The sequence below is a fragment of the Acipenser ruthenus genome, chromosome 34 (assembly GCF_902713425.1).
Source record: "Acipenser ruthenus chromosome 34, fAciRut3.2 maternal haplotype, whole genome shotgun sequence".
In the NCBI taxonomy this organism is placed as follows: domain Eukaryota; kingdom Metazoa; phylum Chordata; class Actinopteri; order Acipenseriformes; family Acipenseridae; genus Acipenser; species Acipenser ruthenus.
Window position 1 is genome coordinate 2,066,155 of NC_081222.1, and position 60,948 is coordinate 2,127,102.

Here is a 60,948-nt window from a genome sequence, read left to right on the forward strand (position 1 = left end):
AAAGCGGTATGTAGTTTAATATGTTAATGTTACATTATTCATCAGGTTTCATTCGACTTTATGAAGCTAAATGAGTTAATTATGCAAACTTATGGCCATAGCTGTGTATGTGTGTGTGTGTGTGTGTGTGTGTGTATATATATATATATATATATATATATATATATATATATATATATATATATATATAAATCAGTGGTTGGAAATTCTGGCCTGTGATTGGTTAAAACCTCATCATAGGAGTAATACCACTGGGCAATAGTCTCTTTCTGTCATGTGATTGGTTCACATCACTGTCAACACCATGTTCCCTTGTTGTAAGGAGTGCAGGGGAGATGTGAAAAAAACTGCTGAATAGCGATTCTGTGACTTAACAGAAAATGAATTACAAAACATACTACAAGAGAAAGATGCTCCAAACACTGAAATGGTGATTAAACGTCACCGTCACTGTTTTCAGACTCTGCAATTCAAACAAATTCAACTTGACCAAAACAAATATGTCAGCCGCGAGATAAACTGGATTATGCAGCAGTCAGCAAACCAGCCGGAGAGCTGTAGACCAAAAAAAAAAAACTTTGATAACTATGCGGTATGAACTTCAAAAACGTTTTCTATTATTTATTTATGCATTTACTTATGCTGTATCAGCTATATTTAAACAAAATATTTAAAGTCGTATTTACTATCCGACCTTTATTTTCTTGACTGATTCATATATGAAATATGTACTGCAGACTCAGCTCATAGTGAAAAATGAAATGCCCCTCGGGAAGACTATTTTTACCTCCAGGGTGCAATCCTCTCAGCCTGTGGCTTTGGGCGTTATAGCCCCCTGTCGGTAACAATAGTCTTCTCTCGGGCCAGTAATTTTCCAGTATAACCCTCAAGGGAAAGTGTGTTTGAAAACAAACAGTGGAGGCACTTATAAGCTTTTAATGCCATGGTAACTACATGTGAAGAAGAATCCTTTGAGGTCTTGAAAACAACTCCTTCTCTTTGTCTATCATCGCTGGACTGATACAGCAACCATTTCATCTATCGACGATATTTAAATCTATGAATGTGTTTGGGATGGCATTTACTACATAGTTAATGATGTAACTATCTCCTATTCCTTTCTATTTGAACCCTTCAGGCATCATAGTGGTGTTGAGTATATTTATCCATGTACTGTCAGCAGTGTGGAGTAGTGGTTAGGGCTCTGGACTCTTGACTGGAGGGTCGTGGGTTCAATCCCAGGTGGGGGACACTGCTGCTGTACCCTTGAGCAAGGTACTTTACCTAGATTGCTCCAGTAAAAACCCAACTGTTTAAATGGGTAATTGTATGTAAAAATAATGTAATTGTATGTAAAAATAATGTGATATCTTGTAACAATTGTAAGTCGCCCTGGATAAGGGCGTCTGTTAAGAAATAAATAATAATAATAATAATACTGTCCTTTATTCTTCTGTATGGTACATTATCTAATTTTATTTATGTATTGTTTTTCTAACAATAAAACTATATTGTTAGAAAAACAATACATGCTTTTGCGCAGAACCTTTTACATTGTTTTCCCTACTCTGTTATTTTCCCCCAGCTGTAGTGCTTTAAGTTTGCTTATTGCGTTACAGGTAAAAAGACCCTGACACAGCCTGACACCGACATTCTAGGCTTCTCATAGGAAGCTGTAGGGCCCTATTACTTGTAACACAGGAAGTGCATCGGGAAAAGAGAAATGAGTACTTCCTTCAAACGTACAGCGTTGTGGCAGCAGAAATGGGATTCTGGGAATATAAAATCAACAGCCAAAAATTACAGGATTTGTTACACAAATAAAATGGGAAATAAATGTAACAGAGATCTAGTAAGTAGCTTCAAATGTCTGCAATAATTTTGAGCGGTTCCTATTGCATTTACTCTCAGATACTTAGTTTTGATAAGTCTGTGTTACTATACAAATTTCATTTATATAGCGTCCTTCGTGTGCGAGCATCCCAGGGCGCATTACAAAAACAAACAGCAAAGAGCTCCAAAGCGAAAGATCAAATCAAAGAGATATGTTTTGAACTTTGATTTCAAAATGCTGACTGACTGCCTCCGCATTCCGGATGGCATTTGGAAGCGAGTCCCAAAGTAAAGGAGTTTGAAAACTAAAAGCCCTTGAAGGTTTTTTTTTTTTTTAACCAAGTTCTTGGAATAACCAATATTAACCTATATTCCAGAAAAAAATGCAAACTTTGGAACTTTGCTCAGGAAACTAAAAAAAAATTCCTGAATCAGACCCAGTATCTGCTGTCTATCTGTGTTTATTTACACATTCATTATACTTGACATTAATGGCCATAAAGTAAACATGTATTGTGCTCGTTGAGTATATTCTTGGTATTAATAAAAAAAACAACAACATGCAATTCGCTCTAAAATAAAGGATTCAAACTAAATCTTGGCAGTGGGGTCTGAGGGAGCAGAAACAAAGCCAGGGATCAGGTCAGCTGGGATGTGTTCCTGTCATTTCTAATTTAAACAGACGTTTCAATAAAGAATTTCCAGTCCAGCTCATACAGCCTCAGTGCAAACAGCACGGTACTTTCCTAAATAAAGCATCGACTTCACCTCTGTAGTAACGTCCCATGGCTCTACGCCTGCATCCCCCTGAAGGTATTAGCTGATCTGTTTTGCATGAGTCTTACCAGAAACAGGGTCTGAGAGGAGATTTTGGGAAAGTTGCTGCAAGACGGGAATGTGAAACTCACCTCCAATTGACACTTGTGCTGGAACACATTTAGCCTTATGAATTATGCAAGAGGAACATTCAACTGTATAAAAATCAAGCAAAGCGATGGTTCAGGCAGGGAACTGGAGCTTGTTTTAGGGGTATTTGATTAAGGTCAGGAGAAGTTCAAGGTGGTTGGTTGTGTAGATTGTGACAGGCAGACAGACGGATATTTTGAACAAGTACCCTAATGCTGAATGCATAGCGGGTCCACATTTTGAGTGGAGCTAATAATATTATTGCTACAGTGTAATTCAGACAATTATACAGAGAGTGGGACGTAATGGAGGGTTGAGATAAGTTTAAACAAGTTTTTATTTCATTTTTGTATTGCCTACCTTATGTCCCTCAGGCCCATTGTGGATTTTGATTGTCATGTACCATATTAACTTCCCACGTTGAGATTGAACCAGGTCCCAAAGGTGAAGGCCAGGCAGCTTCCTAAGCATGGACATTCCCACTGCTACGCCCAGGGTGACTAATTCAATGCATGTTTAGTCACATATTATATTGCCAGGAACTTGCCAAAACTGATTACAAAGTACTCCACCCTGGAAAAATGTAAAAATTTTCTGTAAAAATGCGTTGGCCCAAACCAGTTGGCCCAAAAGTCTTGCCTGTCAAGATTCAAAACCACAGACGATGTGGTTTGCAGATAATACAGCATGTTACTGTTACGCGCTTGACATCATCCTGATATCGTAATTGCATGATATTATAAATCCTGTTTGATTGATTTAGAGGCTCGCTGGTAAATCAGCCCTGTGTTGGACCACAAGACAAACTCAATCCCACACTTGCAGGCACTGTTTTCATACCACCTCTTATAAAAGTTCCCCATAGTAAAGTGGAACTAAGTATAGTAAAAGCATGGTAAAGCATAGGGAAGCATTGTAAAGGAATAGTGAGGTAAGGTAATGCATATTAATAAACATGGCAAACCAGGGTAATGGTAAATCAATCAATCAATCAATCTTTATTTTATATAGCGCCTTTCATAGTGGACCACCATCACAAAGTGCTTTACAAGATGCAGTAACAACAAGAAAATCCATAATACTTTAAATAGAAGAATGCATAATACATGCTATGCAGTTTTAAAAAGCATAATACATTAAATACAGTGGAAAGTGCATAATACATGATAGTAAATGCATAGTATAACCATGATAAAACTACCGTGCAAAAACCTTTATAAGGGACAGCCTTTTTAAACTTTTCTTTCTTCTAGCAGCTGCATTTTGTCATATTTGGGAGTGGAACAAATGCAAAGCATAAGAAAAATGATACACTTTAAAAGTGAAGGCTGGTAGGTAGAGTAAAAGCTCATGCAGAATGAATTCTCTCTATCGCCACGGTTTTTATGTGAGTGTACTAAAAGCAGTAATTTATTTATTTTATTTAGGGTTATAAAGCAATCAGGAAAATCTGAAATTGACTTAGCCCTGCCAAAACAGGAGGTGCAGTCAAGGAAAAAAGATAAACCTGAATCCTGGGCGGGATAATTCCACCTTAAATTAGTTTTGATGGATTCTCAGCTAAGTCCTGGGCGGGATAATTCCACCTTAAATTAGTTTTGATAGATTCTCAGCTAAGTCCTGGGCGGGATAATTCCACCTTAAATTAGTTTTGCTGGATTTTCAGATAAATCCTGGGCGGGATAATTCCACCTTAAATTAGTTTTGCTGGATTTTCAGATAAATCCTGGGCGGGATAATTCCACCTTAAATTATATATGATAGATTCTCAGCTAAATCCTGGGCGGGATAATTCCACCTTAAATTAGTTTGGGTGGATTTAGTACACTGGAGATCATGTGCAGCTGTTTCTCTTATTTTGACAGCTGCATGCAGTGAAATAATTACATCATTTCCCCTCCATTAAAGCAAATATTACAATAATACAGAAAAATGCAATTCTATGGAAAGTGCTGCAATAAATCATAAAAGATAAGTGGGGTGGCTAGCTACCATGTTATATTGCCTACATATTACCACAATGTGTTTGTCTTTTAATTCATTGAAAACAATCTTTCACCAAAGTATGTTGGGTTGTGCTTTGAAGTTAGACAGCTATGACTGCACTTAAACAATAAACCTTCACTGAACTGAATCTGGAGCTGCAATTTACGATCACGACAGGACAAGGTTTACACTTTGATTAAATGTAGATACTCCTTTCTGTTTCACATGTCAGATGGTGTGCCAATGTCTGATAAAACACAAAACATAGGAGCCAAGATGATTACAGCAAGCTCCCTCGTACATAAGCCATTGGGCCGATTAGCGGTACAAGTTATAGGTGCATTTCTTCAATGGAACTGACTCAACATATTATTCAAATCTGCCACTGCTTGAATGGGAGCCCTCCAAAGAACACAGGGCGCTGCTGTCGTCTATGAGGTGATGATGGGGGCCTCACCATTTCTTTCTTATGGGACGTCCCAGGATTTCGTTAGGGTGCCACTGTGCTGTTAAAAAGTGCTGTCCAACAGCACAGTAACACCGAACACAAGACAAGATCTTGCTTTAGTGTATTAATAAAAAACAGCAATTTAAATATTACTGTTATGGCTGAATCCACACACACATTTAAAACATAAAAAGCACAAACAAAAGTTGGCAACACTGTAGATTAAGTGTCTCTAATTACTTTGTATTTACATAGTAGTTACTTAGTAATTACATGTGCACTTACACATCATTACAATGTTATTATGCAAAGTTACAATGTACTTAATGTGTAAATCTTTTTGCCGGACAAAGTACACAATTGTATCAGAAAAGCGTTAGGGTTAGGATTATATCAAAACAAAATGACACATTAGCACATTGTAACCATGCATAATAACATTGCAATTATGTGTAAGTACACATGCATTTAGTAAGCAACTACTATGTTGTTAATGTAAAGTTTTGCATTGGAAGAAGCTGTTCAGCCCAGCAAGACTCGCCCCTTCTAGCACACCACTTGCCCTGGCTGAAGAGATCTAATGTAATAGGACACAATCGAATTGTTTTTTCAGCAAGCACACAGTGGAAAGTGCTTGTATAGCACACCATGTTTAGTTGAGGTTAAACTCTGCATATACTTTTGTGAGGCTCTGATAAAAAATAGTGCTTCCGAACTTCAGTTCTAAAATGATTCTGACTCTTCTCCCGTAGCTAAAGAAACAAGTCTTACCCTGAAATCCCAAGTGTGGTTCATTGGTTCAGTGGGTCAGCGTTTCTTGCACACAAATACACTGCGGTGTGCCACAGTAAAAGCGTTAAAATATGTGGCAAAGCATAGCAAAAGCATACAGTACACCAAAGTCTTTAAGTGCAGACAGACAGGCCTGGAATAGCAAAGATATGTATGCTAAAGCATTGGGAACACTGTGGTTTATCTTTAGTATTGTACAATGTACCTAGGCATGGAAAATGCAAAATTTACCCAGAAAGTGTTCTATGGTCAATTTTAATAGGTTCCAATCCATTACACTTCAAGACAACAGCTTAGTGGCCTGTGCTAAGCCCTTTAAATAAGATTGTTTAAAAAAAATAATCCCTTAATAAGGAAACATGGCGCCAAAACTTTGCAATGAAGCAGTAACTGTCTAAATACAATAAGCATGCAATGAACACCCCCTTTCTTTCAGATCAATTCTGAGGAAACTTAAAATAGAAAGGAGAAGCAAATGACCTTTTACTTTTTATATTGACAGGTTGATTCAGTCAATCAGTCACTGAAGCACGAGACACAAGAAAGGCATCTGTGTGACACAGGGAAGAAAGGACAATATCAAAGCTGTGTGTCCGAAACGCAAGCAGACGCAGGAAACCCTGCTGACTGTTGGTCACAAGGCGGGGTGCCACTTCGAAAGAGATTTTGGTTTTAAAATATAGGAAGTCTGATGGAAATTGGAGCCAGAGTTCTTAGATGAAAAATAAGGTTGTCACGAGCTAATTTTAAACTTACTATTTATAGAAACAAAACAGTTTTTTTTTGATGTGTGTTTTTTTATTTTCATTGCAAGGAGGCTAAAGGCAGGAGAAACGAGTTTGAATTTGTATTTACTGTCATTTTGTTTCATTTCATCACTGCAAATCCGCTTTATCAGACTGGACTTTCCAAACATGAAACAAATCAGCTCGTTTATCCATTCCGACAGACTCCTTTTATCTTCCTCTAGTTAAGATCTAATGTCTTTGTAACTCAATTAGGTTAATGTTTTATCAGAAAATCACAGCTTGGTGCATTAGGATTTTATTACGTAAAATGCCTTTGAAACTCATTCAAGACAACAATCACATTTTGAACTGCTGGCTATGTAAATTGTTTGTTGTTAATACCTTAACTCAGCACTTGTCCAATATATATATAATAAGAGGTTAGCATTTTTTTAAATGGACTCATCCAGTTGATATTTCCCATAATAACTGTCTGGTTATTACAGGAAACACGCTCTCATTAACACCAGCAACAGAGCGCGACTCCAGCGTGAGCCAATAACTCACTGATACAGACCAACTAGAGGAAGCCGCCCATAGCAAGCAACACACAACTTTAGAACTCTGCCAGGCCAGAATGGCTCACCAGAGATTCTAAAAAATACTGCATGGAGCAGTTTGTGAGAAATGAGCACTGAATGGCCACCCTCAGGGTGGGATGCTTGGATATGTAACATCCCATCCCTTGGGTGGGCATTCAATTCTCATATCACACACTACCCTGCATATCTCTCTCTCTCTCTCTCTCTCTCTCTCTCTCTCTCTCTCTCTCTCTCTCTCTCTCTCTCTCTCTCTCTCTCTCTCTCTCTCTCTCTCTCTCTCTCTCTCTCTCTCTCTCTCTCTCTCTCTCTCTCTCTCTCATACTGTTTTTCGCTCCTGAAAATTGCACAGTTTACCCGGTCTCTTATGGTATAACAGTGCCTGTGGAACTCTCAATAGTCCCAACTATAAAACACTTTTCATGGCTTGGCTTCTTACAGATCGTATTCACCTTGGTATATCGTGTCTGTAGCTGCTTTAGAAGTGGATACCTGCAACTTATTGAGAAGGAAAAACCCAGCTGAGTAAAATCAGAACAGGTCTCGTCAAGGATAGAAACTGCAGCTGTAAGTAACATGTATAGCTATGGTCAAAAGTTTTGCATCAGCTAGTATTTTAGAATTGAGACACATCAATGCGGTGTGTCATTCAATATGTTAACATTATTCAGCAGGTTTCATTCGACTTTATGAAGCAAAATGAGTTCATTCTATAGGGTGATGCAAAACTTTTGGCCATAGCTGTAGGTTCTTTGTTTCTGGACTAGGCTCCTTGTGCTGTCATCATAAAAAATACTGTAAGTTCTAATTATGAACAGAAGGTCATTGTACAGATACAGTTCAAGGCTGGCCAGCAGTTGGGGAGGCTTTGAGAATCAACAGGAAAACAACAAACAGGAATACAATGTCAAGCTGCTGGGGAGAATGGAAAATAGAGTCAAGGGTTCAAAGTCAAACCTGATATTCTTCCTCCTGTCAGAAACTAGAAGTGAAGCTGACAACAGTTTGGGCAAGCGCCTTCATCACTACATGGCTTCTAGTCAAAACGGTTGTCTGATTTTATTACTGTTGTGGGTTTACTATATATATATTATATTTTAAAGGTATAATTTCCAATACCTTCGAGAAATGTTATCACTGTTGAGCTGAAATATTTTGTTAACTGGTGCGTGGACTCATACTATGTCGAAAAATTACGAAAAAGTCATCACTCGACTTTTTTCTTTGAATTGATCTGCTTTAAATGTCCTTCTAAAGGTGTGTCTACTTGACCTAGTTTCATTTTAAAATATAATGCTGTTTTACAAAAAACAAAGTGTGGAAACAATTAGAATGATGGAATATGCTATTCTTTTAACAGCCAGATCCAAATCTTTTCCATATGGTGAAATGAGTCCAGTGATTAATCTCTAAAACACCCCATTCGAATGAGAAAACAGACTCACAGCACACTGAGAGAAGCCGTTTCTCCAAGCTTGTCGGATGTATCTGGATTTACCTATTCAACCACACCTCGGAATTCAACACAGCTTTCAAACATCAGTCCTAGGCTGACAGTAAAAATAAAAAAAGGGTGGGGGGGATTACCAAAATTTTAAATGACAGCCTTTACTGGATAACCCTTTTCTGGTTTCTATATGCCAGTTTAATTATGAAGAGTAGCATGCTGGGACCATCATATACAGACATAAAAAAAAAAAAAACTATGATGGCGTGTGCTGATACCCGCACCCACAATTTCCTTTACTGTAACAAGTATTTATTGGCTTCCTGATGGCTTTTCAAAGTTAATTGCCATTTGCTTGGCACGCAATTGTAAAGGTGAGGGAAGGACAGCATTTCTCGTTTTTCAAATCACTGCATTAACAAATGGATTTATTTAATACCTGCCGCTTAATGAGTACGAGTATCACCTAATTAAGAGTAGAATATCTATAAATATTTGTGCCAAAAAAACAAACAAGCAAATCACTTTGGTTTACTGAAGTACGGTCAGGAGCTTTCCATGCTCTGAAGCTGGCAGCTGCTTGAACACAGCCGAAGCCTCACCTCCAGGATTTGTTTAGAGTCTGAAATGGATTGTCTGTGCACACAATTGCCAGATGCAGGAAAGTTTTTGACAGAGTCTTTCACAGATTAGACCTGGTCTTGGGCTACCTTACTTAAGGGGTCGATGAAACCAGATGTCTATATCGCAGAACTCAACTGTATTTAAGCTACAGTATTGGTTACTTCTCAGTGTTGCGTATCTTGGAATTGGAGCATATTCAGTCATGTTCTGGTGATAAAATCAAATCGGAGTGGCTGTATAATCCAAGTCGATACGCTACCCATGCTCCCCGATGTAGCTCTCTGTATAACCCCGGAGGTGTTTCGTCATGTGTTATCTGATTTCACAAACTGACGGGAAAAACATGATCTCTTAACTGCTTATCAGCACAGGCTTGTTATCTGATGGTCGGCGTTGATCGGCACACATATGCTGCAAGACCTTTAACCCTTTATTGTCAATGCTGATCACAGGAGATCAGGGGCTCTGGCGTGTGTGCGCGTGCATGTCTGTGTGTATCTGTGTGTGTGCGCGTGTGTGTGCATGTGTGTGTGTGAGTGTGTGGTTTTAAGAGTTGTACAGACAGCAGCGTATCAAAAGCACTGTTGAACCAGTATGCTTGAATCTGTGCAAGCATATCTCATTGCAACCAGACAGAACCCATATAAAAAGCAGCCGGGGACTGTTTGCCTGTGACTGTGGTTGAAAAGTACTAAACACTTGGAGAGATGACTTACTAGGGCTGATAATGGCTTCGAGTTTAAATGCATGCAAGCCATACAAACAGACCCCGATTAGTGTATCTAAATTAACATTAGGTATTAGGTATAAGATTAGTGATAATCAGGGTCTGTGAAACCAGCCACTAGCTTGGACACAGCAGTAGGCGGACAGTGTAGTGCAGTTAATTAATGTTTATGATTTCTCCACTTTTTCATATGCAATCAAACGCTGCATATGTACCATCTTGCACCGAAATACATGCCATTTGTAAAAATCAATGCAGGGTCCTCTTACGATGGCTTTTTTGAATACAAGCCGTTGTAAAAGCATAACAAATATGGTTGTGCAAAAACTTGCTACTCTTACACGGAATTTATCGGCATGTATTCACTAAATCCATTTATTAATGTGTGGATTTCAAAACAAGACAAGCTGTCCTTCCCTCAGGTTTACAACTGAGCACCAATCAGTGACTATTGGCTTCCGTGGCGAGTGTTTTAAAAGCAGCTTTGAAGTTTATTTTCCTCTCATCCGGGGCGCTGACATTTTTACATAAACTTTCTTTTCAATTCTGGGGAACGCTTGGTTTTAGAAGAGTGCCTGTTTCCCCCCAACCATGAAATATAAACACACTTTCAGATCAAACCAAAAGGGCATATCAGAAGTTACAGGCATCAAGTTGTCACCCCTGGCTGACGCTATAGTATTCTTTACTGTTTCAGTCCTATTCCACAGATAAGCCCCCAGCGATGCGCGTTGATAAGCCGGCTGGATTTCTGATCCGCGTGCCCTTAAACAATGTCCCCTTGCACACCGCGGCACGCCAGCTTTAGCAAGCTCAACCACTTTGCAGGCGCAACTGAGTGGAAAATGTGCTCTTCTTGCTTTCTTCCGCTTCGGCGAGGTGTTTGATAATCTGTCTGGCTTCTGTTCCCTACCAGTTACAAACAGATACCAGAAACGTTACTCTCGCATGACTGAGTGTGAATGTGTTAGTCTACTGTAGTTTACCTGTAGCGTGCAACACAGGAAAACTCTCAGACTGCAGCTCTGCTAGTCTGAAGTCATAGGGCAGCTGTGTTTTAGTTCTGGTGTATTTAAAAGACTTTAAAGTTATTGGATTTGTTTCAGTGTTTTAGACCCGTCACCTGGTAGGCTAATCCATGCATTTATAACTCTCTGTGTAAAACAGTGCTTTCTACCTTCTGTTCTAAACTCTACTTCCATTTACACCCTCCTGTTCTTCTCTCTGTGCTAAAGTCTTGGGTTAACTTTCTCTAGACCATTTATGATTCTAAAGACTTCAAATCAAGTCCCTTCTTTCCCTTCTAGGCTAAAGAGACTCAAAAGCAGTGGCATCGGTGTGGTTTTTGTCTCTCAAATTGAAATGAAAGTTTTGTAATAACAGGCTGTTCTTGAAGTATCAACAGCTGAAAACTATCCCAAATAACACAAGTAGAGCTGAAACAAACAAGCGAGGGTCAGGGTGCGAGTGCTCCATGTGGGATCGCTCGTTTCAGTTCCAGTGAAGTATGCTGCTGTTTGGTTTAGCTCTGGGGCTCCGTATCGAACTTGGATGCTGGAGGTTGAGGTGCTGGGGTCGCGCAGCAGGCTGGCTGGGAATCACGTTTCCTCTGTCTCCAGTCAGACTCACATCCCAGCCCCGAGGGTTATCATTATGCCATATGGTTTGAGCAAAGGGAACGTGCCCCCCCCCCCCCCCCATGCATTTTTCATTAACAACCCCGGTTTAATAACTTAAGTGGGGTAAAGCCATCACCCCAAGAACCGATCGTCAGGGGTATACCGGGGCTCCTTGTAGTCTGAATGTGAAACCAGCAAACCAGTGCATGACCTGGGCTGGAGGCTCAGACAGGCTTCCAGCTCGTTAACGCGCTGTGCTTTCCACATCCTTTTAATCATTAAAATGTGTTTTCCAGGAAAAAGAAAAAAGGAAAAAAATGACACCGAGATGCACGCCTGACGCATGGCTTCAACCATTGCAGACATTGCTAACAAAATTGCGCAAACAACTAGGCCAATATTATTTGTTTATTTAGCAGACGTCTTTATCCAAGGCGACTTAGAGACTAGGGTGTGTGAACTATGCATCAGCTGCAGAGTCACTTACAATTACGTCTCACCCGAAAGACGGAGCACAAGGAGGTTAAGTGACTTGTTCAGGGTCACACAGTGAGTCAGTGGCTGAGGTGGGATTTGAACCGGGGACCTCCTGGTTACAAGCCCTTTTCTTTAACCACTGGACCACACAACCTAAAGGCCTCTATTTATCATGATCTCCCTTACTGGACAGAACGCCATGCTCTCTATGCTTAAATCTGCCATACACAAAATACAATCCAGGATTTTAACCATTATCCAAAAGCTGAATGGACGCCAACACCACTGCACTGAGTCTATGGTAGGCTTCGGACAAGCTTGCTGCAAGAGCAGTGATAGGAAACTGTGTCTGTTATCAACAGCTATGGCGATACGTTTTTAAATCACCCTATAGAACTACTGATTTGTGCTTCATAAAGTCGAATGAAACCTGCTGAATAACGTGCACTCTGAACGCTTAAACTGATATTCTGCACGTTTAAATATGAACAGAAATTGTTAACCCATCACAATAAGCACTCCACCAGAGTTTAAAATAAATGACTGCATATTAACGTGCATATGGACTGGACTATGAATAAATACTGAATATGAAATAAGCAGACTTTATAGTTACTACTGTAGAAAACTAAGACCAACATCCTGGATTTCACCTGCATATTTCTGATCACATGGTTAAGGCAAAATGCTAAACGTTTTTTTAAACTCCAAACTGTTAAGACTCCTAATGCCTATTAAAACACCCTGTTCAGTCTGCGTTTTTTTCAGCTTTACCGCTCCAAATGTCAAGTGCTTTCAAAGGGGTGTCCAATCCCAGTCCTGGAGGGCTATTCCACTCCAGGTTTAGCAGGTAAAATGGTATAATGAACTACTTCAGGGTCTGGATTGGTTCAATTAAACAATTTAGAACAGGGTTGGAACAAAGACCAGGAGTGGAACGGCTAACTTTGGCCACTCCTGCTCTGACACATGGCTCTAGGGTAAAGTTGGAGGTGTTGTTTTGCAGTGACGTTATTTTTGGGGAGGATTTCGAAAGGAACTTGAAACCACAAACCATCATGAGTTTGCCCTAAATGCTGGGTGATACTGTTACTACAGGTGACCTAGTTCTCTTTGATTAATTGATTTAATCACAGAGTTAATCAAAGTGTAATAGTCTAGACAAAGTACAGCCATGGACAAAAGTTTTGCATCACCCTAGAGCAGGGGTGCACAATTCCGGTCCTGGAGGGCCGGATCCATCCTGGCTTTTGTTCCAACTGTGCTCTAAATTACTTAATTAGACCAATAATTGGTAATAATTGGTCCAATTAAGTAATTTAGGGCAAGGTTGGAACAAAAGCCAGGAGGGACACCGGCCCTCCAGGACCGGAATTGTGCACCCCTGCTATAGAGAATAAACCTGCTGAATAATGTAACGTTAACATATTGAATTACATACCGCTCTGTAGTTTTCTCTATACTTAACGTGAAAAATGTGACATTTTGAAATCTAACATGAAATACTAATGCACTACTATTATGGCTTCCGGTAGACTTTTTCTGATATCATGCTGTACTTTCTTTGATTGCATGTTAAATCAAAGATCAAAATGATGTTCATATGGTTTATTTTTAATTCTTATTATGTCTCAATCCTAAAACTCAAGGTGATGCAAAACTTCTGACCCTAGCTGTACATTCTAGGTGATAAACAGGATACCCCGAGTATCTCTAAGTCTCTGCAGAATCTTTTAACGCGCACAAAGAAAGGACCACACATTCCATTTTTTGTTTTTTACGTCGTGACTTTGCGGCGAACGCCTTCTGTTTCACTGACACCCGATACATTTCTACTCTCGGTTCTGAGTGGGAGAGCTTTCCTGTGTCTCACACTTGCACTGAGCACCTACTGGGGCGTAAAAGTGTTCCTCTGCCTCAGACACCAGGCATGCTGAATCATATGTGGAAGAAATGACAGACAAAGGAAAACTGTCACCTTTAAAACACTGCTTAACGAAGCGGCAAGTCTCAGGCGGCAATATTCTCTGTTGTTACTGTCGAGCCTTGAAGAAGAAAAAAAAAAGATTCACCACTCTCTGAATCATCTGTTAGTTGTTCTTCACAAGATTGTCGAAGCATCATGTGAAGCTATAGTTTTTTTAAACCTTTTGTTAATGCTTGGCCATTGTGAAAGGATTACAGGGAAGGCAAGTTTAGCCACAAAAATTAGTGTGGCACAGTTTTCCCTTATAATACCACATTTAAAAAATAGTGAAAGCAAGGTACAGCAGAGGGGTAAGCATTGTAAAGAATAGCGAGGTATGTATTAAAACAAATATTGCACACTATGGTAAATGATTAGTACAGAAATGCGATGGGAAAACTGCACATTTTTAACATGACAATTTTCTCTCTCTGCCTCTCCCTCCCTGCTGGACTCTGTGTCTTTGTAACTGTATACAGCACAACCTAGAAAGGAGAGCTAAGAACTCAAAGCCTGGCCTCCTGTCAGCCCACATCTCCCTAGCGCTAATGTGGGGATGGTATTAGCCAGGCTCTTCAGAGCCTTTTCCTGTTGTGGGGCCCCGTGTAAAATGTAACCTCGCCCACTGAAATAAAGAATCCCTCCTAAACTATAACCTTGGGAATCTGATGTCAGCAAATGAGCATGCATTTGCTATGTCAGTAACCAGGGTACAGCTGGTGTTTTCAATTTACTTCTCAATCCGTAATGTCAGTATTTTATTAGTGTTACATTTTCCCACCCCTATCAAACCTCCAGTATGTTAGAATTAACAGCTATTAACAGATGCATCAGTTTTTTTGTCCCAATGTCTTGGGTAACTGTTTGCCCTGGATTGCTCAACTCAACTGTCAGGCAGGCAGCATCTATTTGCAGTGAATGTCTACTCCCACGGACCTCAAGTCACAAGAAGGTCAAGTGACTGTCTGTGCCAGGGTCACACAGGAAGTAACTGTGACTGATCTGGGATTTGAATCCAGGACATGATCTCAGTCATGTGCCTCCTGGTACTACCAGATCTATTAACCAGGAACCATTACCCTTCTAAAAAAGCATGGTGACAGTGTGGTAAAGCACAGTTAAGCACTGTAAAGAGAGGTATGGTAAAGCATTTTAAAAGACAAACCATGGTAAACAAGCCCTTTTAAAAGTTAAACCACACTCCAAGCATATCACATTGTAATAAAGCACTGTGACAGTGTGGTGAAGCATAGGTAAGTATTGTAAAGCCCAGAGGGGTATGGTAAAGCACATAATAAATAAGATTAAAAAAAACATAGCAAACCATGGCAAGTTTTGATAAAAGCATAATATAACCATGAGCAAGTAAAGGAACATTTACTGGGGTAAACTGCTGGTAAAAACAACTGCTGCCCCATATAAAAACCTGCAATGGATTGTAGATCAGTCAGAAGGGAAAAAAAATGTCCTTAGATCCCGATGGTATTCTCAATTTCTTTTTGTTAAATGAATGCCCTAAGCTAGTCTCATAACCATTAGGTTATCGACCCCTCGACCCCTCCCTCTCCTACTCTCAGCACATCTCTGCTCTGGCACGCTCCTGTCGCTTCTTCCTCAGCAACATACGCAGAATTCTCCCTTCCTCACCAACTACTCCACACAGCTCCTAGTTCAGGCCCTGGTACTGTCCCGCCTTGACTACTGCAACTCCCTCCTGGCCGGCCTCCACGCTGCTGCTATTCATCCGTTCCAGCTCATCCAAAACTCTTCTGCTCGCCTTGTCTTTTCCCTTGTCGTTTCTCCCACGCTACATCACTGCTCCGCTCTCTGCACTGGCTCCCTATCGCCATCCAATTCAAAACTCTTGTACTCGCCAACCGCTGTCTAGACCTTTCTGCTCCCTCCTCTCTCCAGACTATTATTTCTGCCTACACCCCCTCTCACCCCCTCCGCTCCTCCGCCACCGGCAGATTAGCTGTACCCCCCCCCCCCCCGCTCCCCTGCTTCCAGAGCCCGCTCCTTCTTCACCCTTGCCCCTCAGTGGTGGAACGACCTACCCACGGATATCATGACTGCTCAGTCCCAGACCACCTTCCGGCGCCTCCTCAAGACACACCTGTTCAGACAACATCTGTAAACCTCACAACTCTCCACTATACTGGACTATATGGCACCCAATTGTACCAGTACTTGCATCAGCTTGTATTTGCACTGAACTGCTCCACACTTTGCTGTATTCTACTACTGCTGCTCTCAATTATAACTATTTTTTGTATCTTGTACTTGATTTTACTCTTTAAAGTAACCGTATTTACATTTTTTGTCATTGCTTTTACTGGAATTCACTCTTATAAGCAAATATTTGTACTATAAGTTTAACTGCTCTTAGTCAAAATCGTTCGCAAACATAATTATTTACTGTTTGTCTTTTATTTTCTCTTATTTTAACTTGCTCCTATTTACTACTGACTATTGTATAACTGCTATTATCTGTAATGTGTTATTTTGTAGTGTGATATTTTGTAACAACTGTAAGTCACCCTGGATAAGGGCGACTGCTAAGAAACGACGCTGTGGGAGTTTAATAAAGGAGTCTGACACACACACTTAGCATGTCTGGGAAGCGGGCCAGCATGAAGAGTAAGAGAAAGGTCAACTACAGATGTATAACCCACAAGGTAAAGTTAAACTGTCTCTTGCAAAAACCTTAAGCGCTGGGAGCTAAAACTTTCAAGGAGGGTTTCTCCTTATTGCAAGCAGAACAGGAACTGTACAAACCCAAATCTATATAAAAAGAAAACGTCATGTTGCTGAATAGGCAGATCTCTGTGTCCCAAAGAATTGCATTGTACTTTCCAGTAAGGAAGCAGATGGTACTGTATTTAAATACCTAAAAACAATAACTCATTTTCAAACAGTTTTTTCTTGTTATTTATTCAGATATTTGCATGCTGCGGTTGTTGTTGTTGACAATAATAATAATAATAATAATAATAATAATAATAATAATAATAATAATGCATGTTGTATTAACTGCAAACGATGCAATGCAATGGTTCTGTACTGAGGTGCAATGGTAGAATAAGGGGATCTGAAATGTGATTAGCAGAGTGTACCTAGTAGAATGCTGTTATTATTATTATTATTATTATTATTATTATTATTATTATTATTATTATTATTATTAATAATAATAATAATAATAATAATAATAATAATAATAATAATAATAATTAACAGCAGCCTGTAAATGGAAAAATGACCAGATGAAATTAGCATGGAGCAGTAAACTTAGTCCCAGGAGTCTGATTTGCATTCAATTTAATACATTTAAAAATGACCACAAGGCATTTTGTCATTGAGCAAGACTCTCTGGAATGTGCATGTAAATCTTAGAGGGAATGTAAGGAATGCTTTTTAAAAGCGGTGTTTATACTTTGAGGCATTCTGTGATGTGCGACATGATCTATGATGCATTCCTAGAACAAATGCAGCAGCTGGGTTAGTTCATTTGTACTTAGAGGGTAATATAGCTGGGAGTATATACAGGGTTACAATGCAATATATTTAAATACAGCATAGTTTACAGTAAGTGCAAATAATAATACCTAAAATACAATATGAAATATGATGCAACAAGTTAGGATTACAACAAGTTACATCTACAGTGACAGATCAGCAGTGCAGCAGTGCAAGGAGAGTGCATCAGCTCAGGATCCAGTAACGTGGGGCAGAGTCCAGTGCAGAACAGGAGGGGTGGAGAGATCTACAAGTGCAGATCTAGACTGCACTGGATTGGAAAGGGTTAACTCAGTGTTATGGTGCAGTTGCTGGATACTATTTAGTTGCTGCAGGACCAGAGATCAGTTCAAATGCAGCTTGTTGATGTGAAGAATCATTGTGAAACAGGCTTTGCTTTGCTTTGCTTACAAACATGCTGCAGACTGAGAGTCTGAGATTCGAAAGTGGAGGGAGGGAGGGGGGGGGGGGGGGGGGGGCAAGTCAAAGCCGCGTTACTCCAAAGGATTGAACTTTGAAACTGTCTCTGCCCTCGATCATAAGCTAGAGCACATGAGTTATGTACTGAGAGTACGGCAGTAACGACAATGAGAATAAAACAAATCTTACAGTTCAATGGCAGGTTTTAGGGAACATGTTTTTAAAAAGATTATATGTGTGCATAAATACTGTTTAAACTGTCTCTTTATTTCACTATCTAACTCACACATGCAGGCATCGTGCAGGTATTGCGTCTATTCATCCTAGACTATTATATTATAGTCATCCTAGTCTATTTATTAGTACTCTTGTATATTTTGTATATTCTATATTTTTGTACATCATCTCATTTGATTTATTCTCAAATCCTTTATCGTGTGTACACAGCAATCGATTTTTAATATCATCTGTGTGGATTCGCTTCCTTCCCAGGTTCTGGTGGATTTCGTCTCCAGGGACTGGTTCAGCGTTGTGTATTTAAACAGGATGGATCCCCTTAACATACTTAACATACTTCCTACAGTTAGGATAGCAAGAGCCGGGGTGATGCTGGGAAAATCTCCTCTGGGGGGCTGGCTTGACCCAAAACCAGGCTACGTGAATTATTAAAGGTTTCGTTTAATTTCTCAGAGGAAGTGAAAGCAGTCGTGTGTGCACTTACAGAAGAGTCTGGAGCATCTCTCTCAGAACAACAGACACACAGCATCTCCAGCAATGAAACCCCCAATGAACTGCACAGTAGTAGTTTTTTTGAGGGTTGGTAAGACCACAAACACTGAGATATTTAGAAACAAGAGCAGGTCTCATTTAATGATGTTAACAGGGGCAAATATAACAGTGTCCTACATACAGTATATATATATATATATATATTGCTCATCTCTTTCCATTACAGTTAGTAATGTTAACATAACAAGGGGTAGAGGAAGTCAAGCTTGTGTGGGGAAAAAACCCTTATCAAAGTTTTCCATAGTAAAAACACATCAGGGTATAATAAAGCACAGTGAAAGCATCACAACGCATAGGTAAGCACTGTAAAGACCAGACAGGTATGGTAAAACGTATTTTAAAAAAAACACAACAAACCAGGGTATACTATGGCAAACGCATAGTGTAAGCATACAGGAATTGCATGTATAAATACCATGCAAATGTACCGTGGTAAACTTCTATAAGGGATGGCAGCATCGCCTAGCAGTGTGTATTGGGTTATACCATTGTGGGGGTCAGTCTGCCAGCATCAGCTTTGCCCCCCAGTATTGAACTATTGCAATGCAATTGTGGAGCCATTGCATTATCATTGAAGATCTTTAAGAGGTCATTTATGCATTGGTTTCTTTTGCATGGTATCTTTTCTGTATCATCACTTCAAAATTATGCTATGAATATGAAGGAACGCAATACATTTCCCAGCAGAGTTTGCTACAATATTCCAATATTTAACCCAGCACAACCCTTATGTAAATCCCCCATATTAAAAGCATAGCAAAGTGCAATACAGCACAGTGAAAAGCATGGGGGAAAAACTGCAGAAATACGGTGCACATTCATCAAGGTAAACTTTTATGAGAAATAAATGAATGAGAAATACCTGCATGTTCACAGTATCCACTCCTGATTAATCTTGAAGGCAGATCCGGATACCTGGAAACAAAAAACGTTTCATTTCTAAAATCATTATCCACTGTTTTGTGTTTCAATTTGTCATGTTAGAAAACCGCCATACTTGAGTCTCCTAATACCATTATCTATTGGAGCCCTGAAAGGCATGACTGGGTGTGTGAAGGGCTATACAGTACAGTAGGCTGATCAAATCAATTCCCTGTGGACTCTTGGTTCAGTAGGGTTATCCAATAAAAATGCTATGCCCTCCAGGTTGGAGTTCAGTCGGCTCATGTGAACTCCCAGCTTTGCTGCCCATGAGAAAATCTGTGCGCAGTTCAAACCATTCACAGTCAACATGCCTACAGGATGCTGGCCCTCGGGGGACATGATGCTACTTACAAGAAAATGAGACCCTTCTGTCACATGTCATTTCCACAGTTTCTGTTTTCAATAGTGCAAAACTGTTGGTTGCTGTGCGGGGCAGTGCGGCTCCAAGCAGCGTCATTGGTCTTCAACTCCTAGAGTCCTGGGTTCAGGGCCGGATTAACCTATATGCAAATTACGCTATAGCGTAGGGCCCCCCAGCAGAACTGGGGCCCCCGCGAGGTCGCCATTTGTTTGGGGCATTTTACAAAAATTGTATGCAGGCGGACGGGCCCACACACACAGGAAAAGAGGCGCACAGAAGCTTGCTTTTGTAATTTTGTTCTTTTATGACGGCTATGCATTTCTTTCTCGATTACAGCACACCTGGTCTCTGAGTCTCTCACACAAGCAGCTTCCTGCTAATGTACAAACAATACCAAATGCCTCACGCGCTCTACCTCCTGGGAAAGATACGTCCCTAGTCCTACTATGTCAGAGGCATCAGGATGAAATGTATGAATCAATTTATTTCAGTTTTAGGGCCACCTGTCCGGTCTCAAATGTGCACAGTATGCCTCTTTACATTTCAGAAAAAATAAAACATTGTTTTTGTTTTGCTCTCTCTCTCTCTCTCTCTCTCTCTCTCTCTCTCTCTCTCTCTCTCTCTCTTCTGCTATTGCATATATTAGCTGATGGACTTTCTGGTAAACTAATAAAACAAATGAGCTTTATGATGGGCTTGTTTGTATCCGAATATCTCACAGGGAGCTCAAAGCAACTCACGAACACACATGAGTCTCAACGGGGCTGACGGACCCCCCTGTAGTGTATGAACTATCCTTAAGAGTGCAGAAAATATAAACCGTGGTCACAGCACTGTATTGGTGCATAACCATAGAACTGTGTAAGAACAATACAGGCTATGTAATAACCGCAGACAGATGGACACACTGATGACATTTCTCACATTTTCATATGGCAGCTCCTGAATTATAAAGTGCACAATCACATTGAATACAAAAGCTTTTTTTTAAAAAACAATAAAAGTGCCTAATTTTGGTTTGAAACTGGAAAATGAATGGTTACCATGCACAGGCATGATGGAAAATACCGTACAGTGACTGCATCTGTATTTGTCACCTTATTTTTTTGTGCAAACTCCATGGCCGAAAATGTATTTAAGAAAAATAAAACCGTGCTCAGTTCTTCTCCAAGCTGTGAAAGAGCGGGCTGGAAATGTCCGATCCGTTCCAGCAACTACCCTGCTCTGCTCCAGAAACTACCTGCTCTGCTCCAGCAACTACCCGCTCTGCTCCAGCAACTACCCCACTCCGCTCCCCCGCTCCATATACAATTGGCTCGCTCCACTCTGCTCACACTTTCTGTCCCCATATTAACCAATATACCAATAACACCATTCGCCATAATATGCATAGGGCCCCCAAAATATGGGTTATCGTAGGGCCCCCATGTCGAATCCGGCCCTGCCTGGATCCGATTGTTACTTCTTGCACACCACTGAATTATTAACCCTTATGAAAGTGTTCCGTGGTGTACCGTGTTTAAATCATAGCACAGTTCATATGAAGCAAGACCGGTGAATTGTGCAGTTTGTCCATTACAAAATCAATACAAGATTCAGCACAAGATTCAGAGAGGAGAGAGAGAGAGACGAGAACGAACAGAGAGAGGCCCAGGGCTGAAAACACTAGGAGGGTGGGGTGGAGTCCTTCGTGTCAGTGTTAAGGCACATTGGCCTTAGCAGAGCATTGTGGGAAAACTCAAAAAATGCACCTGCCTGAAACGCATCTGGCTGTAAGCGGTGCCATCATCACAAGCACTAAAATAGATTTGAATTACCGACAACAATGATAAGAAGAAAGCAAAAAACACATAAATAAATAAGAAGTGAAAACGTATTTTTGCTCGGAGGGGTTTCGTTATACAAAGGATTCAAAACCACAGCTGTGTTATCTTAATGATGGAAGGAGACGGTTTCTTGCTGTGTACGGTTATTACAGATTAATTTCATAACAGCGGAGAGAGGGTAAGAGACAGTTAGACCACAATATTCACTCATCAAAGAGGAAGCCTGCATGTGCACCTGTACAGTCTGTTGCACTTAAAAACTACTGCTGTTTTGCATCACCCTATAGAATGAACTCATTTTGCTTCATAAAGTCGATTGAAACCTGCTGAATAATGTTATGTTAAAGTATTGAATTGCACACCGCTTTGTAGTTTTCCATATACTTAACGAAAAACTGACACTTGAAAAAAGTGACATTTCGAAATCTAACATGAAACACTGCTGTACTACCATCATGGCTTCCGGTAGACTTTTGTGAAATCATTTTGTAGTTTATTTGATTACATGATGTTAAATCCTAAATTTCTAGGCGATGCTAAACTTTTGGCCATAGCTGTACACACACAAACCTCAGAATGCTTTCGGAGACTAGTCTATGATAGAAGTTTGGAGAAGATTTGTGATAATTATCATGTTCACCATGTAGAGTTTGACAGACAGACAGACACACAGATGGACGTTGTTTGAACCAGGACCTTAACTAACTAACAAACCTGTCCTTCAAGCAATGAAAAGCCTCTTGCTAGCCTTATGTGACTCTACCTTTGTCTTGGCACTTGTTTAAATAAAACAGGGCTCTTTGACGTTAAGCGTGCCCTGTCTTGAAGCTAATCAAAGAGGCCGGGAGTTCTGCAGTGAAGGGCCAACATGTGCAAATGACTTGAGTGTCAGAAAAGCAGCGATAGCAATCCATGGTCCTCGCTTCACATACTGTAGTATACCTTCATCATTATACGTAACCTGGTTAAAGAAATGATCACTAATGCTTACACAATAAGTTGCTAAGTAGATGTATCATTATTATTATTATTTATTTCTTAGCAGACGCCCTTATCCAGGGCGACTTACAATTGTTACAAGATATCACGTTATTTTTACATACAATTACATTATGTTTTACACATTATTTTTACATACAATTACCCATTTATACAGTTGGGTTTTTACTGGAGCAATCTAGGTAAAGTAGCTTGCACAAGGGTACAGCAGCAGTGTCCCCCACCTGGGATTGAACCCACAACCCTCTGGTCAAGAGTCCAGAGCCCTAACCACTACTCCACACTGACACTATCCCCCGGATTGCATCACCCACCCATCCGTGGTTATCCCAGGACCTCAAAATAAGTGATTGATTCAATCCTGAGGGATTCCACAGTGCTGTAAAATGCTCTAAAAATAATCCAGCTGTAGTTTATCCAGCCGTGGTATGGGTGGATCGAAATCAGCCCCTCGATCCCTCAGTAAGTAATAAATGTGCCAGATGCATGTGATGAAATTTGCAGCGATGTCCGTGTTTAGTTTACATGATCCACCTCTGTACCAGTAAAACTATGAAATCACTACAGTGACATGGTGGGATCATTTAATATATGATTAAATATATGAGCATGCACCTTGGCAACAATATTCTGCGCAAACTGCAATCTGCAAATGAGAGACAAATGGACGAATCAACCCTTGAGGAGACAAAAGCATAAATGAACTCCTCAGTGTCTCGCTGATCCCTTCCACGTAGATTTTTCACATCCCAGTTGTTGTAGGGATTGCTTCATCATGACAAAACACATACTCTTGAGACTGTGTATCCATCATGATGAATATGGCTGACTTGTTCAGACTGTCATATGACCATTTTCCCAGCTGCAAATACAGTACCAGATGCAGCTGCTAATGTTTAAGTTTTTTTTTCAAGTAAACGCCTAATTTGCAATTATCAAAAGTGGGCCCTTTTCCAAAACAGCAATTTTGTTTTCCTTACCGCAAATGGGGGAACTATATTTGCTGCTATCAAAACATAGTGCTTGTGACCTGAGATTTTGTTTGGCGAACATCCCGCGCTTCTGAGGCTGTTTTTGAGAAATAATAAAAAGCCTTTCTCAACAAACCGCGTGGTGCTTTGTGTGTTCACATAAAATCCCACGTCAGAGAAACGAAAATAGAAAAAATAGAGGAAAAAAAAGATAAGCGAGGTTCAAATTGCTACCTGCTTTCCTAGCTTTCATTATCTTTTGGAATACTTTTCTCCTACTTTTATTACTGCTTAAATATTCTCTTTAAAATCTCTTATACTAGGCTCTTATACTCACTCAGCAGCCTCCCTCTGCTCTGACCTGGTGAAGCAGAGAAGATTAGGCTATTATACTCACTAAACAGCCTCCCACTGCTGTGTGCTGGTGGAGCATAGGGAGGAGTTCTCTACTGGTTTTACAGCTTCACTCTACTGTGTACTGGTGGAGCAGGAAAGGTAGGATATACTCACTTAACAGCTTCTGGTGCTGTGTAATGGTTTGGCGTCCCAGCCCAGTGAACTGAATGGAAAGGAAGGGCTGGACTTGAACCAGTGACCTCATGACAGCCCCGCCGCCACTTCAAAAGGGGTTAGATCTTCAAAGGTTGTATTGTAATTATAAAGCACCTCAGAGCTGGTGTGCGACTCATGGTTGGAGTTATGGGAGGCTTGGTGGTCCAGTGGTTAAAGAAAGGAGCTTGTTACCAGGAGGTTTCAGGTTCAATCCCAGCTCAGCCACTGTGTGTGACCCTGAGCAAGTCACTTCACCTCCTTGTGCTCCGTCCTTGGGGAAAAAACTGAGGTCCTGTTGCAAGTGACTCTGCAGCAGCAGTTGATGCATAGTCATCCCGTAATAATATCACTGCAGGCTGCAAGGAGGCATTATTTCCAGTGTTTAATTTTGGGTCCATCATTTTACTGCATTTATGTACTCTGTATATATAAACCTGAGGATGATGGGAAGACAACGGCTGCAGAGGTAATCAATATGCACAATAACCCAAATGTTCCTGTCAGGACAGCTGAGGTAGTCTGCACCTCCGGTCACTCTTACTGACCTTAAGGTTAGGGTTTGGGTGTTTGGAGAGGATTATTCATTGTTTTATTAATATGATAACCAATCAGAGTGCAGTGTCCTGACAGGAACATTTGGTAGTACCTTTATAAGGACAGCTGTCGGTACACTAAGACGGAAGTGTGGTCAAGTCACGTGACCTCCGCTTATGCTTCAGTCCCAGCCCTGAGGCGACACGGGGGCTGAGTCCAGTTCCCATCAGAGGAAAGGACCTTTTGTGTGTCATGTGACGTGTGGTTTCACCCGAGAGACTGCTGTGATACCAGTGATTATATTTTAAACATACCCCTCCCTCCCTAAACCTAATATAACCAACACCGAGACAACGTTGATTTTGATCTCAGATCCACCTAGGGGGGGTTAAAACGGAAAACAGGGGAGTTTTAAAAAAGATTCCAAAAATCTGAGAAGATACATCCAATCACAGCAGTCCCTGAGCTGAAACCACACCCTCGGTCCCTCCCCGAGACCGTTTCCTCTGGAACTAGCCTTGCTTGTGATACTAAGTAGCCAAAGCAATGGGATCCAAGCATGAAATGTGCAAACAATTTAATCAATGTGGCTAAAAAAAAAAAAGAACCTCCCCTTTAAACAGTTTTTAAAAAAAAAAAACTAATTCTTAACCCTAGCTAGTTTACAATAAGTACTACGGTTTGGACAAGCACACTCTTCTGCTGTTCACATTCCATTCACATAGTTGAGTTCACAGAGCTCAGTGCATTGTACTATCAGTAAGAAGGCCTTGTCGACAGTCCAGTTTGTGTTTATGCCCCCCCCACAAAACAGCGACCAAAATAACTATTGCCCAACTTGTGGTTCAAGAGTGCACCACTGAAATGATGTCACCGGGTCCTTTTATCAGTCACGTGGGAGAGACCTGTCTGATAAGACCTTCAGTTTAGCCTAGTCCGTATTGATCTGTAATCCAATAGCTGGACCTAAGTAATGGCCTTGACAACAGTGGATAGTGCAGCAGGACATGTCAAAAATATCTGGATGTATGGCTGTGGCTGCGTGCGGCGTATGTAGGTGGAATACTGCGCCTCTCAAAAACTTTCTCTACGGAGGAAAGCAGGGGGCTGGAGGGCGGGTTATTAAATATCTCACGTTCAGCTTCCACCAAGGGAGCTGCTGGTGAAAGCAAAACATCTGGATTAGATTTTCTGCCAGAAGAAAAAGAGCGAGACAAAGAAAGAGAGAAGGAAAGACGTTTTCATTGGCTGTAGTAGTAACACACATCGAAGGGGGAGCGGTTTTAAATACAACAAGGTTTTCATACGCCTGGTGGAAAAATGCGTTAATACTGCACAACTCAGAGAGGCGGGTTCCGTGTGTGAAAAGGATTGCTTTGCTCAATACAGGATTGTTTGGGGGATTTTTAATAAGGGACAACAGATTTCAACATTTGGAAAAGCAGCATATTGCATAGCTAATTTTTTCCTCTATTTTTTTAATACGAAATGACTGCGCAAGGCGCCACAACTGCGTAAACGAGAACATTTTAATGACATTTATCATTAATTTGCGGTTGGGACATTTTCAGATTTGTTGTACTTTGACTTACACTGCATTTGGATTCCGTGAAGTTTCAAGTAAATAAACGACGTGCCTGGACGATTTAAAAAAAAAAAAAAACCTTTTTCAAGCTGTGTTGAAATGTTATAATAACCCTGAACGATCAACCTGGAGTTAAGAAATCAAACAAGAGAAGACTTCTCGAAAGAGTAAAAAACTAAAATACTAATAATCTTTGGATTACAAATTGCAATACATGGGGTAAGCGTGCATCCATGTTTTATTATTATTATTATTATTATTATTATTATTATTATTATTATTATTATTATTATTATTAAATACATCGATACAAAAGTGCATGCCGAATTGCAATGTATTTTTTAAATTTATTATTATTATTATTATTATTATTATTATTATTATTATTATTACATTAATAGTTAGACCTCAGACTGTCAGTTGCTGGCATCACCTGCGTTGTGAGAAGCGCCACTGGATCGGTCTAATACAACTTAACACACAAATCGACTATATTTTAATAAACGGAGTTCCTATGCAGATTTTCAGAATGCAAAAGAACCGACAGCCGCCTGAACAGAAGTTCAAATCATATTAATATACAATAGCTCGTTCATTTTCAGCACCAGTGTGGCTGTTTAAATTAGAGAACCCTTTCCAACGTGTTTTAAAAGGGTTACAAAGGTCGCTTAAAAACTGTTCTTAACAAAACAGCTCTTAAACCAGTCCTTATAGTTCTCTTTTAATATGTGTGTAACCTCAAGTCGATTACCAGAATGCATTAACAAGCAGGTGAAACGTGTCTGTTTGTCTGGTTACTGGTGGGCGGTTGTCACAGTTAGCCGTATAAATAATGCACCTGCAATATCATTCTACAGATGTGTAACAAGAGGGTTCCTGTGTTGTAGAACCAGGTGATGGGACCCTCATTGTATAGACTGGCTGTATAGAACCATTCTAGAACCACACTGAACAATAGTGGCATGTTTGAGGCATCGAACCGGTGACGCACAGACGTGTTGGGGCTTGTGAAATGTGATCACTAAACAGGGACACTACAGCAACACATCCACGGTGTGGAAAACACAAAGCAAACATCTTGCACGTTAAGTAGGCGTCGGCTCACGCACACCTCTTTAATAAAATAGGTAGTACTGGGACCAACGTGTTTATTTTCGTATGCAAATATTCTTACAAAAATTTTTTTTGTTATTAAATAATTATTTGATTTTTGCCTCATTTTATAAGCTGTGCGTATCTATCCCAGCACTAATAAGAGACACAGGCAGGGCAACACACAATAATGGACAAGGCATCTGACCCTGAATCTCTGTTGTGGTGCTGAAAATATATTTCATGTGGCAGCAAAAAATAAAATAAAAAAAGTTGCAAGGCTAACCACCAGCTATAAATACCTTTAAATATCTTTTACGCATGGAAAACAAATCGCCCACAAGAAACACTGGTTGGAAGGTTGATGTTAGGGTGCAGCCAGCAGCAGCGTTGTGACACAAACCAGTCTGCTAAAAAAAAAAAAAAAAAATGTAAAATTGAGTTCAGGGAAACAAATGATCCTCTTGACGATGTTCTGCACTGAATGCGCAAACCACAGCTGTCTGGATTTGGACGCCACCATGAGTCCTGCAGCCTGAAGGCTCTTGTGTGATGACACCAATAGTCTCCCTTTAGAAGAACATGTTAATGTGATTGTAACAGAATAATCCCATGCGTTTTACCTGTTCGGCAGGTGCTGTATATTTGTATCTGACTTGAGCTAGTGCGTGTTTTGTCCGTGTTATTAATAATGATAAATAGCCAGCTAGGTAAAGGCAGCTCTGAAGGACTCCAGCGTGTCCGATCTGACAGCTGCGCTAGGCAAGGAGCGTCTGCAGACCCACTCACTCCCAGCAGCCTAAGACAAGCAGACGCCTTTATCCAAGGCGATTTACAGAGACTAGGGTGTGTGAACTATGCATCAGCTGCAGAGTCACTTACAACTACGTCTCACCCGAAAGACGGAGCACAAGGAGGTTAAGTGACTTGCTCAGGGACACACAATGAGTCAGTGGCTGAGGTGGGATTTGAACCGGGGACCTCCTGGTTACAAGCCCTTTTCTTTAACCACTTGACCACACAGCCTCCTCAGTGGTGTAGTGGTCAAAGAAGATGAAAAAGTGTGTAAACTGACTGTCCTGTTTGGTGCTCAAGGCCAGGCGGTTGGTTGGTAGGCACTAAGGGCGTGCAGAATTGTTAAATGTGCCTGAGTCACTTTATACATTTCGATATTTTAAAATTGGAATATGCTTTGCCTTGGAATAGCCATGATCACAGGAGCGAGTAAATGCTTTATTCCTTCAAAGGAGATATTTTCCCCCCAATTGAGAAGTGGGTAAGGTCAGTTTAGCCTTGACTACAGCACTGGTATTCGGACACTGGCCTTGTAGTAGAAAACAAACAGAACAGATGAATACTACGGACAATTTAACTTGTGCAGCTTGAGAAGATAGCATAGTGGCATGCAAAAGTCTAGTTGAATGGCTCCAGACTACAACTTAAAAGTGTTTGCTAAAAAAAAAAAGAAAATGAATTTGATTATACAGGTGAAAACAGCAGACAAGATCTCAAGCTTTGCTTTTCTGACAGCGCACAGTTTCTGATGATGAAAGCCAGTGTGAACCTGTAGCGTTGTCATTAGAATGTAACACAGTTGCCCTGGATATAACCGCAGATGTGGAGCCGATGGCGTTACACCTTCTTTATTTTCTTTTTTTCAATAGTTCCTTTATTTTAATTCCCCTAAAAGTAACTCCACCAATAGAACCACTATAAAACCCACTTCAAACCAGAAACAGCTTAAAACAATATCGCCAACACCTTGACTAATGTCAATTGCGCTATGAATGGTTCCCTATATGCAAAACAGGCATTTTGCAAGTAATAACTGTATACAGTACAAAGAAGTGTGAAAAGTTTGAGAGGAGAAAAATGGCAGGAAAGCATTCAGACAGCACACGGAACAGGGGAATCCCTGACCAGCAGTCATGTGGTGCCATGCTTGCCTGACATTGGAGGCTGGCTGGATGCCATTGGTTCTTAACAAGGGTACCCGGCGTGTCACTGTTTAATGTGTTTGGCTCAGCGGTGAGACTCTTAATCTTCAGTTCCGCAGTGAGATTTGATATCATTGAAATCAGCGGTGTTAACAAATCCCATTTTACAATAGAGTCTCCGCCTCCCTGGGCCAGTGTTCCACCCGCAGTTGGGTCAAAAGGCAATATCCTTTGTAATTGATTTCCTTTGTGTATATATATTTGCATCACCCAGAATTTTAAGGGATGAGATATAATAAAAGTTAAAAAAAAAAACGATCTGAACATTTATTTAACGTCATGTAATCAAAGAAACTACAAAATGATATTGCAAAGGTCTACCGGAAGCCATAATAATAGTACAATACTTCATGTTAGATTTCAAAAAGTGGATAACTTTTGTCAGTTTTTGGTTAAGTATATGGAAAACTACAAAGTGAAGCGGCGTGTAATTCAATATGTTAAGGTAAAATTATTCAGCAGGTTTCATTCGAATTTATGAAGCAAAATGAGTTCATTCTATAAGGTGATGCTAAACTTTTAGCCATAGCTCATTCTCTCTCTCTCTCTCTCTCTCTCAAGCACAATTTTTAGAATTTTTTTAACAGTTTGTGAAACTGCTCTGCCAGAACTGAGGCTCCAAATACAATACAATACAATACAATACAATACAAAACAATACAATACAATACAATACAAATGTATTTTTATACAGCGCCCTCCCTTCACACCATGGCATCCCAGAGCGCTGTACAAAGTTTAAAACAAAACAAGAGAGCTCATATGTACAATACTCTTCAGCTACAACCAATAATAGACAAGCACATTCAAAAAAGTATGTTTTCAATTTAGACTTAAACTAATCCACTGTTTCAACTTGCCTAATGTCAACCAGAATCAAGTTACAAATAGACTTCAATTCATTCATCTGGCCAAAGTTTAAATCAATTATTTTTGCACAAGTGCATTTTTCTGCATCAGTAGAGTTAAAGGAAGATCGGTTTAACTGAAATGTAAGATTTGCATATTTTGATTCCCCCCCCCCCCCCCCCCCCGGTATGCATTTAAATAAAATGAACACAACTTTCTTTAAACTGAAAAACGAGACATTGTTCATCCATCAAGTATTGTAATCTGGATTTTAGAAACTAAATGTGAACTTTGTGCATGCTTTCCTCTACTGCAGCATCAAACAGAGCAGTCGCTTATCCTTTTTACTCTGAAAGACAGCGGTTTTCTAGAGAATGTGGTTTTAGATGACACTGAGCATGGTTGCAACCTGAAACGGAATTCAGCTGCAGGTAACTGCTTGTTGGTGCACTTCTTTGCTTAACATTTAAACCAACGTGACCACAGCTTCACAATAACCCAGGCTACCGTTTCTCTTCATCTTATCAAAGCTTATCCCTTTCATTTTCCCCTCTCCCAGTTTACCGTGATTCTCCCTGTCTTTGAATGTGCTTTACCACACAGCTTGGTACAGTGCTTCCCTAGTGTATGCTTTACCATGCTTTCAATGCACCTTTTTATGCTTGCACTTACTACAGTCATCTTTTACTCTATAAGGGGTGCTGTGGGACTTTGTAATTGCTGAAAAATGTTGGGCTTATGGGGATAAGGGAGTTAACTGTGTTTGCGTGCAAAGATGAATCTGTTGCTTTTCTTTTGCATGGACATGCATGCAGTGGTAAAATAAAGCCTGACGTTGTCATGTGCCTTTATTGTTTCATTTTCAATTAAGCTGAACGAAAAATAAAAAACTCAATACCTACCCATGCACTGCACTGTAAATGCAATTTAGGAGTATGCCAAACCTGGTGTCTGCAGTGCTACCTGCATTATAATTATATTACCTATGGAAGCAATTCATCTTCACTGCATATTATTATTATTATTATTATTTAGTCATTTTGCAGACGTTTCCAAAGAGACTTCCAGAGACTTGGGGGTGAACTATGCACCACAACTGCTGCTGCAGAGTCACTTACAGTAAGACCTCGGTTTAACGTCTCATTCAAAGGATATCACTGTGCAGCCACAGTAAGGTCATGCACTTTCAGTTCAGTGAAAATGACTTGACACAAATATCAATTCACTAACAGTGTGCTTTTCATCTTCAGTGCCCCCGGAACAACGCTGGCCTGCCAGCTGGTGTGTGGTAATCTTGAGTTTGTGGGGTGTTTCTTTCATTTTCCTTGTGCCACGAAAAAAAAAAAGCATAGTAACTTATCAGTGTGGTTTAATAAACTTGTAGTTCTCCACTCACTGTGTGCACGAATACATAAAAGCATAGGTAGACAACAAAAAAAAAACCCAGTAGAGAGATGAGTGCCGTTGCATAATGAAAGGGTTTCTGAAGACATGGCTAGGTTAAGGGTAAACCCTTTTTGCTCCTTAGGGAGCGTAGGTCATCCACTTTGATCCTCCATCTGGCTCTGTTTTGGGCTAGTTTCTCCAGCTTTCATTTAGCTCAGGACAACAGATCAAGACGTGCAATGATAGACGTACAGACTCGGATTAGGTAAAATAAAAACCCTTTTCTGCTTCCCTATAGACCCGGTACAGCAACCCTGGGTTTACTTGCGGCAACGCGAGTCACAGGGTAAAAAAAAGACTGAACAAACTGAGCATATCTTATCTAATACGGGACGTCCTGTATCTGTTTTTCAATCACTGCTCTTGCAATGCATTGGCCTTCATGCAGATAGCATTCGCGTTTCAAAACCTACATACTTCCACTGTGTGCTAATAGGCGTGGTAGTAAAATAACACAGATTATTGTTTAAGCCATGGATTTAACAAAGAGGTCGGGAAGCCAAATTAAGTTATTTGTTTGGACGACACTTCTCCAAACAGTTGAGGCATATTCAGATGGAAATAAGACTCCTGTTGCATAGCAGATTCACCCATTCCAGGTTCCAATATGAGCTTGATTAGCCACACTGTGTGTAGACGACAAGCTCTTATTAAACTAAAACCAGGAATGGATCAAACCACTATGTCTGAACTGGGGTCCCACTGGCCCACCATCCACACCTGCACTGTTGCCCGGCCTTCATACAGTGTCAGGTGGAGATGACTTCCTCTATACACATGCTCATGCACACATCTGTGCGTATAGCATGATTGTCTGGAGCGCTGAAGCCAGTTACAGATACAGGAAAGCTAGTCTTTCATTGAAAATGCTATCCAGTACATTAAGACAGTCAACAGAATGAAAGTAGGCCAGATTAGGTTGTTATGAGTTGGAAAGGAGTGGAGTGGAGTAGAGGGGAGGGGAGGGATGTTCAACCTTCAAAACTATCTATCAGCAGTCTGCCATGAAAATTGATATAGTAATGATTCTGTGGAGGACAGAATTACGACGACCTGACAGATTTTTTTCGTTAAAGAAAAGAAAAAGGTTTTACAACTTTAGAGAAAATAAATGGTGCAAACAAAATGTCTCCTTGCTCCCCCTCTTCCTTCTCCCCTCTCTCTCCCTCCCCTCTCCCTCTCCCTCTTCCCTCTCTCTCCTCTCCCTCCCCTCTCCCCTCTCCCCCTCCCCCTCCCCTCTCCCCTCTCTCTCCCTCCCCTCTCCCTCTCCCTCTTCCCTCTCTCTCCTCTCCCTCCCCTCTCCCCTCTCCCTCTCCCTCTCCCTCTTCCCTCTCTCTCCTTTCCCTCCCCTCTCTCCTCTCCCTCCCCTCTCCCCTCTCTCTCCCTCCCCTCTCCCCTCTCCCCTCTCCCCTCTCCCCCCTTCTCCCTCCTCAATAATGTAGAACTGTACAAAACAAAAAGGCAGTGGCACCCTAGAGAGAAAATATAAATAATAGACGCTGTTCTTTTTGGAACACCATTAAGAGCTCTTTAAAAACCAGGACTCCATAAATTAGAAATGTGGGACTCTTGACGTGACCCCAGACCTGCCTTTCCATGTATTTTACAGCCTCAGAAAAAGTTTCAGAAAGGACTCATTCATGGCCAACAATGCAGTACAATTATCTCTCTATGGGGGGACTTGAGGGAGCTATTAACTGAACGGGAATGATGCATGAAGACTCTTTGTGAAGGAAAGGAAACAGGATGCCTTGTGTATGACGGGAAAGGGAGGCACAAGACGCTCTTAACAAGAAATAAAAACACCCCAATAAAAAGAAAAAGGCTTTGTGGATGTGCATACACACACACACACACACAGGAGTCTCTGTTCAATTGATCTAATAAATGGCACATCTAAATACCATCGTTGTTTAAATCATTAAAATGTGACGACAAAGCCAGCATCTCCCAAGTGTCTTCTCTTCTGTGTTGTCGCCTATTTAAAACAGTGGAAGTACTGAGATCTGCCACTGTACAAAATCTATTCAATTTACACTTACAGCACTGTCTTTAACCCCTTAAGGTACACAATGAATTGAGCGCTTGTTGTTCAAATGGTTTCTTCTTAAAATTACATTTGAAAGCGGCTCGAGCATCACGAGGAGGAAACTGACCATCTGGATGACCGGATCCAACCTGTCAGTCCATTTTAAACCCTGTTTCGTGCACCTCACTGCAAAAATAAGAAAGTTTGGCATCATTTGTGGGACACTTATGTCCCTTGTGCCTTAAAGGGTTAAGATTTTGTCTTTTTTTTATCTTCTTAGAAAACTAATAAGCTTGTTATTTTTAGTGTAACTTAGTAAAGCTTGAAGAAAGCCTTCAAGTTTTTTTTTTGCTTGGGTGCAAATGAATAAGCAAAAAATTGTAAAAACCAAAAAAAAAAAAGAAGTTCTCAAAATGAAATGTCATGAGTTTGGTAACATGCTTGACAAATCCCACTCTTTTCTTTAAGGGAATATACCTAGAAAATGCATGACCAAAATTCCATGAACAAAACCACGGTGAATGTGCGACCTTGTGAATCAACAGACTGTACCACATACAGAACGTCCTTTCCAAAGCGTCTCCTCCATTCTTTAATAAAACAATGTTTTTGAAAGGACAAACACGAATCTTTACAAATGAGAGTGCTTAAGAGATCACTTCGTTGTTCGGTTCTAGTTCTGTAAAATGAACAGGGAGAACAACACAAGTAAACGCTTTGAAAATACGGCCCAGCGCATCTTTAAAAGGGGTATTTTCTTTCATAGAAACAGTGCTGCTTGTTTAAAAGGATGAATTACAGCGGACTCAACAGATTTTGCTAATGACAACAAATATCAGCTATGCTCTGTCAAATAATTACTCCGTTCTGAGTAGCTCCACGGCTATGTGCAGCTCTCTCTGTGAGATCAGGTTTCTAGTTTCATGTGTTTTAATTTCCCTCCCGTATCTTGATTGCAGACGTCTCAAGAGGAGGAAGGATCTTAGTCATTATTGTTCATGGTTTTTCTTTTTGAAGTGTTAACATTACCTTGGTACTCGGCAAAGTTTTCACAGTCTGTGTCATATGTTTATATAGAGAGATTATTATTATTATTATTATTATTATTATTATTATTATTATTACTAATAATGCTCATTGAAAATGCAGCGACTTCCCTTATAAAAGTTTACTACAGTAACTCTGCAAGGTCACAGTTTTCCCATGGTTATATTATGCACGGGTTGCCATGTTTCTTAACATGTTTTACGGTACCTCTCTAAGCTTTACAATGCTTACCTATACCCGTGCTTTCACTATTCTTGATTACACTGTGCTATGCTTTTACTGCGGTAAACCTTTATAAGGGTTAGTTTACCCTGATTTGTTTTTCAACATGCTTGACCTCTCTGTGCTTTACAATGCTTACCTGTGCCGTGCATGCATTGTGCTTTATTACACTTTGCTATGCAATACAATGGGAACACTTTATAGTGGATGTAACACTGGACTGAATGGCGGTCTGGTGATTTTGTCATGTCGACTTCTGTCCATTGAGAGCTAAATTGTGTCCACCAGCAGTGTGCTGGAGACATAACCAGCACCCATGTGCTAGACAGCTGGGGTGACTTTGGAGTTCAAAGCAGGAGATGGGGGGGGGGGGTGTTGACATCCTGGTCAAATTCCTGCACGGGTCAAAACTAAAAAAGCATCGCTGTGCATCGTTGAATTGTGATACTTCCTTTACATGGTCCATGTGCATTGTGATATATGGCACAGCAAAGAACAATTAGACTTGATTGAAGTCTTGAAAATCTGTAAAAGGAGTTGACACAGTTAAGACTGATGCATCACAGAAACCAGAACACAGCTAGGAAATTAAGTGGATACAAACGAAGGACGGAGAGTAGCGAGGGTGCATTTTTGGAATGGCCGTGTCGTTGTGGTCAAAATGGTTTAAATCTATCACAGTGAAAGCATGGTGAAGCAGGAATCAGGATAGATACAGCAAGTCACGCAAGCAATGGTATGACAGGTGCAATTGTTTTTTTTTTTAAAAGCGTAGCAAAACTGTGAAAAATTCCTTGGGCTTTCACCATGAAATTCTTTGCTGTACATTATGGTGCTGTGCTATGGTCAAGGTTGGGTGGAACACTAGTTTGAACGTATTAAGATGGCTTGTGATTTGTGTGAAAAACGAGAACAAAAAAAAAAATTAAAAAAGGGGCAGTTATAAATCTGAGCTGCTCCTGCTAACTAATGAGTTCCAGCTGCTGTGCTAAGCTACAGACACACCCTGGAGAGTTGAGACACAGAAAACAGGCTTCTCTTCTTCGCTTTATTTTCATATGGAAGTGAAGTGGGAATAGTTTTACACTTTGACCGAATTCCATTCTGACCAACAAGTACAGAAAATTTGAGAAGTCTGGGATTCATTTAATGAATTAACCAGCAGCTGATTAGTAACTGTTTAGTTCATCAAAAACAGCCCCCCCCCCCCCACCCCCCCCCAACAAGGAAAATGAGATCACCTCCCTTTTAAATGTTTGTCATGTTCTGTCATGTCGCATGCACAGAATAAGAATTGGAAAAGCATGCTGAGCTGCAGAATTACTGTACCCATGTAGGTTAGTGTTCACTCCTGGGGGTATTTGCATTGTGTTCCCCATGCCTTCTTTGGCACTCTATGTCAGTTAGATAAGCGTGTGCGGACACATCCCAAGTCAAACAGCTTTATACCAAGCCAGTGTATCCCCATCAGGCACTGTCTGCACAATTGTACCATGTTATGTTTCCTATCTATGTATCTATTTTATGGCAGGGCAACTTCTTGAACTCCATAGAGTTCACACAAACTGTTTTAAAATTTCTCAAAAATGAAATTAAACATGAGTGACAGAAAGGGAGATTACAAATGGTTAATCAGAACAGTCAGTCTTTTTCCAAGCCGTGGGGGTTTGCAAAGATAATGGGATAGAGCTTCTTGCACTTGGGACTGTTTACAAGAAATTGCAACATACCTTTTGGCATTCTCTTTCCAGAGGCCGATCTGTAGTCTACAATCTGTTTATATCTGCAGAGTGACTCAGTGGCATGCGCTTCAGAGCAAACAAACTGGGACTTAATGAGAGTGTTGCAAAAGCACCCTTAAACCTTGACTAACAATCTGGATGTGCTTATCAGCAGGAGCGCCCATTGAACCGCCTGTCCAATGAGGGATGGTGTAGTTGAGATGGTAAAAGTTATTGGTGTAACTGGATTTTATTGCATGCATTGTGTGCTTCTGCTTGGCTGAGACGATCTTTTTTCAACGGATTACAGGAAACTATAAGTGGATGTTTGCTTCCCCTTCACTCCAGTGAAGCACAGCAGTGGGGTTATCTGGCTCTGCTGCGTTCATCGCCAGCTTTGCAGCAAGAGAAGGCCTTGTAATTTTGATCCTTGTGCAGGCTCTAATTGCACGGCGTCCTGAGGAAGCACAGAAGAACGGCATGTTCATATTTCTCTGTCACGCAGAAAAAGGTAGATTGCAGTCCTGTACGAACCCCCACTATTAAAGGGATATTTTACTACAAGAAGGATCAAGCAAGCAAGTTATATGGTGTGTGGGTCGCTAAGCTATTCAAAGTCGGGGCAGTGAGTCGGAGCACTTAAAAGAGCATGCAGAAGGTAACACAATGGCAATCTTTATATAAGATTTATCTTCATTTTTCACACAACGCATTTAAAATGAGTCACTGGAAGGAATGCAGAATTTTCAACAGGAATAAAATGTTACTTAATTTAATGGAAAAAAAATGAATCATTTATAGTGGAGATCATCTTTTAAGAACCAGTCATTATTTCAGGATCCTTATTATCCTTATAAAAAAGTTTCTTCCAAAAACTATTAAATCATTCAATAGCGCTGAATTGATTTTTGAAGACATTGAAAAAAAGACTTCTAGTCGATTCATGTGACATTGAATGCTAGTTTCTTGTAGTATCGGTTTACCATGGCATATTTGCACTGTGTTTGAACCATGGTTATACTCTGGATATACCATAGTTTACCGTTTTTTTTAATACACTTTAACATGCATCTCAGGGCTTTACAATGCTTACCCATGCTTTAACATGCAGCTATGGACAAAAGTTTTATCTAGCATTTTAGGAGTGAGAAAAACTATATAAACATAATTTAGATCTTGTGTTTAACATCATGTAAATCAAAGAAAACTACAAAATGGTCCGCAAAAGTCTCGCCATAATACTAGTAGGCTACAGTAGTGTTTCATGTTAGATTTCGAAAAGTCACATTTTTCAGTATCTGGAACACTACAAAGCGGTGTGTAATTCAATATGGTAAAGTAACTTTATTCAGCAGGTTTCATTCGACTTTATGAAGTAAAATTAGCTAATTCTACAGGGTGACGCAAAACTTTTGGCCAGAGCTGTACTTTGACTAGTGGCACACTTATTTATTTATTTATTTATTGCCAATTATTTTTATTATTTTCTCCCAATTTGGAATGGCCAATTATTTTTAGGCTCAGCTCACCGCTACCACCCCTGCGCTGACTCGGGAGGGCTAAGACGCACACACGCTGTCCTCCGAAGCGTGTGCCGTCAGCCGACAGCTTTTTTTACGCTGCGGACTCACCATGCAGCCACCCAAGAGCTACAGCGTCGGAGGACAACGCAGCTCTCAGGCAGCTTACAGGCAAGCCCGCAGGCGCCCGGCCAGACTACAGGGGTCGCTGGTGCACAGTGAGCCGAGTACACCCTGGCCGACCTAACCCTCCCTCCCCCCGGGCGACGCTCGGCCAATTGAGCGCCGCCCCCTGGAAGCTCCCGTCCTCGGTCGGCAAAGGAATAGCCTGGACTCGGACTCGCGACATCCAGACTATAGAGCGCATCCTGCACTCCACACGGAGTGTCTTTACTGGATGTGCCACTCGGGAGCCCCATTGCTGTGGCACACTTTTCTCAGGGTGTGTGTGGTTGGCTCAGTGTCTCGGTTAATTTAGGTCACCTGTAGTAACTATATCACCCTGCATCTAGGGCAAACTCGTGATGGTTTGTGGTTTTGATTGCCTTTCGACATGCTTCCCCAAAAAATAATGTCACTCAAAACGACACCTCAAACTGGCTAGAGCCATGTGTCAGAAAGCGGTGGTTTGGAACGGTAAAGCTGAAAAAACGCAGACTGAACAGGGCCCACAATGTGTTTTAATAAGCATTAGGAGTCTTAGCCGGATGGGAAACGTTTAGCATTTTGCCTTAATGATTTAATGTGATCAGAAATATGCAGGTGAAATCCAGGATGTTGGCCTTAGTTTTCTACAGTAGTAACTATAAAGTTTGCTTATTTCATATTCAGTGTTTATTCATAGTCCAGTCCATATGCACGTTAATAGCGCAGTCATTTATTTTAAACTCTGGTGGTGTGCTTATTGTGACGGGTTAACAATTTCAAAATATGTTCATATTTAAACGTGCGTGATATCAAAGTTTAAGCGTTTAGGAAATTAAACAGATGTTTTAAGACCTTCCAGCGCGAAAGCACAGTACACTCCTAACCCTGGTAGTCAGAACACTCATAAAAATGTGTGCCAATAGCAGTTACAGAAATCAAACTTTATTATCATAATTCCGTAAATAATTCACAGCGCTGCACAAGAATCGAAACTCTTTTTTACTGGTCCGATTCTCGTGAGGGTTACAAAGTAGATATTCCGTGACAACCTGTATCTTTAATACCAAAAAATGCACAAAGCGATTACTGTATATATGTTTTGTATGGTATAGATTACGATCAGCACTCTAGACAAAACACGTATCCTGTACTCCCTGCTAAGTAAGCCGATACTGCCACGTGGAGTTGATGATGTAATGGGGGGTGGGGTTAAAGATCCCGCCCCCCATTGTGTAGTATTCTCATTCCCATTCCAGAACTCAAAGTCAGTACTTTGGTTTCCCGATCCCGATGCAAACTTGTGAATCAGTCATGTCAGGAGGTCATAGAAATCTGTGCACATTTCTGTTGGCAAACGCTTAATGGTTTACAGAAAAATACACACAAATAGCCTTTGAAACTTGGGAGGTCGGGTGGGTTTTGGGAAGTGCTTAATCACCGCTGCCGGTTTCTGCATCTGCATCCATCCCACTTACACATGACTGATAAACTAACAACTAAGTGTTTGTGGAATAGAAAGGGAATAAGCCAGCACAGATTCAGGATAACTCAGTATATGTTAGTAATGTTTTGTTTTTAAATAGGTTTATAATACTGTTTTTTTTTTTCGTGGGTTTTTTTTGGAAATGGTTTAGTACCCTACTGGTCTTATTCTTTCTTAATAAAAAAATGTTCAGTGCTTTAGGGTGGGATACCTGATCTTGTCCACTTCGGCCACTAAAACCACAAGCACTAAAAATTAGATATTAAATATATATAAAATTAGATATTAAATATATATTATTTATTTTTTAGCAGATGCCCTTATTCAGTGCGACTTACAATTGTTATAAGATATCACATTATACAGATATCACATTATTTTTACATACAATTACCCATTTACACAGTTGGGTTTTTACAGGAGCAATCTAGGTAAAGTACCTTGCTCAAGGGTACAGCAGCAGTGTCCCCCACTGGGGATTGAACCCACGACCCTCCAGTCAAGAGTCCAGAGCCCTAACCACTACTCCATATTTTTTTTTTTTTTTTTTTTCACCCCTCGGAATAAATACATTAATAAACAATACGGCTCCCAGCTACAGCGTTATGAAAGGGAGCACTGTAATATTAATCTATGCTGTTTGAGCTGCACAAAGTCGTGTCTGAAAGGGGCAAGCTGCAGCTGTCTTGGCCCACAGCGACCTCACAGAACACACAGTCCTGATAAAGACCACTAATAACAAGCCCTTCTCTGGCTAACTTAGCAGAAGATTTCATTAACGAACACTGAAGAGATAAACCCTCCACTCCTCCACTCCTCCACTCCTCCTCCTCCAGGGTCAAAGACAACAGGACACACTGGAGAGCACAAAGCCCTGTCAACACGATACACAGTGCTGCTGAGGGGGGAAAAGGGTGGGGAAGGGGGGGAAGGGGAGGAAGGGGGGGGATTGAAGAGAGGGAGGTTAAGCAGAGGTTTAGCATTTACTGGCTCTTCAATTCATATGAGTCAAGAAACAAGTTCTCTGGTCTAGGAAAAGTGACACTTATGAGCCATGAATAAATATATAAAGACAAGTAGCTTTCAAGGTAGGGTGGTAGAAAACAGTAACTATAGAATTATGGGTAATCTGGATATGCAAATATCAGCATTACAAGAGCCAATCAAATCGTGTGAAAGTCTACATTCACAGCGTTTTAGAAGTCAAAGCACAGCAACTTGCAGGCGTGTTTCGTCCTGTTTGGGGCTCATCAGTGCAGCATATGCATTAATTAATCCTAGACACACTGAAGGACTTTAAAACCTGTGAAGTATGCAAATATATTTGTAAAGATCAAAGTGAAATCGCAAAAAGAGAAAGTAAACATCCACACACAAAGCAAAACTAAAATGCGGTGTACACCACACAGGGTGGCAAACCAGGATAAACTATGATCAATGCATTGTATAACCACGGGGAAAGCGTAAAGCGTGGGAAAACTGCAAATCTACTGTGCAAATATATCGTGGTGCTCAATTCTGGTGCCACTGTATTTATTTTGCATTTTAAATAGCAAATCATTTTTTTGAACAGCACATGTTTGTTTGTTTGTTTTTTGTAACTTTGCACACATTGCCACCCGGTGGTATAATTATTATTATTTTTTTTTTCAAACTGTGATTCCTTTAAGAGCAGTTATACCACAGTGTTGATTTTTTTATTTGTAATGTTCCCGTTGATTAAATATTGTGCTTAATCTTTTAATGCGATGCAATTTTTATTTCAATACAAGCTATTCAAATAATGTTTGAAAAAGCATTTAAGCAAATTCTTTAGAAACTTGTTAAAAAAAAAAATTAGCAAAGGAAAGTGTGGCACCGTACTATGTAAAGTTACATTTTTATACTCCACAAGAAACTTAAATAGTTGTCATAACAAACAAACAATCAAAAAAACTTAAATACACCTTCCTTTGTATGACTCGTAAAATAGTCTTGCAATGTAGCTAGGATGTTTTCCTTTGACACAAAAAGTAGTGCAAATTTTATTTAATAAATGTGACAAATAGGACAAAATGTGTCCGTTTACAAAGCCATAACTGCAAACCTACAAATTGTCATTGAAAAAAAAGTCTTTTTTTGTCGGTTACCTTAGATGAACGTACTCGTGCACCAGCCCTTTGTAAGTAGCCCAGAGGGGGAAAAAAAAGTTTGTCAAGTGCTGCTCATGCAGCCTGACTGGCAATACCGGTTCCACAAACACAACTTTACAGAGGCTGAATGCTACAGTACTGACAACGCAAAAACGGCTCTCACTTCCTGTAAACCTGTGGGGAAGCGCTGCGACTACAACAGCTGTGAGGTAGACCAGACTTGAAAACAAATGTCAGCAGATCGCTTCTTTCCCCTCCCAAAGGAGAAGCTGCTTACTTTTGTGCGGGATATCGAGATTGCCGTCCAGTTTTTTTTTTTTTTGTTCGTGGTGGGAGATGCTGTGCATATGCGTTGTGGATGAACGTCAGCTGTACTGGACTGCAAGAGTTCTTGATACTAAGGATTCTTATGACTTATTGAATGACCAGATTGTGTAGCAGCATTTACCGATTCCCACCGTAACCGAAAAAAAAAAAAAAAATGTAAGTCGCTTTTGTTATTCATTATTATATTTTACTTTGGGGTGTTTACCGTTGTGGTCTTGAAAAAAGGACCATTTTAAAAAGAATACAGGACGACGCTACAAAACACACGTTTATGGCATCGCATGGGTGTTTTTTTCTAACCTGTTAATACATGTCTCTAAATACTTTCCATTCCTGCCAATGGAAGAGGAATACAAAACTGTGTTTCTGAAGGAACTGATTAGCCCACGCCACCCACGCTGTTAAAAAGTACAGACATTTTTGGAGACAAAACAAAAGATATAGGTTATTAGCTGGGATTGCTGTATCTTTAGAACCCCGTGTAATTGTTACACGAGTCAATTTACTAGCAACTTTTATCGCCTGCGACCAAATCCAGTGAGGATTGCCCCGTGTAACAGCCCTGACAACTTATTGTCAAAGTTCTGGCAACGCGATGGCTTGAGTGGACAGCGATCAGAGTCCGAGCAACAGATTCCAGGTAATATCCAATCAGAGCACTGGTGTGTGTCACGTGATTCTGTCTGCTACATTGAAAACAACGCTTGGAAATGGAAACGAAAGTCGCAATTCTCATAGAGTTTCATGAAGGTTGGTCAACACGTCGTTATTTTGGCAGTGGACTATTTTGATAACGACCAATGCTGGGAGAGTTACTGTTTAGCAAGTTTTTAAAACTAATTAAAATCTTTGTCCAACTATCGTTAACTACGCCCGAACTGCACTTTTGTTCAGGTCTCCCCTTCTTAATATTTAAAATACCTTTGTATAAAAGACATCAATAATAATAATAATAATAATAATAATAATAATAATAATAATAATAATAATAGGGGAATAAAAACGTAGCTACTGTAACTCTGCTAAACCGATGTCCATAGTATGTTATTTTGTTACCTTTTTTTAAACCGTTACTCCGCAGCACTGTGATAATATAACCATAAATTTATTATTATTATTATTATTATTATTATTATTATTATTATTATTATTATTATTATTATTAGTTGTTCAATTATTTAAAGATGACAGCAATACTAAATAGTTGTACTGATGTTTGGTATTTGTAAGTATATGACCTAAAAACCAGAACCACGTGACGTAGTTCTTAAATATGATTGGATATTGCTTGGATTAAAGGCAATTTGTATCGAATGCGAGTTAACTCGTGTAACAGGTCAAATCCCCCGTGGTGACGTCACAGGCAACACGTTGCTACAATTTATGTTGCCAGCCCATTTACTCGTGTAACAAGATTTTGATGGGACAGCTAAACCATTCTAAACAACAGTGGGTTTAAATACATTGTAGAGGCTTATTAGATGTTTGATGTGTGTCGCTGTTGAAACAAACTGGTCGCCTTTAACCGCTGTAAGGCACAAGAGACAGATGTCCCACGAAAAAAATAAAAATAAAATCTAAAGTCCTTTTTTCGCAGGGTGTTGAGAATTAGTGATGAGAAGACTATTGTGAATTGCAGTCATTTCAACAGCGATGACTCTGAATAATGCAGCAGTACTGAATCACCCCGCTGCGCCTTTATAAAAGCTTACCGCAGCATTTTTGCACAGCATTTTTGCACAGCATTTTATTTTTCAGTTTTAACATGCCCCTCCGGCGGTTATACTAGGCATTTAGCATAGTTTACCCTTGCTTGACATGTTTATTAATATGCTTTAACATGCTTGCACTGGGCTTTATTACACTTTGCTGTTCTCATACTATGGGAAACTGTTATAAGGGGTTTTTTTTTCACACAAGGGTGACTTCCTCTGCACCTTGCTAGCATTACTAACTGCAGTGGAAAGAGATGAGCGATATTTATATCTATATCTATATCTAGATATAACACTTAACATTTGATGTTCTCATCTTTTAAACGAGACCCGCTCCTCTAGAGAGAAATACCAGTGTTTGTGGTCTTACCAGCCCTTCAAAAAAAACAACAGCAACAAAACCACAGTAAGTTCAGATCATAGTCAGCTTTGTAAACAACTCTTGTGTGGCTGTTCAGAACTTCACTACATGAGATACAGCACAATGCTTGCAGAATACTGTTGTGGCCAAAAGTTTTGCATCAGCTGGAATTTTAGGACTGAAACAATATTTAAAAAAAAAACAAAAACATATAGAAACATCATTTATTTTGCATCCTGTAATCAAAGAAACTACAAAATGATATCGCAAAGAGTCCACCGGAAGCCACAATAGTAGTACAGTGCTTCATGTTAGATTTTGAAATGTCACGTTGCTACCACTTACCTGTGTGTGTGTATTTATTTATTAATTAATTTATTTTTAATTATCAGTAAATCCAATTAAAAAACATGTGTCTTAAATATTAACATTCCTGTATCAAACAGACAAACACAGAAAGATGAATCATAAGTCATTTCTGTAACAAGAACGATGCAATTAGACTGTGTGTGAGTCAGTTTCTACTGTAGGCCAGACAGCCCTTTTCTATGAAGAGAAGTGTTTCTTTAACACCCTTCTCCTTTGCGGTTTCGATTGCTGTGTCGCTGTGCTTTGGGAGATGATGACAGAGATATCTATCACACTTCAAGGCTGCTCTGTGTGTCAGAATGTTGCTTGGTAGCACGTTTAAACATCCTGATTGAAACTAAAGCCGAGGGAACAGAAAGACACTTTGTGGCTTGGAACCTGGTTTCCGCAGACTAGGTTTCAGGCCACTGCACAACACACCGGGGGAGACTTGGGGTTTGATACAGCAAAGTTGCCCCATTATCTTCTGAGAGCAGATTGATATCAAGACTGAACTGTATCCATAACTAAAGGAGTGTTAACTTGGTCCTTAGGTCTTTCTGTTTTAATTTTAATTTTGATATGTCAAAGACAACACCATATATGAAAATGCGCCTGCCACTTCCTGGTGAGATTTCATGTGTTTTGTCATTCAAACTCACTCCAATGGTCCATCAGCAATTAGACCATGTGGCCTACAGGACTCAGCAGGTCATTTACAGTCACTTTTGCCCTCTGACATCACTCAGCAGTCAACAGCCGGAACACTATTACCCTCTGACATCATCAAACAAAATAATTCCATTAAATTGCATTTTTATATTATTATTTGTTTATTTAGCAGATGCCTTTATCCAAGGCGACTTACAGAGACTAGGGTGTGTGAACTATGCATCAGCTGCAGAGTTACTTACAACTACGTCTCACTCGAAAGACGGAGCACAAGGAGGTGGGCAGCAGTGTGGAGTAGTGGTTAGGGCTCTGGACTCTTGACCGGAGGGTTGTGGGTTCAATCCCTAGTGGGGACACTGCTGCTGTACCCTTGAGCAAGGTACTTTACCTAGATTGCTCTAGTAAAAACCCAACTGTATAAATGGGTAATTGTATGTAAAAAAAAATAATGTGATATCTTGTAACAATTGTAAGTCGCCCTGGATAAGGGCGTCAGCTAAGAAATAAATAATAATAATAATAAGGAGGTGAAGTGACTTGCTCAGGGTCACACAATGAGTCAGTGGCTGAGGTGGGATTTGAACTGTGGATCTCTTGGTTACAAGCCCGTTTCTTTAACCACTGGACCACACAGCCTCCATAATAAATGGATGTGCGTGGCAGATACATTTCATGGGACTATTTAGTTAGCTACAATTAATAAAACTGATACTCACATACCTTAAAGAGGCCCCCAGTGAGCCAGACTTAACTCCAGTCAATATTGCTGTAATAAAGTCAGTATTTTCGTACAGTGAAAACCTATCATGGCCACAGCATAGAGAAACCAGACTTGTCCTCTGGCTTTAAGAGTATCTGCTCAGCCTAAAGCTCAGAAGGGTTATGGAACACTTGATTGAAATTCTTAAAATCCTAAGGAGCTGAGTGCAGGGCCACCGAGAGCCATCATGGGCCCCGGGGAAGGATTGATATGTCCCTCTGTCGCCCCCCCCCCCACTCCCCCCACCCCCCCATGATACTACATTCATCCGACTTTGTAGTATACTGTAGTCTAAACCAAGCTTCTAAACCAAGCAATGATATCTGAAATCTTAGCAGTGTCTGAGGGAGATCATTTCAACCGATACAGTATTCTGATAATGAGTTTGAAGGAAACTGTCAACGACGCGTAGAAGCTTCAATATCTCTATTAAAATCTGCAGCAGGATAGTTTACTTTTTCTCAAAGTAGTTATGTTTAAGTTATTTACAGTATTCAAATTTATTTTTTAGGTAAGTGAATAAATTTTTTTTTTTGTACAAACTCCACGTGTAATACTTATTTTATATATCCAGAGCCTCATCTCGGCTCTTAACTAATAGCCTGTATTATAAATATATTTGTATTTTAAGCGATATAACCGATCATTCTCTAATTGTGTTTACCACCAGCTGAAGAAAGTACTTTATCTATTTTACTCAATACAATTTTTCTAACAAACTGCAGCACCACATTGTTCTGAGCAAATTATAGATCTTAGTAATAGAATAATTCATACTGTGGTATATATTGTGCAACTTTAGGGTTCTTTTAAAGTTTTTTAAAGACTTAAAAAAAATACATAAAAGGAAGTGAAAGGAAGTGTTTGACAGCGCCTGGATACACAATCATTACATCACAGAAGCACATCGGCTCGCTGTGCAGTACAGGAGTTTTTCTTTTTAATGTGGTGGTGGGAACGCAAAGGGTCTTGAGCAGGGCTAGTTGTTTTAAAACATTTTATATATGTTTTAAAAAAAAGTTCCCTCTTCATCAGGGCCCCCTTTCGGGGCGTTGGGCCCCGGGGAAATTTCCCCGTCCTCTCTGCTCTCTGCAGGAGGCAATTACATTACGAGTTTCCATTTTCAATTTGGAACAAGCGCCTCCAAAAACACATTTGACATTCAAAAGTGGTTTTCTTCCCCCGTTGGATTTGAATGACTTGCTCAGCACAGCAGTAGGAGTTTGTACTTCTGAGGCCCAGACATTTCATGGGTGTCTGACGGCTTTATGCCGCGGCACACAGGGGGGAAAACCCGACTACAGTCTGGTGATGTTTTCATTTTCACTTCTGCACAGCTTTCCTGGAAGTGAGATCTTAAATCCTGAGATGAAAGTGCTTTCGTACCCCCACGATAACCACATTTATTAACGCAGAGTTTGCCCACCTGTTACTAAATATAAAACTACCTACACACATATATATAAAACTACCTACACATACACACACACACACACACATACACACACACACACACATATATATTTAATTTTATATCAGTGTTCCACAGTAAGTTCATAAGTGCCAAACAGGAGTGTAATATTTACATAACTTCCATGTAACACTATCTAGAAACGTGGATAGCAAATTCCTTATTCATTGTATTTAAACAGCCTGAAACACTACAGTCTACGCTTCTAAAAGTGTACTATGGTGTGCTGCGGTTTGCCATAAACTACAAAATGATATCGCAAAAGCCTACCGGAAGCCATAATAGCAGTGCGGCACATTTTTTAATTTGTTTGTGTTAAGTATATGGGAAACTACAAAGTGGTATGTAATTCAACATGTAAACATAACATTATTCAGCAGGTTTCATTCCACTTTATGAAGCAAAAATTAATTATGTAGGGTGATGCAAAAAGGTTTGGCCACAGCTGTAGATACTTTGACAGAAAAGTTTGGAAAGTAGGTCTTGTTGTCATACTGACTTATCACCCTGAAGAATCCTCCAGTACAAAAGTGGTGCAGCATCACAAAAACAGGTCAGACCCATTGCAAAAAGTTTACCATAGGAGCAAAATGTAAGAAAGCAGTGAAAGCATTGAAAAGCCCAGAGAGGTGTGGTAAAACAGATTTAAAAAAACAAAAATGATGGTAAATGCATATTATATAAAAAGGGGGGGGGGTTGCTAAATTGCCATGGGAAGCTTTTAGAAGGGCGCTGGTTCATGCCATAGTGAATGTGGAGATATCACTACTGGGATGCCATGGTACCAGTGGGTCATACCATTGACACGGCCCTTCAAAGCTGAACCAGTGAGCTACTATCGTACTGCATTGCCACGGAAGGTCATTTGCAGTTGTGGTGATGGGCAGCAGTGTGGAGTAGTGGTTAGGGCTCTGGACTCTTGACTGGAGGGTCGTGGGTTAAATCCCAGGTGGGGGACACTGCTGCTGTACCCTTGAGCAAGGTACTTTACCTAGATTGCTCCTGTAAAAACACAACTGTATAAATGGGTAATTGTATGTAAAAATAATGTGATATCTTGTAACAATTGTAAGTCACACTGGATAAGGGCGTCTGCTAAGAAATAAATCATAATAATAATAATGGCTTTGGTCAATAGCTCTGCTTGGCTACAAGACCTCTGTTTTCGCTGCACTCCCCCTGAGCTCAAATCACTAACAGGATGCAGTTTAGTCATATACAGCGGAGCTAGATCTTCCTCTCTGCTTATTTTAGAAAGCCTGTACAGTCAAGCAGAGAGCTGCCAGTGTTTTAGATGCAAAGTAACAGCCCCTGATTGTCATGCAAGTCAAAAGATTTAAAAGATTTGCACAACCAAAGTTCAGTTATTATTATTATTATTATTATTATTATTATTATTATTATTATTATTATTATTATTATTATTATGATATTGACTATCATGATCTATCCCTTCTGCTATGCACTGGACTTGCCTGGCTTAAACACCACGTTCTCAGCTAATGTATTACTGCACTAATGTGTCATTATAGAAATGACTTGTAATCCTAATGCATCCCATTTCATATTGTATTCTACTAGTATTGTTACACTTACTGCAAACTACACTGTATTTATATGTCAATCTTGCATTGTAACCCTGTACTGCCCTGTAAGTCACCTTGGATAAAGGCATCTGCAAAATTAATTAATTAATTAATTAATTAATTAATTAATTAATTAATTAATAATAATAATAATAATAATAATAATAATAATTTAGAGGGAATCTTGCAGGGCATTTTAAGCTCAGTTTGCAATTAACTGACATCAGCAGTGAATGTTTTGCAAAACAAAGTTAAATTGAATCCAGATACACTGTGCGCCACGTTCTTCTTCTCCATGAATCACATTATAATTGCATTGCATTGTAATCTTTCCAGTGCATCTTTCTTCAACCCAACCGCAGTTGTTGACAGAGTAAGTTGTTTCACTGCCTGTCTGTTGTTTCCGGGCATTACATTGTTGCATGGTTTTTTTTCTAACAAAAAGTCCCTTTAAAACCTCAGATATATTTGAGACTGCCTTTATTGTTGCTTATTTCAGATGGCTGTACAGTATCACATCAATATTAGTGTGTGCTATGTATTAGTAAACCATGCCCGACAACATCAAAATACAGAAGCTGAAGATGAGGGTGATTTTACTTCTTTAAAATGGTAGTGACAGCTCTAAGCATTTAAAAAAACTATGACAAAAATTGACACATTCCAATTTTACTGCACTCTTCGGAATGCAGTTTTACAGCATTTGGTTTTCACTCCACATGGGCAACAGAAATGAGCCAATAAGACACTGCATTCCTCCAATGCGATGCAATGCAGTTTTAGTTCAACAGAACCAGTGTGTCGAGTTTATAGCGCCGCGGAATTCAGTTCAGTGATGACAGGGGCTGAATACCGTGCTTCTGGCGTCAGTCGAAACGGTTTTAATGGATGCATTGTAGAGACAGGCAAGGCTGCACGTTTTTATCACTGTCAACATTGTCTCAGCACAGGCATGTTGAGTCTCTGCATATTCGCAAGTTCAATTTGCAAAGCCGTGGTTCAGGCAGGGAGCTCACTCTTAACCTTCGATCAAATCACGAAAATGTCTATTTTAGGTGCTTCCAATACCAGATCAAATCGTCAATGAAACAGCTAGTATCTTGTTCGTCCTCGGATGAACAATATGTCCAATGATCGACAAGGAAGGGATTTATATCCTACCTCAATCCGCTGCGTCCCCGCTGTGCGTCAGAGTTTGTCACCTCCTCCTCCCCAGCCTTCACTTGCTTTTCGGCTTCGTCTAACGGGGGAGGGCAGCTATCCTGCCCCCCTGCTCATGGCTTCCCCACGGTCAGCCTCTCCACTTATCTGCGAGCTAATTTAGGGATATCTGGAAAGGCAAGACCAAACAATATAGTGTAAAAATATGTATAATGTAGTAGTGTTATCTAAGCTTTAATAAATAATCTGTGGGATGAGATGCCTGACAAAGTGACTGCTTTTGATATAGGCTGTTCATTTTGACACCTTTGAAATTGTGTTGACAAATATATAGTGGGTGTGAACTACAGGTCTGAACTACAGCTGTGGCCAAAAGTTTTGCATCAGCCTATAGAATGAACTAATGTTGCTTCATAAAGTCAAATGAAACCTGCTGAATAATGTCACGTTAACATATTGAATTACACACCGCTTTGTAGTTTTCCATATACTTAACGAAAAACTGACACAAAATTGAAAAATGCGACATTTCGAAATCGAACATGAAATATTACTGTACTACTGTTGTGGCTTCCAGTAGACTTTTTCTTTTTCAATATCATTTAGTAGTTTCTTGAGTACAAAAGATCTAAATTATGTTCGTATAGTTTTTAAATTATGTCTCAATCCTAAAATTCAAGGTGATGTGAATTTTTTAGCCATGTTGGGATGATGTAAACAGATAAATTATTTTTAGGTGTCAAATTAAAAACTGTAGCTTGTCGCTCGCGGCTGTGATGCTACAGGTTATGAAACCGAGAGATTTTTCAAAATAAGAAGTAGCTGAAAATACACTCAACTGGGTAAGAGAACACGAATGAAATAACAGAGAGTGAGTGACTGAAACCGCATCTGAACGAGCGAGTGAGGCACAGACAGGCATGCAGACACACTGGGCAGCCGTTGTTTTTTTTAAATTTTTTTATCTCTTTGTGTGCTCATCTGGGCATGCCCTGGAACAAGAAATCATATGCTAGTTTATCACTTTATCCCCAGGTGTAGAATATCTAAGGTAACGACACAAGCATCCACACTCCACCCCTCCTGCCTTCATGCTCTCATTCTTTATAGCCTTGTTGAAATGCAGACCCTCATGCATGCATGTGCCTGCCTGTCTCCAAGCCTCTAAGCTTTCTATAAACCTTGCTTTTGGTAGTCTGATAAACCACAAGATCAAGGCATATATTGTGTATATTCTCTTCAGTCACTGCGTGTATAATTGTACCACGTTTGCAATCTATGTATATATTTTATAATGCATAGGTGTTTCATCAAAGTTTTGGCAGGGTAACTTCTCAAACGCCATCGACACAAATGGGTTTAAAAATTCCAAAACTGTAAGTAGCAACATTGTTGCAAAAAAAGAACTCTATATACATAACATGCACAATAAAAAAATGTTTTTTCCACAAATTGAATGACAAAAGTGTACTGTAAAAATATATTTTAGGGTGTTTATGAATAAGAAATTACCAGGTTTTCTTTTACACCCGAAGCCCCCAAAAACTAGAGCTCTTAACAACAACAGTATCATCGCTCCTGTTCATCAGATCAGTCGCCCCGCCGCTGGTATTGTTCAAACCTGGAGATTATGTTTAAACACAGCGAGGCAAAGGCCAGCATGCAGCTACCGACACCAACAATAAGACACGAAACCAACAAGCAGAGGAGAACTTGAATCATAAATATGAGATCTGGTACCTTTTTGTTTGAAAATGAACCCCATGGCTATATTAAAGTTTTTAACGTTTGATGTTTTTATCAAAGGTTTTGCATTCGGTCACATAGAATTAACATCCGATTTTCATATTAACGGTTTCATTTATTACATCTGCAGCACTGATCAGGCGAAGAACATTGGAACGTCGTTGTTTTGTTAACCCTTCGTTGCACTGATGAGATTTGAATGCACTGCTGCACGATGTATGCAAACAGGATGCGTCGCTAGAGATTACAAAAAAGGGTTTGTAAAATGCAAACTGGTACAGATAACCAAGTCTTCGACTTCACATTCAGCACAGAGAGTAGAACCAAAGAGCATGAATGGAAGCTGTGTAAAAGTAAGTTTAGAACCACCTACTGTAATAGGAGGCAGACCGTGTGCTTAGAAGGGAGGAGTGGAGAACCACCAGCAGACCATAGCATCTGCAGAAACGGCAACACCATGGATTTGGAACAAATATTGCAGTGGTCCTGCCACTGAAGCACTGGTACAAAGGTACTGGACTGCAGTTGATCACCAGCAGTACGTTTGTGCCCCAGGACCCTAACAAGCGGGCTGTGCACTGCACAGTGGCATGTATTCTACTAGGTACACTCTGCTAATCACATTTCAGATCCCCTTATTCTACCATTGCACCTCAGTACAGAACCATTGCATTGCATTATCGTTTGCAGTTAATACAACATGCATTATTATTATTATTATTATTATTATTATTATTATTATTATTATTATTATTATTATTATTATTATTATTATTATTATTGTCAACAACAACAACAGCATGCAAATATCTGAATAAATAACAAGAAAAAACTTTGAAAATGAGTTATTTTTTTTAGGCATTTAAATACAGTACCATCTGCTTCCTTATTGGAAAGTACAATGCAATTCTTTGGGACACAGAGATCTGCCTATTCAGCAACATGACGTTTTCTTTTTATATAGATTTGGGTTTGTACAGTTCCTGTTCTGCTTGCAATAAAGAGAAAACCTCCTTGTCAGTTTTAGCTCCCAGCGCTTAAGGTTTTTGCAAGAGACAGTTTAACTTTACCTTGTGGGTTATACATCTGTAGTTGACCTTTCTCTTACTCTTCATGCTGGCCCGCTTCCCAGACATGCTAAGTGTGTGTATCAGACTCCTTTATTAAACTCCCACACCGTCTACTGTGAACACAGACTATATAACAGCGTTTCATTTTTCAACAGTGATCTGGAAAAGTTCCATAACCTTCCACTACCTTAACCCTGTAATTCCCATTTCTGCGTCCCGTACTGTACGATGCAATGCTTAGCCACCCCCCTATATTATTATTCTTTTTAAATCCATCCAATAAAAGTAGCTTTTCAAATTTCAAAAATGTGTGGGCATTACTGGGTAAAGTGACTGCAGCTATAAAATTCCTTTCATAAATTTTGCATGCACTTCCGTTCTCTGTACAGCTTTGAAATGTGCGGTTTCAATAAAAACATGGCAAAGATGTTGCACACGTGTGTTATAAACATGTGTACTACACTTGAAAAGTTCTCTGTTTGCGTGACTTGCCTTCCAGGAAATGTATTACACTTGGCGACTGACTCATTAGACTCATAGTCATCTTTGTGTTTCCCTTCACAGGTGATCCTCAAGTGCTTTCCTGGCTCCTTGGGTTAACGACACTGACATGACCACTGCTTGCGTGTCAGGAACAACCCCAGGACAAGAATGACTCCCTGCCAAGCCTTCTAGTACTGCAAAACTGTCACCATGAGGAGCCTATATGGACAGTATTACAACTTGTCCGTCATCGAGGAGCATTACAGATACACAAAGAATGTCTCCAAGGCTGGCGTCATGGCCAGCACCAAGGACGGCCTCCCCACGATGTCCATCTTGTTCGTACTGGTGTGCTGCGTCATCATTTTGGAAAACCTGCTGGTCCTGATCGCGGTCTTTCAGAACAAGAAGTTCCATTCCGCCATGTACTTCTTCATCGGCAACTTGGCGTTTTCAGACCTTCTGGCCGGATCGGCCTACATTGCAAACATCTTGTGGTCCGGACGCAGAACCTTTGAACTCTTCCCTGTCCAGTGGTTTATACGGGAAGGTACAGCTTTTATAGCCTTGGCAGCGTCTGTTTTCAGTCTGCTGGCCATCGCCATTGAGCGCTACATCGCCATCACCAAGGTCAAGGTCTATGGAAGCAACAAGAGCTGTCGGATGTTCTTCCTGATCGGCGCTTGTTGGATAACTTCCATAGTTCTCGGCGGCTTACCAATAATGGGGTGGAACTGCATGAACAACCTTCCGCTGTGTTCGGCTGTCCTGCCTCTGTTCTCCAAGATGTACATCTTGTTTGTGGTCACCATCTTCTCCATCATCCTCCTGTCGATTGTGATCCTCTACGTGCGCATCTACCTGATTGTCAAGTCCAGCCGCCGGGAGGCCGCCGCGTCGCCGGCTTACGCCTTGCTGAAGACGGTCACCATCGTTCTCGGGGTCTTCATCGCCTGCTGGCTGCCCAGTTTCGTCATGCTCATCCTGGACGTCTCCTGCCCCGCCCAGGGTTGCCCGATACTTTACAAGGCACATTATACCTTCGGGTTTGCGACCCTCAACTCTCTCCTCAACCCAATCATTTACACGCTGAGGAGCAAGGACATGCGCAAGGAGTTCTTGAGGGTCCTCTGCTGCTGGTGGATCTTGAAAAACGTACGCTCCAAGGACCGCTGCATGATTCCTCTTAAGAGCTCCAGCTCTTTAGAACACTGCACCCACAAACACGAACACCAGACCCCCATCATGCAGGACTGTACAACGTGCGTATAAGCTTTAGTGTTAAGTCTACATCCCGAGTTTTTGTTGGGGGATGGGGGTTATATATACAGGGCGATCAAATATCAAAGACTGTCAGGTTATAAGGAGAAGAGTTGTGCTTGTCAAACAAACAGCCCACTAAGATCAAGTTGTATGGAGACAATTCTAACCCAAGAGGTGAAATTCAGAAAGGATTCAGTCCAGTCATGCTGCGCCGAGCTGCTCAGAGATATTAGGAATGCATTCACCAAAAGGTACATCAGATTAGGTCCTGAGGTTCATTTCCATCAATTTGAATCTCACACAGGGATGAGTTTTGATACCAAAGTAACTGTCATAGTGAGGTTCTGCTGTCGCTTTGAGTCTTGTGTGGGATGATTCATCAATTGCAAGCGTCTGTGCCGTTGTGTTCAGTGCAGTATATCGTACAAAATCTGGTGGAAGTATAAGCGAACAAAAGCAGGACGAGGGAGGTTTTGTGTTATGCTGGGGTTTTTTTTTTGTTTTAAGAAATTGTGAACAAATCCAATCTTGTTATAGGTGGAAGACTGAGAGGACAGGAGACTGAATCCTCAACCCTGGACTGGAGGGAGCACCCTTTCTCTTACAGGGTGAGGGAGGGAGCAGATCAGTCTTTATAATTCAAACCCTGGACTGGAGGAAGCACCCTTTCTCTTAGGGGGTGAGGGAGCAGTTCAGTCTCTGTGCCTCAAGCCTGCCCTGGACTGGAGGGATCACCCTTTCTCTTAGGGGGGTGAGGGAGGGAGGGAGCAGTTCAGTCTCCATGCCTCAAGCCTGCCCTGGACTGGAGGGATCACCCTTTCTCTTAGGGGGGTGAGGGAGGGAGGGAGCAGTTCAGTCTCCATGCCTCAAGCCTGCTCTGGACTGGAGGGACCTTGAAGTGTAGTCCCCATGCTCAAGCAATGGTTTGCATCTTAGCCATCCAAGAAAGTTGTCTAATCCACTAAAATGCATTTCACTTAGGCCCCTGTATATGTAGAGAATATGGAATTGACTTTAAAACCACTACTAACCAAGGCAAGAGCCTACAGCCAGGAGTGGAAAGGGTTAATACAGACACAACATTGCAACCCATTGTTGTAGGTGGGAGGAGATTGCTTTAGGCACAATCAGGCTATAAATATATTTGAACCTTGCTTCTATTATCATGCTTGAAAATATAAACATAAAAAATGTAGGAGATTTTAAAAGGCATAAAGCAGATCATATATATAAAACACACTTAATTAAAATTACAAAACATTATGTTAATATGACATACATACGGCAAACCCTAATTTTAAACAGTATTTATTATTTTAAAACTATAATTTGGCTAAACGTTTTTTCTGATTTGCTGGGTAAGACCCTGCTTAATCAGGCTCAATACAGAAATCTACACCCCTCATCACTACGGTACTAGTAGGAGTAAATGCCAAACCAGAATGAGTGAATCTGGGAAAGCCCACAACAATTCACTGATATTTAGCGGCTGCAGTTCACATAGTTTTAGTTGCTGCAGCAGAATGATGGTTTTGCAGGACTGCTCAAGTTCTGCTGCAACAATGAAATCTTGACCCTTTTTACTGCAGCCACAAAATCTGTAGATTTGTAGTAAAAAAAAAAAAAAAAGTTTAATTGATTTGATCTGTTTCTCAGCATAACCCCGTATTTTGGTTTTTGGTTCGATGGGATGCTTTTTGCTGTACACACAGCAAGGTTAGAAAAATAATCTGGACTCACTCATTCAATGGGGGGTTTCCTGCTTCGCTGTGACTCCTTGTGTTTTATAGTCAAGAACAAAAGAAAATACACCTTGGGTCAGTTTTCGATCTGACTAAATATCCACCCCTCTGTCCATTCCATGCACAACCACCCAGTGGAGTCATAAGACTAACTAACAATTAACTAATTGAACAGACTGTATGCTGCACGGTGGTCGTGAATCTAGTGAAAATACCATTATAACACAATGTGATAACATTCTATTAATACCCACGGATTAAACCATTATTGAGCACCGCTGACCAGTGGCTGTGGCTGGAATGTTTTAGAGCAGCAAAAGAAAAGTAATATACAGATTTAAAAGAATTTAAAGTCTGACTATAAGCGCTGCATCGGAGCTGTTATCTATTTAATCTTGGGCCGACGCACGCATGTGTACAAAAACCGACACAGTCTGTGAAACTTAAATAATGAAAAAGCACATTGAGCAAGGCATCCTTCTGTCACTGCCGGTTTAACCTACAGTCTTCATAGGAGAGCAGCCTTAAAAGTGTCCGTTCTTCTAAAGAACAAAATAAAAAATAAGGTTCCCATTGCAAAGCAGTCTGAAGCATTCCAGGTTTTACTCTGATTGCAAAACCTGGACTGGATCAAGCAGCAGTGCAACGGGAGTCTTGTTTCTATCCTTGGGGATGATTCATATATATATATATATATATATATATATATATATATATAGTATATATAGCAAGTATTGCATGTAATGTGTTCAATGTGTCTCCTGCCTACTCTCTATGTTAACAGAAATATGTTTTTCAATCCATTGCCACTATTGAGGATATATATATATATATATATATATATATATATATATATATATATATATATATATATATATAGCTAGAGTTGGAGGCAGATTCAATTGAAAAGATACAGAGGAACTTGTACAGGCTGGACACACATGTCACGTGAAGCAGTATGAAGAGTTAGTACGTGGTACAGAAAGACAAGCCGTTTTCATTTTATAATGTACCGTACTGTGGAAACCAATACGCCGATGGTGCAAGGCTTTTTCTGAGCTGGAGTTTATGCTGTGTTGGGATGCCATTGTAATCCCAGTGTATTACCCTGGAGATAGATCCATCAGCAGACCATCACCAGCCATGGCGATGCATACTGAACAAACGCTGCACCGTGGTCCTGAGACCATTAGCATATTACCAATGCATCACACCATCTTCTTGTCATGTGACAGACATGTATGCATTGCACTGCAGTCTGAAGTTGCATGCTGCATGCATACTGTAGCACAGAAGATCCACGCTGCATGCCGTATTGTTCCATAACACTGTGTGTGCGTGTTCAGCCTTAATTAGGTCTAATGACTCACTTAAACAGAATCATTCACTGTTGCTACTTGCGTTTAGGGTGTGCCCTTGTGTAGTGCCGTAGGGCTGTGGGAAAAAAGAAAGTTGCTCTGTATTTTTGTACTGAATCCGACTCTTGTCTAGAATGTTTAATGTGAAAGTGTGACGTCACAGCACAGTATTATTGTTGTTCGATGAGAAGTTTTTAATGTGTAGAAAAATCGTAATTTTTTAAAGCACTTCCAAAAAAAAAAAAAAAAATTAATAGAAAAAAGAAATTTGAAGATATATTGAAGTCATACCCAGACTGTTTGTTGGCGTTTTTGTTTTTGTTTAAAAAGGACGCGATCTGCTAATGTGATTTCGAAGGCGACATCGTTCAAGCGGTTTGTAAATTGCAGTTCAAATGCATGTTAAAACTACGATTGCAATGGAATTACTGTGATATGTTGCAGTTACAGTGCTAGCTAGTGCAGATTAACTGACAGTCACGCATCTGTATTGCCATTGGTTCCAATTTTTTTCTCTTTTGATTCAGTTATTTTCATCAGGGGCAGCAGAAACAAGATTTGGTCTAATCTGGACAGAAAATATGTTCTATCTGTTTTGAATGTGATAAATTAGAACTGGTTAGTAATATCTCCTGATTACATCCTAGGATGTCCCCAAAGGATATGCTAAGCAGTATTTTCAGCATATTCCTATTTAGAAAATTAAAAAGCGACCCTAACCACTAGCCCCCTCCCCCCTCTCCCTTCCTTAAAATAGAAACAAAAAATAATAATAATCATGCCGTACCTTCGTTTTGTTTAAACCCACCGACACACACAAAAAAAGCATTGTATCCTACTGTAGAATAAGAAAGGGCTTTGGCCCAACTTATTCAAAGGAATTCCTGTGTTTTACACCAGGAAGTTCCTGCTGTTTACAGGATACTGTTATTATTAAAGTGTTTTGATGACATTGGTCTGAATTTCCGGCAGAACTCTGAACTTGCAGAGAGCTGTTGCTTGCACGTTCCCTACAGATGATGGGGAGATGGTCTCTTTTAACCCCTTCAGGTACACAAGGAATTGAGCGGTTGTTCGAAATGACCATTTGGATGACCAGATCCAACCTGTCAGTACATTTTAAACCCTGTTTCGCACACCTCCTTGCAAAAACAAGAAAAATAGCATCTGTGTCCCTTGTGCCTCATTCATTTCTGCAAGCTTGCTGCGTTTAAAAACCAGCTTTGAAAGCCAATAGAGGGATGGAAATAAGACTCCTACTGCATAGCGGTTTCACCCATTCCAAGTTTTACTACAAGCTTGATCAGCCACAGTATGTAGGTGACAAGCTCATTTGTGTCTTATTACACTCATAGTAAAACCAAGAATGGATCAAACTGCTATGCAATGGGGGGTCTTATTTCCTTCCCTGCAATAGGTGCATGACCAGCCAATCTGATTGGTACAACTAAACTACCTGTATTATATTTGTGTTACTCCATGGGAAAATACCCTTAAGAGCACGTCCCATGTTTAGGCAACCCTACTAAATGAAATTGGAACCAAGACTATATGTACACGTTGACTGAGGAATAGTTAAGAAAATAGTTCCCTATTGCACTGTAACTGCAGTCCAGCTAATCTATAACAGCTGTATGTTTCAATGTAGATCTGTGTAATCACTGTAGACTGCAGATACAGATTCTTCTCAGGAAAATGCCATTGCGTATCGGGTTCGAGATCAGCCCGCTGTAACTGTGGTTTAAGATGAAAAGCAGAACTGCACTGAGATATATTAGAGGGAAACATCTGTTTAAGAAAATCTGGGAGGCTTTGGTTGTCTTAACCTTGGCAGTCCTCAATGCCAAGTCATTTAATATTGAAGAGAAAGAAGCAAAACGGTTCCATTTCAGCGTGTTGGAATTTGTTGTACTTTTTGTGGTGTTCACTGTTCTCGGTGATTTCTAGCTTTATGCTGCCATTTTCTCCACATGCTTTTAGATTGGGTTTGCTCAGTGCAAACTTGCTGGCCATACTTTTTGGTATTTGACCCATTAAGTGCTATTGTTTTTGTTAAGCGTTAAGTGAAGTCTAAATGGAATGTGTAAAATTACATGAATACAACTGAAAAATTAATTGGCCGCTTAAAATAGACAGTAAACTGCTTCTCTGATCATGAAAAGAATGAAGGGGAAAATTGCACTGAAATACCCCAGACTCATTGTCAAGACCACAAAAGGGCAACGGTAAACAGAGAGGGGGCTTCTTTCTCTTCTGAACCAATCAGAACTGCCATTACAATCACAATTAGCCAATCACAATGGCAGTAGCACTCCCCTGTCATGAAAACGGGCAGCATTGCCCCACTGCGGGGTTAAGCAATTGTCTATTGAGCTCAACAACCAATGAGAAATAGCTTAAGCACTTTGGAGGGACATTACTAGCCCCGCCTACTTTTTTTTTTTTTTTGCATTCTGGTGTCTGACGTGATGTAACCCTGTGGACTTTTGTATGTGTTTTCTTTTTTTTTTTTGTATGCATTTGTGTGTGTATGTGACTGTATATCTTTCCATGTGCAATGCATTGTGG

At 40.2% G+C, this 60,948-nt stretch overlaps 1 protein-coding gene across 3 annotated transcripts; it reads left to right on the forward strand.

Moving 5' to 3' along the window:
* Window positions 1–26,182: 26,182 nt before the first annotated feature.
* On the forward strand, window positions 26,183–59,056 carry LOC117402036 (sphingosine 1-phosphate receptor 2). Of its 3 annotated transcripts, none has more exons than XM_059006919.1 (2): window positions 26,183–26,851; window positions 54,099–59,056. In XM_059006919.1, the coding sequence occupies exon 2, from the start codon at window positions 54,228–54,230 to the stop codon at window positions 55,287–55,289; it is 1,062 nt and encodes a 353-aa protein (XP_058862902.1). In that variant the 5' UTR covers window positions 26,183–26,851; window positions 54,099–54,227; the 3' UTR covers window positions 55,290–59,056. The 3 variants fall into 3 exon arrangements, with proteins under 3 accessions (XP_058862902.1, XP_058862904.1, XP_058862903.1); XM_059006921.1 differs by lacking the exon at window positions 26,183–26,851 and adding an exon at window positions 36,613–37,546; XM_059006920.1 differs by lacking the exon at window positions 26,183–26,851 and adding an exon at window positions 41,934–43,284.
* Window positions 59,057–60,948: the final 1,892 nt, after the last annotated feature.

Coding starts and splice junctions, on each gene's coding strand:
- LOC117402036 (XM_059006919.1), top strand. CDS start 54,228: ATGAGGAGCCTATATGGACAGTATTACAACTTGTCCGTCATCGAGGAG.